We start from the raw sequence: 72,089 nt of genomic DNA, 5'->3' as shown, positions 1-72,089 counted from the left end.
TTCTCCAACACAACCTACTAACTCAAAAACATTTTCAAATGAGCATGGAAGGGAATTAGAACCAATCTGAGCTAACTTTGCTAAAAAAAAAAATTAATTCCTTTTCTTGTTCATATTTTTATAAGGCTACATAACAAAAATGTTGATCCTCAACAGTTGCAATTCTACAAGGCTCAATATCATGACCATGTATGCCAACAATATGGTATTTCAATCTATTTATCTCTCCACTATTAATGGTTTTGCAAAATAGGCATTTTGTTTGAGTTCTAGTTCTACTCGGAAAGTCTATGGTGTACTTCCAACACTCATCTTTTTTATTACCTTTTAGAGAGCTTGGGTTTTTTACCTCCAAGAGCCATTATGAGTAAGGTAAAATGTAAAGGTTTCTGCAATAAGACATTTTAGACCAAATATTACCATTTAAGCATTATATTTTATGAAGATCTAAAATTTTTTTAAAAAACTCATAAACAAACCAAAAAAAATTCATCCAAAAAACCCATAAGCATAGAGAAAAAAATCATCAAAATCTAAAAAATCAACTCTTACCTCTTTCAAATGCTTTGGGAAGTGTTGAGAAGAGCTCCTATAAACTCCTTGATGATCTAAATGCAAGTTCCAATGTCACAAATGCAAGCTTTTCTCCTCTTCCTTTCAACTAGTTGCAAAACAAGGACACTCTATTTCTCTTCTAGCTTTCTCTCTCTTTCTTCTTCTCACAATAGAGTGTTATGAAAGCCCTTTTAGGGTTATAAGAATAAGACAGAAGAAAAAAAACATTAAAAAATTATGATTTTTTTATGTTTTTTGGCCACACAATTTTTTATTGTCGTGGCTAGGTCAGCCTGCTCATGACCCGCGAGTCATGATGTGACTCACGAGTCAGGCAAGTCACGCCACCTAACTCACTACTCATGAGTCACCAGTCATTATGACTTGGTTGCAAGGGCATGGCTCACTGACTCGTGTGACTTGCCCAACTCGCGGTGAGTCACGTTACTCTGCTCTCCTCATAACAATAAACTAATGCCCAAATTTTTATGTGTCTAAGTGATCATTTGACCTATTTTCAAAGCCAAAACCGAACGCACTTCATTATTTTCTGACATGTTTGTTTGCAAGCAGTTTTAAGTGAGCAACTTTTACATTAGATATCTTTTGACCTAGATGTTGTCATGACATGAAATCTGACAAGGTACAAGAATGTGGAATAGAGAATAGTATGTCAAATCTTAGGGCCCAGTTGTTTGTTTCAGTCAATTTTTAAAGCTAGTCTTAGAGGCTTCTAGACATAAAATCACAGTTTGTAGAAAGGGGTAAAATGAGTTTTTAAATGATCAACTAATGGTCAATTTTGATCTAGATCTAATCCAGTTAGTTTAGGGATTCAAGTTAGTAATTTTCAAGCATCAAGTGTTTCAGTTTGAAAAAGAAAAAGAATTATTCAGACCCATACTAGGGCCCGACCAGCTTCACTAGATTAATGAGGCATCATGGAATTTTGAAGATGACTAAAAGAGATTAGAATGAATTTGATATTTTGAAATCTTGCAATCTAAAGATGCTACAATAATAATGGTATGTTTCAAATAATGAGGATGGATTCTCTTTGACCAAGTATGAAATAAGTTGTAATATGCTTATCATCAACTAAAATTAAAATGGAATGTGTGTGGCTATATGCACAATGAGTAGTAAAGTAATGAAGTTAAACCTAACCTTTTGTTTAATCTAAGGTTTTTTGGTGAAGTAACATCATGAAGTTGATTTTATTTATGCTACCTGCTAATATGAGAGTGGAGTGTGAAATGTTTTCTATTCGAATAAAGTGTTTTCTAGGTATGAGTGTACCTACCATATGCCAATGGAGGCCACACTTGAATATAATAGATTTCTCATTTTTTATCCTTTGCAAAGTGTGTGGAAGAGGGTGGAGAGTGATTTTGTTGAATGCCTCATACTTTCTATATCTAATTGACATGACATTTGATTCCTATTAATATGTGAACCAAAACTAGTATGCAGAGTGTTTCTAAAAGGAACTCAAAAGCACCAAGAGAGAGATACTCATCCATAAATTTGAGTTATAATGACAAGGTTTTCTCCAAGCAATATAGGTCTATGCTTCTAGTGGTGAAACACATGGTTGGATTTCGCTAGGAATTGGCTCCCATTAGGACTGATAGATGTGACAAATGGGTGGAGGAAGTCTTTGAAGTAAGGATAGGTCAAATGATGTCCATGCAAGCATTCACAAGGAAAAATAGTGTCAGATTAGGTGAAGCAGAAGCAAACAAGGAGGATTGTTTCCATGGCAATTATTTTCTTCCCTCAACACTTGAGATTACTGGTTGCAATATTTATGAATTCATGGTCGATGATTTCACAATTTGTTGAATGCAGATGCAACATCCCAATATAATGACCCTCATCCAATCGCTTTTTTTGTCAAAGGTTTCATCGGTATGGAAAAGGAAGAGTAGAAGCACAGATGGCAGCCAGGGGGCATAGAGAAGCAATACTCAAAGTGCAAAAATTACTTTAAAATATTCAAAGATCAAAACTAGGAGTAGAAAATTCATGTGTGCAAGCTGTGGGAACATTTTAAGGGGTAATTAAGGGTGGAAAATGTTCACTAGGAGAGTCTTGTTTTGACTTATGTATGTTATTGTAAAATTTATACAATTCCTTATGTGTTTGTTAGTTGGTTTTGGAATATTATGCAGAGGAAATCATAGCTATACAGGGTGAATAGAACAACCTGATTCCAAAACTCTTGCAAACAGACAAGCAAGTATCAAATGTAGATTTTGAGACATGAATATGGATGGATAGGAACACCCAATAAAAAAACTACCACACATGAGTTGTATCCTGATATTTGTCATAGAAATAGTCAATGATTCTATATGGAAAGTTGAGACATCTATCATTAATTTTCCAATCATGGTGATGTGTAGATCATTGAGATGAAAAAATTAGCTAATGCATATATCATTGGTGAAGATCAAGAATTTGTGTAAAGTGCTAGTGTGGAAATGATCATTGAATGGAGAATGAAAATAGTTATAAAGATGTCACATTATCCCACATGTGATATGTGGAAAGTAAATTTCTTGTTTTAATACGCCAATGCTCAATGTATAGAGTGTCTTAAAGATATGGTTCTTTTGGCAAGGCAAGGTTAGCATGGTGGGGCCCGTTGACCTGGTGATGATGCTAAGAACTAATGTTGATGACCTGTGTGAATGATGAGGAGATGAATTAGTGATGATATGGAACATTCTAGAGGTAATTTGTAAGTTCAGGATGAGAAAAATGTGAATTTATGAAGTTCAAATTTTGTGTGTTTGGGAGGCTTAAGATGGTTGAGTTATGAAGCTATGTGAAATTTGTATGATCAGGAGCCTCATAATTTGAGTGGTAAGCAAAAGATCATAAATGCAAAAGTACAGAGTTATGATAATACAAAATTTGTGAGTTCAAGAGTCTCATATGGTCGGGAAGCAAAAATCTCAATGTTCTGAACTTACATTCAAGGTGTGTAGGTCTCACTCGGGTGGCAGATTTGACCAGTGAGAAGTTGATACTTGGCACTCAGGTAAGATTGGAGAGATAACGTAAAGTATAAAATGAAATATTTAAATCAGATATTCCCAAAATTGAGCACTCATGCTAAAGATTTAATTTTTTTAGATATTATGATTATAATCTAAAGTTCAGAAGGTTTTCCATTGTTGTGATACCACCTAGGTTGGTTCCCAAGTTTTATGGGTTGGTTCTTAGCTGGATTTCCACCATTCTCAGTATTTCTCTTTGTATATGAACAACATTAATGAAGTTTTAGAGATAGTTCTAGTCTATTTAGTCATTTCATGAATCCTCATGTATTTGTTTCAAGGAAATGAATAAAATCCACCAAATGAGTTTATCTTCAGTCTGATTCTTGTCTCCTGTTTATGTTGTTTGTAATCTTTTGTAGTTTGTAAACAAAGAGCACAAATCCAGTTGTGAATTTTTTTAGGTTGTATGTTTTGGTATATTTTTCTTATGATTCAAGGAGTCATCTAAATGCATGATTTAATATAATGGGGTTGAAAATTTCATGAAGGGATAGGTCGAGTATGAGATTCAGTCTTGATGCAGATGTTTCATTCACAAAGTGATAGGATAGATCTAGAGTCTTGATATATGAGATGTATCATTGATTCCAAGGATGTATGTTTGTGGTTTGTGGAATTGTCCAATGGATAAGACATTGATTAGCCTATATGATCTATATGTTTTTTTGTTCATATCTTGATTATGTTGAAATCAATCAATATTAATCAAAGTCTTTTCCCTTTATATTGAAGAGCTGAAAGAATTGGCCCTCACTTAGCTTGTCAAGTTCATAGGTCATGTTATTGGCTATTCCATGTTGGAATTAACAATGGGAAAGTAAGCTCTCAGAGGGGGACAAGGGGGTGAATCAACACTTCAAAACTTTAACCATAAAACATTCACCACACATCCATCTTATAATTTAGCATGAAAACTAAAATAGCTAGCTACACATGTTCATCCATAGCATGAAACAAATAACACATAACACAATAAGTTTGTTACCTAGAAACCCTCCAATGAGATGGTAAAATTGGATTGGGGATGACACCCACAAATCTTCACTACTGCAGTCATAAAGTGTATCCAATGAAGGTTACAATTGTTTGATCATAAATTATGATCTACCCTATGAAAGGTCTTCCCTGTTAAAGGCTTACAAAGATTGTTAAATCTTACCTTGTCAAAGGATTTCAACACCTTGCTAAAAGAATGCCTTGTTAGAGGACTTCAAATTACAATAAATTAAGTACCCTATTAAAGTATTTACAAAAGCCTACTAAGGCTACTCAGTTAAGATATTTTCACTAATTCACCTGTTAGAATGTTTTAGCATTGATCCTTCGGTTAGCACCTCTCTGCTATATATCAGATCTCCTCTTTTCTGATGTGTACTTGATCCTCCTGATCAAATGTATCTCTTCTATCCTTTAACTACTCTGCTCTATTCTCTCTAACTATTTATGCAATTCATTCCTCACTCACAACCTCCTTAGTCACCACGAATGCTCTCTCTTTGCACTTAGCATTCGCTCTTAATTCTCTTCTCATCCATACATGCGACCTCTTTAGGATTTTCCTTAAGAAGATTTAGGTGAGCTAGGGTTAGGTAGGAATCAACAATTGTGATTCATCCATTTTGTCACTTAGAACGTCCCTTTTTCTGATTGGTTGCATGTATTGCATAAGGATTCTCAATATGCCTATGTATATGTCTTCTAGAATCATAAAAAAATCCTTAAGTCAGCCCAAAAATGGTTTATATATGAGTTTGTGTCATTACAAACAACTATGTCCAAAACTGTTTACTCAACACTTGAAAGCTTTGATGCTCAGCATTCACTATATCTTTAATATTGTAATTGGGCTCTTGAATGACTCGGCATCCACTTTTTTACTCATCATATGAATCACTTGGCATATATGACTTTCTCAACATTTGATTGACTCAACACATACTGGTGCTTGGAACTAACTATGTATATTTCATAGCATACACTACTTACTCAGTACATACTAAGTTCTATTATGTGATGACTTAAGTATTTTGTCAATGCCTTTTCAAAACCAAAATGAGATCAACAATCTCCCCCTTTGACATGAGTTGCAAAAATACTTTGTCATGCATATATAGCCTAACTTATGTGCATAACTTGGATAATCTATATAAAATACTTGGTTCTCATACAAAAATACAAAATTTTCAAAACTGATGACATAATTGTCATACCTTATTTCACCAAAATGTTATAACTCCCCTTGAGTTGATATTTCCTTTATGTAACTAAAATTTTGTACTCTTGACAAGTAAGTGTGTGATCTTTTGTTCTTCCCTATTTTTGTATGAGTACTCTCCCTAGCTCAAAATTGTACTATGCATTTGTCAATCTGCAAATACTTTATAACCCACCTTTTTTGACACTATCATTTGGGTGGTACATTGATAGTGTGTTTGTCCAAAAATGTTTTGTCGACCTCCATGATTATTTTCAATGTTGTATCCTAGTTATTGCATCCTACCTCTAGAGATTGGTATTCAACATCTAGCTGGGCAACAAGGTCAACTAAGCCATCATGTGTTGAAAGTTGATTATCTTTCCTCATCAATGTTTTAGTAAAGGCTAGTTCCTTATGCAATACTTCCATGTGTGGGGTCAACATGGATAGGATACTAATCAAGGTAGCCCTTATGTTTGTATATTGTGAATGTAATGTAGCTAGCTTACCTTCAGTAGATAGTAGTCTCTGAAAATGAGTCTAGCTTTGACCAAGAGATAGTTTCAATGTTGTACCTATGGACTGTATATCTCCTTGTAGCCAGCCAATAGCCCTCTGTACTTCTTGTATGAATAAATTTACATCACAAAGCTTTTTATATAGAGAAAATCTATTCTCTAACACCTTTTTCAATTCCTCCATTTTGGTTGCTAAGTCAACCTGTCTGAGTGCAATAGAACTAAAAATATTTTCAAGAACTTTATAGTGAAACTTCTTTTCAGACCATTCTAGAAGTTTAACATTGTAGTCTAGGTCTTCATCACTAATCTTCTCAACAATATTTAATAGTTTCTCAAGCATATGTCTCTCTTCATTAGGGGCTGGGAGGCTAAAAGCATCACAAAATATGTCTTTTATGTCATGAAGAACTTACTTATGCTTGTGTTACCTTCTTAGCAACTCTTGTTGTTTCTTCCTATGTAGAGCTTCCTATAGAATGCTCATTTGCTCAATGGTGATTATTGTATGATCAAACTTTGGAATTTCAATCACCTCATCAAGACTTACATCTCCATAAGATATATCTTCTAATCTTCTAAATGTTTCTGCACTGGACCTGGATATCTGCAATGGTGTGGCATGAGTGCTCAACCTCTAAAGAACTTGACTACTAGGAGGAGTAGCATAAACTAGTAGAGTGACCAAAGTCTATATGGAAACTTGTTCCTCTATAGCAATAGTGACCTCCAATTCTTCAGACTTGATAATCTAACTTGCATCTTCCTGCTTTTCACCTTGTGTTTGTGATGTAGGTGGAGGACTTGCTTCTTGACCTAGTTTAACTTTAGTTCCATCCTCCTCAACTGTAATTAAGGCTTGCTTATGCAAAATTAATGGCACCAGAGGTAATGCAACTAGTATTATAATAACACCTTGCTATTTAATGCTTGCACTTAGTTCTTTTGTAACTTTTACCTCTAGGGGTACACTAGATGTGTCAATTTGCTTCTCCCCTGTTGATGTCGTATCTGCCTTTTCAATTTCTTCTATTTTTACTAATATAGGATTTGAGCATAATTTAGCTTCCATGGTGGAATCTTTCAAAATCTTCTTCAAATCATCATCTGTCAAGGGATTGATATTCTAAGCAAAATTATCAAAAACATCCTTGATTTTTACTAAGTCCTACTAACTTACTTGGTCTACATGTGGAGGACTGGTACTCAACACTTGTACCTTAGGTACACTTTGATCATCTAGTTGCTCATAGTCAGTTGTGGCCTCTTCTCCTATTATTTCCTTGGTGCCTTCCACATGACCATCCTTGACTGATACATCTTTTGCACTCTCTATTGCTTTTTGTTCAACTTTCTTAGGTTCTTGCATATCTTGCTCACCTTTCTCTTTTATACTAGGAATGGGTAACTAGTAAATAGATCTCCATATGGCTTAACTCTTAGTTACCACATCCTCTATATTCTTCTTTAGGATATTGAATGCTCCATAGCCTCATCTATCATTTTCTTTGGCAATTCAAGCACAACTTGGGCTAAAGTGGTTTCCCTGATCTATCTTTCAGTTTATAAACTACATTGTCATTTCTGCTCAACTCTGTCATATAGAATCTTGGGTAATGAGTTGGCAATCTCAATAGGTGTGGATTTGAATGTAGCCATCATCACATATATGGCCTCCTCAATAGTATTTTTTCCAACCTTTCCTAACTTATCAAAATATATGTGTGCAAAACTAGATAAATGTGCGTTTGATTTTATATTGTCACACAAATTATCTAAGTCAGAGGAGGGACTGTAGCTTACCAACTTAAATTGATTGATATCATATGAATCTGTCTTCTCCTCATCTGACTCAACTAGAGTGACATACTTTCTTCTCTTTTTCTTTTCTGACTGACTCTGCTCTGTAGTAGAAATAATCCTTTTACCCTTAGGTTTTTCAGCTTCTTTTGCTTGTTTTGTAGTTGCCCTTGTGCTGGCTCTGGTAATAGGTACTGTTGGCTTTAGCTGTGTAGGTTTCATAACTCTTTTTGGCTTTTTTTCTACAAGCTCCTTTGTCTTCCTCTTCTTCTTCTCAAGTTTGGGTGCTTCCTCGACTTCTTCTTCCTCAGCACCTTCTACATTTTCTTCTTGGTCTTCACCTTGATCTTTTGTGAGTGCCAATGGGGCTTGTCCCTATTTTTCCTCTTCTTCATCTTCATCTTCTTCTCTTCTCCTTCTTCCCCTTTGCTAAATTTTTCCTTCAGCTTTTTCACTAATTTGTTCTTCTTTCTAAGAATAGTGGTTATTTTCAAGTCTATTTTTATTCTTGACTTGGCTTCCTCATAATTGCCAAATGAGGCCGCACTCTTGTCTATGTCCTTTGCCAATAGTTCAGTGATGGTTGTAGATGCCTCATCCACATTGATTTCATAAGGCAATGGCTTGAGCCATCTAACCCTAAGTATTACAGCCTACACATATGTATAATCAGCATCAACTAAGAATCAAACATTATCATAATGTTTCTCCACTAGTGACACTAGAATCCTTAGTATTTACTTCATAGACTTCTTGAAATTTTCAAAGTAGCTTGTCATTACTGTTTCAAAATTCTCTCCAAGTTGCTCTATTTCACAAGAGGTCTTGATCTCTACCGAACCAGAACCTAATTTCTTTGTCTCGGACTCCCTGGAGGAACCAATGGAAGAACATCATGATCCTTCTCTCCCAGGAGTCCAACACTAGCCCGGTCAATAGGGTAATCCCTAAGACTATGAATAGAATCCTTGAGAGGCTCTTAGCCACCACACCGAGGCATCTGGCTAGACTGGAAGCATTTTTTGATAATTTCAAGGAGGCTGAAGAAGCTCCCTAGTCTTTGGTTAGAAATAGAAAGAAGAAGAATAGTTGAGACCCTTCACCTAATTCTCAAACTAATACTAGGAGTAGGGTGAAAGCTAATCTTGGCCTCATCTCCAATCATTTAGGCAGGAAAAACAAGAACCAACTTAGAAAGGAGGAAATGAGAAGAAACATTATGGATGGGATGCAATGTACCATCCATGAATCATGTTCATTAATCAAAGCATGAAGATCATATCTTGGAACATTCATGGACTCAATGGAATCCATAAACAAGAGATTGTTAGGAATATGATCCGTGACCAAAGACCAGATTTTTTTTTATTCAGGAAACCAAAATGTAGAAGGAAAAATCTAAGATGATGTCTTATGGCAAAAGACTTCATAGTACTACAACAGACTCAGAAGGAGCCTCAGGAGCTCTTCTCACCATCTGGAAGGGCTTGTTGGAGGCCACCATTATCTTTAATAAAGGTAACATTTTTCTCTCTAACCCTGTCAATCGAATCTAGATGGTTTTTGTTGAATTTGTATGCCCCCAACACCTAGCATGATAGAAGGTTGTTTTGGATCAAAATCTAGGACTTGGTCTCCAATTTGGGGGATTCTAGATGTATCATTATGGGAGATTTCAACACTCCTCTTCTAACCTCTAATAAGTTAGGAGGGCTCCCACCTAATGGGGAAAGTAGACAACACTTGGCTAATCTGATTAGGGATTTAGCTCTCCTTGATGTGGACCTTGGTGGTGCAAGTTCACCTAGTCTAATAGGAGGGTGGGCTAGGACTACATTCAAGTCAGGTTAGATAGAGTTCTCATTTCTATGGACTGGCTGAGCAATTTCCACTATAAGCTTTTTGCTCTGGTCCAATTAGGATCTTATCAGTCCCCAATCTCCCTTTCTATGGACAAGATTAACAAGAAGAAATCTTTTTTGTTTAGATTTGAGAAGATGTGGTTGGACTATCCTAGTTTGCACAACATGATCAAGGAGTGGTGGGATATTGTTGTGGATGGGATAGCTATGTACAAGGTTACTAAGAAACTAAGATATATCAAATCTGAAATTTGAAACTGGAACAAGTCTAACTTTGGCAACATTTTCTAGGACAAAGAGACACTTATGGGCAACCTAGCAGATGTCCAGAATGGCATCTAGACTTGGGGTTATGATGACGTCTCTCTTAATGTTGAGAAAGACATCCTTATTGAGCTTTATAATGTGGGTGGAAAAGAGGAGATGTATTGGAGAAAGAGATATAGAGAAGTGTGGCTTCAGGAAGGAGACAAAAACACCAAATTCTTCCATATGTCCACCTTGAAACACCAGGCTACTAATAGAATCAGTGAAATCAAAATGGGGAGCAAGACTATCAAAAAAGACAATCTCATTGCTGAGGAGGCAATCACATATTTCTCTAAGATTCTCACTAAGGATCTTAACTTGAATATGGAAGACCAGAATGATGTTATCATGGCCATACCCAAAAATATCAAGCAAGATTAGAATTAGAACTTATTGACCATTCCCAAGTATCAAGAAATTAAAAAAATTATTTTTGACCTACTAGCGGAAAAGGCCCCTAGCCCAGATGGCTTTCCCATTTTCTTCTTCCAGCATTTCTGGGACATTATTCATGAGGATATTTTTCATGATGTTCAAGAATTCTTTTGGGCAAGGGATCTCCTAAAATAAGTTAATGCCACCTTCCTTGTCCTCATTCCTAAGATTGCTAGAGCTGACACTTTTGGTGCTTTTAGACCTATCAATCTATGCAATTCTTTTTATAAGATCTTTGCTAAAGTCCTTGCCAATAGACTTTTGGTCATTTTGCCAGAAATCATCTCTCCCTAGCAATTAGGATTTGTCCCTGGTAGGTAAATTCTTGATTCCATTATGGAAGTTCATGAGGCTATCCACTCTCTGGATGCTAGTAGGCAAGAGGGCTTTCTTCTCAAGCTAGATCTTTCTAAGGCATATGACAGAGTTGACTAGGGTTTCTTGGACCGAATTCTTGATGTTTTTGGCTTCAATGCTAAGGTGAGGGAGATTTTCTCTCAACTAGTTAGTACTCCATCCTTTGTTGTCTTAGTGAATGGTGCTCCCTCTAAATTTTCTAAACCTTCCAGGGGCCTCAGACAGGGAAACCCTTTATCTCCCATTCTGTTTGTCATTATGGCAGAAGGCCTGGGTAGGCTCATCCATTCTTATAGAAGGAGAGGGGATCTGGTGGGGCTAAAACCATCCTCTAGCCCTTCGATCTAGCAATTTGTTGATGACACCATTATGGGGGGTGAATCATCAATCAAGGAGGCTAATTCTATTAAAAATATTTTGAACACCTACTCCAAAGGCTCTGGTCAGCTAATCAATTGGGATAACAGTTCTATTTTTTTCTTTAATACCTCGATTAAAAGGGATAAGAAGATAGTTGGTATCTTAGGGTGCAAGGTTGGCCTGCTCCCCTCTACATACTTAGGGCTCTCCTTGGGAGTCATGCCTCCTGACTCTTTTTGGGATAATCTAGTGGATCATTTCAATAGGAAACTAGTTGGTTGGAAAGGGATTACTTTGAGTCAGGTGGGTAAGGTCATCCTAATCAAGTCTACTCTTCAGAACCTTCCCACCTATACCCTTAGCATGTTCTCCATCCCATCCAAGGTGGCTGCCCACCTAGAAAGAATTCAAGGAGCTTTATGTGGTCTGAGCCTAATGATAGCAAGAAGTACCCTCTGGTGGCTTGGGACTCTATTTGTAAACCCAAGAAGCATGGAGGGTTGGGCATTAGAAAGCTAAAATAGTTCAACTCTACCCACCAAGCCAAACAGATTTGGAGAATTTTCAACAATGTGGGTGAATGGAGAGACATCATGTTATCCAAGTATGCTAACAACTCAACCTTAAACAATTCATTATCAAAGAGGCTCACCCTGACGACTCTTTCATCTAGAATGGGTTGGTGTGATCCAAGGACTTGGCTGTTGGCAAAGCCAAATGGTCTGTGGGTAATGGAGAATATATCAATTTTTGGAGGGACGACTGGCTCAGCCAAGGACCTCTCTAGGAGATTAAGGATTTCAATGTCTAGGCTAATTTTTGCATTGAGAGATATGGCAACAGGGTGAGGAACTACAGAGTCAATGATAGGTGGATTGACCTTACTGTGGTTTCTGAGGATCTAAAACTGCTCATGGACCTATTGAGACTCATTCCTTTATCAAATAATAAGGATGCCATTATGTGGGGGGATACTACTAATGGCCTCTATTCAATGGCTTCTAGCCAGCATCTCTCCTACCTCAAGTCTAGGCCCCAGAGTGGGTGAAAGCCTAGCTCCCTCGTCTTACCCCGAAGATTAACTTTTTCTTCTGGACCCTTCTGCAAAATCACATCCTCACTGTGGACAATCTCACCAAACAAGGTAACATGATACCTAATAGATGTATCTTATTTAAATAGAATTATGAGAGTGTTGATCATTTGTTCTTACTTTGCCCTTTTACTGAGGCCATTTGGTCTCATCTCTTTTCTTTTTTCAATATGTCATGGTGTTTTCCTTCTAACATCTTGGATCTCTTTGTTCATTGGCAATAGGGTTTGGAGTTTGATCTCTCCAAGTCCTTATGGCTATGGGCTTTACCCCATGTCTGTTGGGGAGTGTGGAAGGAGAGGAATAATCGTATCTTCAGGGATAAGGAGGTGAACAAGAAGGTGGTTTACCATAAATTCTTTCATACTCTGATGGAAAACCATGCCATTGCTAAGGGCCCTATCCCCACCCTTATGCCTAAGGTTAAAAATAAAAGAGAAGGTTGTTGTTGGTGTCTCCCTCCTGAGGGATGGCTCAAAGCCAATTTTGATGGGGTTGCTAAAGGAAACCCTAGGAGGGCTGGGGTTAGGGGAATCATTAGGAATGAACATGGTAAAGGCATAGCGACTTTTGTTTCACCCATTGGGAGCCAAACCAATCACAAAGTTGAGGCCCTGGTGGCTCACCATACTATTAAGTTGGCCAAAGAAGTGGGAGTTAAATGTCTTTGGTTGGATGGAGACTCCAAAAAAATTATAGATTGCCCTAAGGGAAAAAATAAACCTACTTGGACTACAACAAATATAATTGGGGAAAGCATCGAAGACCTCCAGTCTTTCGAAAAAATATACGTGGCACATGAGTACCACGAGGCCAATATGGTGGCAGACAGGCTGGAAAACTGAGGGATAAAACATAGCAAGGTATCCAAGTAGATTGTTGGATTTGACATTCCATCAGAAGTTAATGAAGCCATTGAAGAGGATCGTATCCTAGGAAGATTGGGAATTATTAATGATCATAATGAAAATTAGTTGGTTGTAGGCTAGATGTAGTTTAAACATGTGTGTTCTTAATAAGGTAATTATTATTTTATTGGGAAGGAGCAGAACTATGGAGTGGAAGCATGATCTCTCTAGTACTTTCCATATCAACAATATCTTCCACCACAAGTCAAGAAACCAAATTCACAAGGATATTGCCAGAGACAAGAAAAATAGGGCAGCCGAGAACTTGAAGGCTTTGAAGGTTTTGGGTTTCAGAGGGAAAGGTGATGAGAACATCATGGTGGGAGAACAACACAAATGAGAGCCACAGGACAAGGTACTAAAATGGCAGAGGAGAACCAAAATCTGGGATATCCTGAAGAAAGGTGAGATTACTAGCTACATTGAGCACCTTCATGGTTGGAAACCCTCGGTTACCAAATTAATGGTAAAAAACTAGAACGAGGGCACGATGGAGATTGATGGGCTGGAGTTCTCAGTCACAAAAGAAATTATTTCTCATGTTACTAGTATCCCCATCATTGGTAAAAAATTCTATAGAGATCATAAAATCTCTGGGCAAGTGGTCACAGAGTTCACCAAAAACTAGGACGAGAAAAATCGGTTGGTGAAGCAAGGCACCCACTACCTCCCAAGGACTATCAAGCCTCTATGGAGATTTGTGCTAAGGGCTATCATCAAATACATCACACTTGACACTAGGTTCGACCACATCTACACCTACCACTTCATGTTGCTCAACCATTTTAGGTTCTTTGTTAAAATCTCCATCCCCTTTTACATCTATTATTCTATGAATGAGAACATTAATGAGTTCCAAGATAAGAAAACTAGGAACCCTGCTCTTCATGAGGGGCTGCTCCTGTTGATTTATGAATATTTTAAGGCTAGAACTATTAGCAAGCACATTAAAGATAGGAAAGAGGGCAAGAAGGTGAAAAGGGACTCTAAGGATTCTGATGAAATTTACTCCCCTTCAGAAATAGAGGAAGATACATACTTGTATATAGAACCTGAAGACTTTGAAGTCCCTCAATGTAGTTTGGGAAAAATATCCCATAACAACAAGGAGTTGGTTGCACCTCTCAAGCTTGTGAAAGATACCTCTTTAGATAGGGGGTACAATGAGTAGGATGAAGGTATGGATACGAGAGGAGATAGTGCCGAGGCTAAGGAGAAGATTAGGGTTGATGAAGGAAAATCACAAAGGAAGAGAAAAAGAAACATAATAATAAAAGTGCCTTCTAGCAGAGAAAAGGATGCCACAGGGTCTATCAAGAGAAAGAGGAAAATTTTGAAAGACAACAAGGATAAATAGGGGGAGGGAAGTGAGAAGATGGAGGTGAACCCTACGAACATGACTGAGTAGGATCTCGACCAGGGTTATGAAGAGGTTGGCACTTCCACCTACAGGTGCTCGATCACTAGGAAGGATAGGAGGGTGGTTTGGAGAAACTTTGATAGCTCCAAGGCCAATTTGGGGATCAAAAGAGAAATCATTCACACCTAGGTCAAAGAGAATGAAGAAGGCAAGATCTAGCTAGAAGAACTTATTGATCCTTCCTTGGTCATCCTCAGTGACATTGCTAGTGAGAACCCAAAGATGGATGTCTTGAATAATGCTAAGAATAGCATCATGGATAGCTACAAGACCACAAAGTAGCTTTACCATAAAATCCTTGAGCTTAAACATAGACTCAGCATGGATGCTTTCAATACTCATTCCCTTGAGATGGTGAATTCCTTGCAATGCATTGCCAACAAAAATAGTAACATTATCAAGGAAAATGAGAGCACCAAAAGGTTCATCCACTTTGGGGATGATTTGAATATTGGCAAGGAACAGGATCAGGACATCATCCCGAAAGACAGACCTCTGGATGAAGGTGCAAGGAAAAGAACCAGGTCGAGCACCAGGAAGAAAGATACACTGGCCCCTAAGTAGGAGCCTTAGGAGATGAAGGAGGGGAGGTGGGAAAGTTTTTCGAGCTTGAAATCAATGTTACTGAGATGCTTAGAGACATCGTCTGATGTGTTGTGGCCTTTGGCGGCCTGTCGTAGTTTTTTGGTGCTTCTCCCTGGCTTTTTCATGTTTATTGTTTTAGGGAGTTGTTGTTTTGCTTTTAGGCACTCAGTTGCCTTTTACATTTAACTTTTGATTGTTTTAACTATGTGTGGGGTTTCAGGGCCCTTTTAAACCCTCTTTTCCTTAATCAAAAACTTTGAAATATGCATTGTCACTTGCTTGTTGGTCTTCCACACTATTTGACCAAATGTTGTAAAAGTATTCTACACATAGAAGAATATGTAGATAAGTAGTGAACCAAATTTTCATTTTGCACTCTTTGTCTTTCTTATGGCCTCCAAGATTTTTGATAACTGTTGAAGTTATAACTTGACAAGGTCATAAGTGTGATTTTTCTTCACTATCTTGTATCCTAAATCCATAGCCATGCAAGATTCACTTTTCAATCTTCTTGATTGAAAGAACTTGTAAGAAATTACCCTCACTGCAAAGTCAATTAGGGGATCTAAGATTGTGTCAATGGACATCCCTCTCTTATTCCATACTACCCCTTTTTTTTTCTCAATTACCTCCTTTGCATCACTCTACATTGTTTTAGGTCTATCTAGGGTTAGATACCCTATCACTCAATTGATGATCCTTTTAGTGATCTTAATGCATCCAGTTTCTAACCAAATGAAATTGTTATGAATACAGCTCAGAAAAATGCATATCCAATCATTCTTTAAAACTTGGGGATAATCTAGGGCATGATTTAACCCTTTCCATTCAACAATCTTGTACTCTTCCCTCAAAACTCCATTATCACATAATTTATTGTATGCATCTCTTATTTCCATGTCTCTGACATCTCCTATCTTTCTAGTGTAGCAAAATTTGACATCTTGTATCATTAACACCTTTGGTGGTATCATTGATAGCACACCAAACAGGTCTCCCTTATATGCTATCTTAGGAATAGCTCGGAAGGGTGGTTGTCTAATTTTATTACTAATTAATTGCACATTAAAAAAAAATTCCTTCCTTCCTAACATTTACAGAAAAGATAGACGTCATTTTATGTAACTAGGGTTTGCAAGAATTCAAACAACATAACACGAAACTTGATAAATATCTTATGAATTTGATGAATGATGGTGAGTAGCAACTCAATCCAATTTGCAAACACTTGAATCTTTCTCCTCAGTTCACCTTAAGCTCTTCATGCACTCTTTGATCTTTGATGAATGCAAATGAGTCAAAAATTGAGTATAGAACCCTTGATATTTGGCAATAAATGTTTAATGCTTATACAACTATAAGCTCGATTATCATAGGATTTTCACTCACTTGACTTATACATGATTTCTACTATGCTCAACAACCACAACAAGCTCAATTGCTACTAACATAATCCCATCACTTAGCAACAAAATGAAAACTAACAAAACTATATATTTCTTCCAAGTTTTAACCAATACATTGCATCTTAATTCATGCATATAAAATCTTTTTAGATCTTAGATTCTTGGAGCCGATGTATGAAATAACTTTCAAATATCAGTCCCATGCATACCTATTGATTTCTTAATAGGGGGTGATGTGATCACCTGATCCATTGGATGAAATGACCTCATCTAAATTTGATGTGTTGCAATCTTCCTTCGTCTTCCATGATTTATTCATCTACACTTTCACCTTCTAATCATTGGCCTTTTCTTTGCCTTTATTGTTACCATTACTTAGCGTTGGTGATCTAGTTGGACATTTTATGCTGATATGACTAGTCTTCAAATAGCTAAAGCATGTAGTCTCACTCAACCATTTATTGTAGTTGCCTTTGAAATGTGTTCTAATGCAATTCTCAAGAATATGTCCATAGTCTTGACAATAGTGACAATTGTACCTTGTGTTGTAATCCCAATTGTAAGATTTTCCATTGTGTTGCACCTTTGTTTGCTTGTTTGATGTCCACTTGGCATTAGATCCACATTCATATGCTTTATGTCCATACTTCTAACAATTGTGGAATATCCTTCAAATCTCTATGTGCTTAAGATCTTGGTCTTGCATTCATGTGCCTGTTGTCCTTGCTCTTTGCACTTATGACAGTAACCCTTGAATTTCTGCTTAGGATTCTGATTTGCATTATTTCTCCTCCATACATTTTTTGTATGACATATCTTCCCACAATTATGACAAGTGGGTTTATAGTTCTTATCTTTGTTGTTTCTTTGTTCACCACTTTTAGATGATTCTCCTTACTCAGTTGTATCCTAATCCAGTAGCATCATTGTTAGATCTAGGAGATCTCATTAGTTTCTCAAAGTATTTGATGGCTTCACTAGGTTTGTTGAAACTTTTAGCAAATTTCTTTTCTTTTCTTAGTTCATTCGTCAGTTGTTCATTCTGTAACTTTAGGGTTGTGATTTCAATGTCCTTTCCATTCAATTCATGATTTGGAATCATTAATTGATTCATTGTATCTAGTTTCATGTTAGAAATATTTTTACCTCTGATGTCTTCTCTTCTAGTCTGTTGGTTAGTGTTCTTTTTTCATCTTCAATCAAGACCTTTATCTTCCTCAACTTTCTTTTTATGCTTGATCACCTCACATAGCAATACCAATTGGACTTCTTGTTCTATCTTAAGATTTCAAACCTCTTTAGTTAAGGCACCATTCTTCTCCATTAGATCTACAAGTGCTACATCAAACTCACCTAAGTTCCCATTCTCAAACAGTCTAGTAGTGTCCTCCACTTGGTAATGAGTGTCATTTAGCTCAATAGCTATCTCTTTCCTTCTCTTCAACGAGCGCTTCAACTCAACTCTTGCTTCATTCAACTAATATAGGATAAGTTGTATTTCAATTTTTTGGTTATCAATAACCTTTCCCAATTTGCAGACTTCCATCTTCAAGATCTTTCCTCCAAAATTGTTAAGCCCTCCTTCAAGAGAACGAATTCTCTGAAACCAATTCTTGGAATTAACAATGGGAAAGTAAGCTCTAAGACAGGGGGTTGTTTTTGAACTTTAAAACTTTAACCATAAAACATTTGCCACACATCCATCTCATAATTTAGCATGAAAACTAAAATATCTAGCTATACATGGTCATCCATAGCATGAAATGAATAACACATAACACAATAAGTTTGTTATGTAGAAACCCTCCAATGAGAAGGTAAAATTGGAGTGGGGATGACATCCACAAATCTTCACTATTGTAGTTGTAAAGTGTATCCAATGAAGGTTACAATTGTTTGATCATAAACTATGATCTACCTTGTGAAAGGTCTTCCCTATTAAAGGCTTACAAAGACTGTTAAATCTTACCCTGTTAAAGGATTTCAACACTCTGCTAAAAGTGTGCCTTTTTAGAGGACTTCAACTTTCAATAAAGTAAGCACCCTATTAAAGTATTTACAAAAGCCTACTAAGACTACCCAATTAAGAGATTTTCACTTATTCACCTATTAGAATGTTTCAACATTGATCCTTTGGTTAGCACCTCTCTACTAGATATCAGATCTCCTCTTTTCTAATGTATACTTGATCCTCCTAATCAGATGTATCTCTTCTATCCTTTAACTGCTCTTCTTTGTTCTCTCTAACTTATTTGCAATTCATTCCTCTTGCACAACCTCCTTAGTCACATTGAATGCTCTCTCTCTACACTTAGCATTCGCTCTTAATTCTCTTCTCATTTGCACATGCAAACTCTTTAGGTTTTTCCTTCCTTAAGAAGACTTAGGTGAGTTGGGGTTAAGTAGGAATCAACGATTGTGATTCATCCATTTTTCCACATAGAACATCCCTTTTTCTAATTTGTTGCATGTACTGCATAGGGATTCTCAATATACCTACATGTATATCTTCTAGAATTGTACAACAATCCTTAATTCGGCCCAAAAATGGTTTACATAGGACTTTGTGCCATTACAAACAACTATGTCCAAAACTATTTACTCGGCACTTGAAAGCTCTGATGCTTGGCATCCATTATATCCTTAATGTTATAACTTGGCTCCAAAATGAGTTGACATCCACTATTTTACTCAGCATATGAATCACTCGACATATATGACTTGCTCAACACTTGAGTGACTTGGCATCTACCATCTGCTCGGCACTAACTATGTATATTGCTCGGCATACACTAATTACTCAACACATACTGAGTTTTGTTAAGTGATGACTTAAGTATTTTGTCGTTGCCTTTTCAAAACCAAAATGAGATCAACATTTCATGTCTATGTTATTTTCATAAAGCATAGAAGATTCATGGATTTCGATCTACTTTATCCATATTTAGATGTATGTGTTGGCAACTAGTACCATATAAATGAATTTGAGGTTCCCCCACCTAGGTCTTGTAGAGCTTGAAGTGTCTGAATAGGTATGTTGAACATGGGAATTAGCTGCCCCTAGATGTATTTGTTCTTACCATTGGGTTATTGAAAAGCTATTAATTTAGGTGCCAACGGGTTGTAGTATCTCCCTCTTTGGCATCTTTAATACTCTTCTTCTTCTCCTAAAAGTCTCAAAGGTAGAAAAATGAATAGTAAGCTCCCATATTTATAACTTTTTGAAGTTGAATTAGATCAAAATTAAGGTTTTCCATTCTTTGCATTTAGATAGGCATACACTCTTTTTATCATAACTTGAGATAAGAAATTTTCAGTTGCCTTCATCTTAGAACTAGTTTAGGGAAGTTTGGGAAAATTCCTAATTAGTTTTAGGAGCATTCTTCGTCATTCTATATATCCAATTTTTATGTTTAACTATATCACCTTGTTTCATCTTTCATAAGGCACAAGCCAAAATAGGGGGATATGTGAACCTATAAAATTCACATGATCATCTCTAGCAAGTCTTAAGTGATTTTTTTTTAGTAACGTGTGTTTTTTGTGGTGCAATTACTAACGGTTTCTTGTAGGACCTAATCATTATGGACTTTTTCATATCCATTTTCTCTACTAAAATTTTTCTTTACTTTATCTTGTATATTCACTCAATGTCATATACAGCTAAAGTGGGGGCTATGTGTATTGACCTGAATTGGAAGCCTTTAATTTAGTGATGACTTAGCATCTCTTTAATGCAATTTCATGATAAATTTACATTTAGGATGTATTTGCATATTACTTTTTACCTCTCTTAGATGGAATTAGGGTAGGATTTATTGGATCCTCCTTGGTAGTAATATTTAATGGAACAAAAATCAAGTTAGTATTTATTTACATGCTGTCCTTTTTTATCTTTCAATCAAACAAATCCTTTTTTAGCACCAAAATAGGGCTTTCCTTGAAAAATGCACCAAATCTCTCAAAATTAGTCATTGTTCTAGGACTCTAGGAGAATCCCAGAGTTTTTGAAGCCCTGGGACTATGTAATAACCCTGTTCAGTTATAACTTAAAAATAAACTACAATTCAGCCTGTCAACAATTTGTCAAATACTTGGCAAGCAAAAACTATAAACCAATATCAAGAGTTCAATCAGATCTCCCAATGAAAATAAATCTTTTCCCCAATCTATCATATAATGCAACCTTTGAAATGTATGATAATTGTAAATATTAAAATTCTGATATGTAATTTTGAAACATTAACTCCAGTAACTCTATTGATAGATGGGCAAATATATATATATATATATATATATATATATATATATATATATAATTCCTCGTGTTCTATATATATCTATATATACATACATATGTATGTATATATACATATATATATACATATGTATGTATATATACACACACATATATATATATACATATGTATGTATATATACATATATATATAATACATATATATATATTATATATATACATATACATATATATATATATATATATATATATATGTATTATATATATCTATATATATCTATATATATATATAATACATACAATACATATATATAGATATATATAATACATATATATATATATATATATATATATATGTATATGTATATATATATAATATATATATGTATTATATATATATGTATATATACATACAATACATATATATTATATATATATACATATACATATATATATATATATATATATATGTATATATACATACATATGTATATATATATATGTATATGTATATATATGTGTGTCTGTATATACATATATATGTATATGTATATATACATATGTATATGTATATACATATATACATGTATATATGTATATATACACATGTATATATACATATATGCATGTATATATGTATATACATATATACATATATATATATATATACATGTATATATGTATATACATATACATATATATGTATATATATACATATATATGTATATATATACATATATATGTATATATATACATATATATGTATATATGTATATATATATATTTATATATGTTTTTTCTCTTGTTCTTGTGTTTAACACTTCTAGAATTCCTGGACTTTGAATTATAAAGACTTCAAACCAAATTGATGAAAATAATTGTTGAAGGGAACTAATCACTAACAAGAGTTCAATTGAGCTACTAAATGATACAATTAAAACTAGAAATTACATGGGAAATGATTAAAAGCCTGGAGTTGTTCTAAATGAAATGATGAAGTTGATTTTTATAATTGAAATAAGAATTGTAGTGCTATGAAAATTATCTAGATCCAAGCACAAGTTGGAAATGCAAATTCATTTCTTGCAAACGTAGCCCCCAATGGATTCTAACCGTCCACCAATTTTAATTGCAGCCTATGTGTTAACTCACATGCCTAGAATTTGCAAGAGAGATCATGTCCAAACATAAGATCTTGAACATTGTTGGCAGTCCTTAATCAAGCTTCCAAAACAAGATATTCTATAGTTCCAATCAGAGAGTAATTGTACATCAATAGCATGAATTAAGGGCACCAAGAAACGTGGACTATATAACCACTATACTGCATAAAATAACTATCAATTTCAATGAATTAATGCCCTCCAAATCATAGTAGACACAAAAGGAAAAGAATCACCAATTCTCAAAATTTAATTACTTCAATTCCACCAGAATTTCACACACTAAAACTCCCAGCCAAAACTTCTTCCAATAAATAGTAGCAACATATTAGAAGATGGAATACATATGAATTTGATCCACAATACCTCAGCTATAGGATCAATGCAGTATTCAAACTCCAAACCCTTATAGTTCAGCAAGCGCATAAAACCAGAAACTCAAAATTGTCACAAAGACAACAAAGGCAGATAGATAGTCAAATAATCATATATCTTTTCCTTTATAATGAGCTCATATTTATAATCCCTTGCTGACAAAAGCTTCTTAAAAGAACTCAACTTCATAACTATCAAAGTTTCCCAAAAGAACTTAACTCTTGAAACTTTCCAACACAATTCTTTAGCAACATTTAATATTTAGCTTAGGCATATAATTAATTAAATAAATGTCCCCTACCAATGATGGCTCACCCCTTAAGTGAAATTATAAAGTTAAATTATAACTTTATAATAAGCCATTTAATGATTTAATAATAATTTGGCCACTAAAAATATAATAACTCCCAAAATACTCATCATTTAAATATGTCCTCTAAAATAGGAGTCACCCTTATTATTTCTCCATGTGACCAAATGCACTTTCCAAAAATAGAAAGGGTCCATCTCAATCAACACCTGACTTACTGCACATAGTAAGTACACAAAACTAAGCCCGCATGAAGTCCAATCTGAGCCAAACAAAGACCAACCTATAGCTTATTGAATTGTCAAGAAGACAAGACCCTTCTAAGTTAAGCCACTACCTTAGAAGACCCTCTATCCACAATAATTAGCCTACGAGGATCACAGTAATAGGCTATTCTCTCAAAATCTGATGCTACCCAAAATGGGGATATTACAGTCCTCCCTCCCTAAGATTACTTATCCCCAAGAAATCCTCGAACCAAAATGAACATCACAATCCACCCAAATCCCAAGGGTAGAACTCCATACTTTCCCTATAGTGTATAAGAAACTCTTGTAGCACTAACACAAAAATAACAAACATCACCATCATAATCATCTAAAAATTGACCCTAGGCACTGATGAAGGAAGCAACTCATCAAAACTCAACCCAACTAAAATACCAACTCTATCCACACCTAAGCCCCAATCAACCCGATACTCACACCCACTTGCATTGTGGATATGGTAACAATCATAGGTACCTGAAATGCTACCACCAACTCCAACCTTTGCCAAATTGTCATGGGTGTGTAGATACTGCAAGGGGTCTAACTTCTAGCTACTAATCCCATCTGCAAAAGAAGGTGTTAACCCATCCCATAATGGATGGTTTGAAATTGGAGCCAACCCACACCAACGTGAAACCAAGTCCTCTACCTATGGGTCAAAAGAAAAGTAATGAAAACTCCTCAAAGTGTAATGCCGATAAAAATTCCCAATCTTTATCAAGGGCTCATCATCATCAAACTGGGAATTAGAAGATGGATCTAATCTTTGACTCTAAACTATTGGTTGGGTAGGGTCCTAGGAAACCCTCTCAGAAAAACCAACCTCAAAATATCTATGGGGAAGCATAGCAGACAGAGTCTCTATAATCTTTCTCACCAACCTCTAAATAGCATGAGAGCCTCAGATGAGAGTACCCTCAGACACTCTGTATGAATCCTCCCGCACATCTGAACTCTCCAAAAGATACTCCATGAAAGACTCTATGTAGTAGAAATTATATGTGGAAGCATCAACCTACTCCCCCATGACCCACACCTGATCCCTCTAAAAATGTGGCACTACCAACTGTCCAAGGATACCAATTTATGAAATGAAGAGATAGATATAGAAGGAAGAAAATTACCATGAGAGCTCATCCCCATTGATGATCTCACCTCCTCTATACCTACTATACCCATATGCTAGATGAATGTGTCAGCCACATTATCATGCCAATCATCCCCAACCGTAGATGAAAACTCACCACCAACCATAATATGTAACTAAATAGGGTCTAGGGTTAGTGTCACCTGTACCTGCTCTAACTCCATGGTAATCTCATCCAACTATGATTGTGAGTCTTGAAGAGACAATTGCGTCTACCGAAGAGAGTCCATAGTCACCTCAAGCTCCTAGGTGAGCTCAACTACCTCCTCCTCTTTCCCTAACAATGTCTCATAATGGGTGTTATACCCCACTCGAGAAGGTAATCCCTATCAACAACTAACTGGGAGTAGCTATGCTTCAAGATCCTGATAGCCTTTTAAAGCACATGAACCTGTGCTACAAAAAAATTACTATCATCATGCTCATCTGACATAGGAGCACCTCAACTAGATGTAGCTAACCTTTGACGTATATCATCATAATGCTCAAGAGATGAAGAAATGTCATTATCACTCACATTTAGTTGACAAGTCACATGATGCCTCTATAACCCTTGACTCCTATGCAAGATCCCTATCTCACTAATTCTACTATGATAGGAAACTCATAACTACCCACCACAAGGTTTCTCATACGTGTGTTATCATCCTTGCACACTTTGCATCCAATATACAACAACTATGTAACTCAATTAACTCCTCATCCAAAGAAATGGAAGCCCTCACAATATCAATCTCCCTGCATGTCTCAGCTTCCACCTCAATAGTAAGATTGTGTAAACATTGATCTTAAAACTCATCCAAAACCTCCTCAAAGTCATCACCCAATATCTAACAAGGGGTGTCATACCCAATGCAACTTATATAATCATCAAATGGATCATCATATGTGTCCATACTATCTACATCCAAATCTCCCAATAAAGCCTCAACTGCTAACACTTGACTCTGCACACATGACTCAACGTCAGGCTGTGAATCAATAATACTAGAGCATGAACCCAAATCTACTGACTCCACCATAACACTTGGATCACCCACATCATAGCTTGGTGACTCCATACATGCATTGATCCACCTAAGGAAGTAATTGCCTCCTATACTAGAGCATCACTATGATAGTTGACATATAATTCTCTAATAACAACTCCCTCTTTGAGAGAGTCTGAATAGTCAGTGACAACTACATCATCAACTGCCTCTAAACTAATTGTAGTGACTACTCTAGGAGCCTCAACTTGTTGAAATTCAGTGATGTTGTCCACCCAAGGCACTAACACATCCACATGTCCCTATAAAATAAGTCCATCATTAACATTGTGGATAGTACTAGTAGGTGTCGTACTCAATATAGGTATATTTGCATCTTGGATAACTATCAGGGAAAATTCAAGCTTCCTTCCCTGAAACCTTGATGTCGGCCTTCTAAAGCTGGAAACCATATACCTTGTTGCCCTCTCAATTGTCTCTAGATTTGACAAGCTCTTCGCCAACCTCTATTTATGGAGCTTATGTTTCTCCATATTCTCCTTCAAAGAATTCATTTTTGTGCTAACTTCCTCATTACTCCACCAACTTCTAGAATTGTTAGTCCTTCTATGTTTGTCCATGGCTATAAAATGCTAGAGTGTTGGTCACTCCAAATGCAACAACAAGTCTGAAAATAAAATAATTTTCCTACCCCGCAAGATGTCAAGAAACTACTCTAATACCATTGTAATAACCTTATTTGGTTATAACTTAAAAACACACTACAATTAATCAAACACTTAGCAGGCAAAAATCATAAACCAATATCAAGAGTTCAACCAGATCTCCCAATGCAAATAAATATTTTCCCCAATCTATTATATAATGCAACCTTTTAAATTTATGATAATTGTAAATATTAAAATTCTAATACGTAATTATGAAACATTAACTCCACTATCAAGATGGGCATGTGTGTTTGTGTGTGGGTGTGTGTTTCCCTTGTTCTTGTGTTTAGCACTTCTAGAATTCTTGGACTTTGAATTATATATACTTCAAACCAATTTGATGAAAACAATTGTTGAAGGAAACTAATCACTAACAAGAGTCCAATTGAGTTATTAAATGATACAATCAAAACTAAAAACTACATGGAAAATGATTAAAAACCTAGATTTGATCCAAATGAAATGATGAACTTGATTTTTATAACTAAAATAAGAATTGCAACACTCTAGAAATTATCTAGATACAATCACAAGCTGGAAATGCAAATTTGTTTCTTTCAAATGTAGCCCCCAATGGATTCTAACTATCCACCAATTAAATTGTAGCCTGTGTGCTAACTCACGAGTCTAGAATTTGAAAGAGAGATCATGCCTAGACATAGGATCTTGAACATCGTTGGCAATCCTTAATCAGGCTTCCAAAACAAGATATTCTATAGTCCCAATTAGAGAGTGAATGTACAACAATAGCATGAATTAAGGGTGCCAAGAAATATAGATTGGATAATCACTATATTATAGAAATAACTATCAACTTTAGCAAATTAGTGCCCTCCAAATCAGGGTAGACGCAGAAGGAAGACACTCACCAATTCTTAGAATTTAATTACTTCAATTCCACCAAAATTTTACACACTAAAACTCCCAACCAAAACTTTTTCCAAGAAATAGTAGCAACAGAATGGAATATGCAATACATATGAATTCAATCCATAATACCTCAGCTGTAGGATCAATGCAATATTTAAAATCCAAACCCTTATACTTCAACAAGGCAATCAAACTAGAAACTTAGAATTGTCACAAAGACAACAAAGGCAAACAGATAATCAAATAATCAAATGTCTTTTCCTTTACAATGAGCTCATATGTATAATCCCTTGTTGACAAAAGCTTCCCAAATGAACTCAACTTCATAATAGTCAAAGTTTCCCAAAAGAACTCAACTCTTGAAACTTTCCAACACAAATTTTTTAGTAACATTTAATACTTGGCTTATAATTAATTAAATAAATGGCCCCTTCCAATGATGACTCACCCCTTACCTTAAGTGCAATTATAAAGCTAAATTAAAACTTTATAATAAGTCATTTAATGATTTAATAATAATTTGACCACTAAAAATGTAATATCTCCCAAAACACTCATCATTTAAATATGTCATCTGAAATAGGATTCACCCCTATTATTTCTCCTTGTGACCAAATTCACTTTCTAAAAATAGAAAGGGTCCATCTCAATTAACACCCAACTTTCCATAGCTATTAAGTTCACAAAATTAAGCCCACATAAAGTCCAATCTGAGCCAAACTAAGACCAACCTATAGCTTACTAAATTGTGGAGAAGATAAGACCCTACCAAGCCAAGCCACTACCTCAGAAGACCCTCTATCCACAATAATTAACCTACAAGGATCACAATAATAGGCTAATCTCTCAAACTCTAATGTTACAAAAAATGGGGACATTACAAAATAGGACATAGTATGTCCCTATTCTAAGCTTAGGATGTAGTACATCCCTATCCTAGGATTGGGTGGTAGTGCATCCTAATCTCAAGACCTATTTTGGGTCCCCTTCTTGGCCCTTATGTCGAGGTTGATCTAAGGCATCATTTCTTTGCCTGATTAGCTGTCAAGAAAAAGTTTATTTTGAATCCCTTTATAAGCACACTCAATTGATTTATTTGACATGTGATGAATTAATAGAGAAATAATACACAAACTTCACATGAACAAGCAATTGGGGACATCCCAATCTAACATATTGCAATTGTAAGGTGGAAGAAAAGAAGCTTGGAAACATGCTTTGAAGTAAGAGAGTTCTTCACTTTTCCATCTACCCTACTTCAACATTTGATTTATCTTTCAATCATTGAGTAGAAAACATGAATTTTATTTATGGCTTAGAGTACATTAGCCTTGGGGGCTTGGTGTGATTTCTTGGTTATCCTCAAATCTATGCATTATCACTTCATTCTCAAATTCAAATTCAATTACAATCTACATGTTAAGGTTTCAATCCAGGGATTTAGATCTTGGCATTGGACAATTTCAAAGCTCATACACAAGCATCACACACATTTACTCTAATTTAATAGTTATCCATGGAAGTGGGAATCACAAAAATGGGGGGTTGACCAAGGAAAACACCTACGTATCCACCCTAACACATATTTTTAGATATTTACAAGTCACAAAAGACATAAAAAATTACATATACAGATTACCATTTCACCAAATATTAGAGATAAAAAAAAAATTAGTTTCATGATTGGACATAGAAGGACTGGGACACATTTCTTCCCTATCCCAAAAAATTCATCTATGTCCTAGAGCCAAATAATTTTTAGGTTTTCAAGATCTAGTAGTTTCATGTCTAGAATCATGACTATTAGTTGTCAGGAACAATAGAGAATCCAAAAACTCATATTCAAACATCCTTCACTCTTTGAGGTAAGTACATTATTTTCTTTAGTTTATTTATTAATTTGCCTTTCAAATTTGATATCTATTATTTTCTTTCATATTATTAGATTAGATTTAGATTTGATTCACTTCCATATTTTTTAGGTATTTAAGGAATTTTATATTCTTTCATCTAGCTCCACATTTGTTGGATCTTGGCTTGCGTTAGTGCTCCTCTATCACTTGGATTGCATTAACCTAGTAAGATCTAACAACCTTGGGGTTAGTTTAGAGGATTTTTCTTTCACGAAGAAGGTGTTGAGGAAAGTCTTATTTCATAATGGATATGAAGTGGCTCTTAAGGATGGTGAGAAGAAAATAAAGGACACCACCATTCATTTTAGTGAACCATTTTAAAATTTTGAGAACACAAACGATACACCTAATGCATTTATATAAGGAACTACATTTAGTTTTTCTATTGGATGTGAAGAAGCACAAAATAAAAGTGATATTCCTAGCATTTGTGTGACCTTATCTAGTGATGACTATGTTACTAGTGATGAGGAGAAGAGAGTTACTGAAAATGGGGATGATGATGTTCTTATAGTTGACCAAACTAAGAAGTTAAATGTTGAAGGATATAAGGTTAATGTCACACACATATATGAGAATAAAAAAGGTGAAGAAGGTAAGGATGAAGGTTAGACATATAATGTTAAAGATTAGTTAGTCCTTGTGGAAGCTAAGACAAAGAAAATGTAAGAGAAGAAGACATGGACAAAGATTAAAGAAAGAGACAGTGTGGAGGAGTAAAGGAAATCCTAAAAGAAGACAATACAAACATGGATAACTTGGACATTGTTTATGGTCTAATAAAATTAATTTAACTCAATCCAAAACAAATAACAAGACTTGCATAAGTGGCTCAGGCCAAAGAAATGAAGCTAATGTCAAAGACATATGTGAAGAATTGTGATCTTTTGGCACATGCATCTTATGCATTAGGTTAGTGTAAGGATTAAAGATATAGAAATAAAAAATACATGCAAATATAATCAATATCAGAAAATAATAAAGCACACATCAGAGAACACAAGACACAAAGATTTAACGCAGTTCATTTAATCCCTGGGCTATGTGATGCAAGGGAAGTTTGATAATGAGGGACCAAGGGACACCTAATGACGAAACCACCTTGTTAGGTAAACACAACAGAAGCAAATAAAACATAGAGAATGACACTAAGGAGAGAGAAGCAACAATAGTTATAGATTCATCAAACAATCCAGAAACATGCCCGACTGTAAGTCCTTCTAGGTTGCAGTTAATGAAATGTTTACAAGTTACAAATTAAGATTCATGATCTCACTGTAAATTCCAACCCTAAACTTGATTCTTCATATATCCTCTAAACTCCTCAAAAAAAAACTCCTTACTAACCCCCTTTTCCACTATCCTATCCTATGTCTAGACATCTCAATTTGTACTTGCCAAAATGACTTACAAAAGTTTACAGATCTTCACATTAGAGAAGGCCAACCACACAACAGTCTACACACATCCCAAAGCACAAACCTTACATTAAATGCACAAAAACACAACTTAAAATAAATGAATAAGTTGACTCATAATGCACAAAGAAACTCAACCAAAGAAATGCTTAGACTTCACTAAGCATCGGGCAAAATGACCACTGAACAGGCTCAACCAAAATAGCACTCAACAAATATTGGCATTCAACACAAACATGAACTCGGCCAATACTAGACTTGAACTTGATCAAAGCTACAACTTGACCAACACTAGAACTCATACTTGGTTAAAGTTGCAACTCAATCAATAATGGAACTCGACAAAACAACACAGATAAGCAAGATAGCAAGGCAACCCAGGATGCTCTTGCGTCAAACAATCAGGGTTGAAAGAAATGATTCTCTTGAATCATGAAGGTGTCACAATCCGAGCCAAATCCAACTCAGATTGAGAAATTCATGTAGCATCTTCAACTGGTATGTTCTTTCATTTTACCATATTATATTCATGGTAATTTGTGCCTCTTGTTCTCTTGCTAAATCTTTGGTCTAATATATGTTCAACCTCTTCAATCTTCTTCTTAGGATAATCACTTGGTACAACAACTTCATCATCTACTTCATGATACTCATATAAATTGAGCAATATTGAATATAGGATATATATCCATGTCATCGGGTAACTCAAATTTATATGCATTACCACTGTCAAATTTCCTAGCGATTCTACATGGACCAAGATTCTTCATTTTCAACTTACTCTATGTACCAACAGGAAATCTACCTCTTTTCAAATGAACCGTGATCTCACCACCAACTTCAAAAACATGGTATCTTCTAGAATTTAATGCATTCTCCTTATACATCTGATTACTTTTTTTCCATCTCAACTTCACTTCCTCATGCAAAGACTTCATAACATCAACAAACACTTCTCCTTCAATACTTGCTTCTCTTCACAAATAATATCCCTCAAATCTAATATATCTCTAGGTTGCATTTCAGTGATAATATGAAAAGGTATTTTCCCAGTACTCCTATTCACATAATTATTTTATGTAAACTCATCTTGTGCCAATACCATATCCCTATTGCTCAATTTATCCCCAACTACACATCTCAACAAATTACCTAAGCTTCTATTGACAACCTCTATCTATCCATCACTCTGTGGATGGAATGTAGAACTAAACTTTAACTCAGTATCTATTTTCTTCTACAAAGTCTTCCAAATTTAGCCAACAAACTTGTTCTCTTGGTCAGAGATAATGCTTCATGGCAATCCATGCAATCTAACAACCTCTTTGAAGAAAATCTTAGCAATATCCATTGCATCTAGTATCTTTTTACATGGTATGAAATGTGCCATCTTAAAAAATCTATCTGCAACAACAAATGTGGAATCATACCCTCTTGCAATCCTCAGTAAGCCAAGTACAAAATCCATAGTGATGTCACTCCAATGTTTCTTAGGAACATAAATAGTTGTATACAATCCAATATTCTGACTTACTCCTTTTGCAACTTGACAAACTCCAAAAATTCTCACAAACTTCTAAACATCCTTATACAACTACGACCAATAACAGTTATCTTTAAGAAAACTCAATGACTTATAAATACTAAAGGGTCCAACCAATCCACCACAATGTTTTTCCTTAATCAAACTAACTCTCATAGAACTTCTTGGTATACACAAATAAATTCCTTTGAACAACATACCTTCTTCAGTAAAAGAATCTTCATACTTAGTTGATTTGATAGATTGGGTGCTTTGCAGTCTCTCCATGCCCTAGAAAGAATAGGATCGGTAGCATACAACTCCTTCATATCATCAAAACCAAGAATTTCAACCTTCATCTCAGTCAACAGAGAATATCTTCTGCTCAACACATCTTCAAATTGGTTAGATACTCAACTTTTATGTTTTATCGCAAATGTGAATCTCTGCAAATACTCAACCCACTTCATATGTCTTTGATTCTTATGTTGAATTACCAAATATTGTAAAGCCTTTTGACCAGTATACAACAAGAATTATTTAAGAATCAAATAATGTCTCCACTTCTCAAAAGTTGAACAATATCATAGAATTCTTGTCATACACAAAATACTTCCTTTTAGCATCATTCAACTCCTCACTAAAGAAAACAATTGGTTTTCCTTCTTGACTCAACACAACTCCAATTGCACTACCACTTACATCACATTCAACTTGAAACACTTTATTAAAATTAGGTAAAGCCCATATAGGTAATTCAACAACCTTTTGTTTTAAAGCTTCAAAAGATGTATCAACACCATTGTCCACTTGAAATTATTTTTATCTCCTCTCATTGTCTCAGTCATAACATTACAAATAGCATTGAAATTCTTGATGAACTTTCTATAGAAACTAGCCAAACCACTAAATGATCTTATCTCACCCACATCCTTAGGTGTAGGCCACTCAAGAATTACTTTAACCTTCTCAAGATTCATCTTTAAACCATCAACTGAAATAACAAATCCCAGATACACAATCTCTTCTTACATGAATGAACACTTCTTCAAATTAATCAATAATTTCTCATCCCCCAATCTTTGCAACACTTGTCTAATGTGTTCTAGATGTTCTTCCTTAGTCTTACTAGATATTAGAATTTCATCCAAATAAATAATCACAAACTTACCCAAGAATCTCTTTGGAACCTCATTCATCAACCTCATAAAAGTACTCAGTGCTATAGTCAAACCAAAAGGCATAACCAACCATTCATACAAACCATGTTTTGATTGAAAGCAATCTTCCACTCATCACCTTCTCTAATTCTAATATGATGATAGCCACTCTTCAAATAAATCTTGGTAAATTTTTTTGCTCCACTCAAACAATCCATTATGTAATCCATCCTCATCATAGGAAATGTATATTTCACTATTATCTTAGTAATAGCTTTGGAATTAGTACACATTCTCCATTCTCCATTCTTCTTAGGTGCCAATACAATAGGTACAACACATGGACCCAAACTTTCTCTGATCAAAACTTTATGCAACAACTCCTGCACTTGCCTATAATTTCTTCATTCTTGCTAGGTTTCAATCTGTATGGTGCTTTATTTAGCAAAATAGCTCAAGGAATCAGGTCCATACAATTACTTATACTTCTTGCTAGTGATAAACCACCAGGTACATCTTCTGTAATGAACTCCTTCTACTCATTAAGCAAAATTTTAACCTCTATTGGCACTCGATTTACATTGTCATCTTATGTTGTCACTTGGCCGATACTATTATTTGTTACTTAGTCAATACTATTTTCTCTCACTCGACCATTACTATCATAACTCGGTCCTCTATGAATCATAGAAAAGCAAACTTTGCTCTTCTTCATGTATTTTTCAAATTATTTCCTATTAACCATAACAACTCTAACAATAGTACAATTTACCTCATCTGGAACTTCAATCAAAGGAAACAATATTTTATTTCTTCCATTCACCCAAAGAGTCTATTGATTCAATCTACCATCATGCACAACATGTCTATCATACTTCCAAGTTCTACCCAACAAAATATGACAACAATCTATAGGCGTAATATCACACAGAACTTCATCAAAGTAGTTTCCAATCCTGAATTTTACAACACATTGCTCACTTACCAACAACTTATGCTCATCCTTGATCCATGAAACATGATTGGGATTAGGATGCCTCAACCTTAACAACTGCAACTTTGTAACTAGCTTTTTTGATGCCAAATTTGTTGAACTACCACTATTAATGATCACTTTGCAACATTTTCTTGCCATCTTACATCTATTTTTGAAAATACTTCTTCTCAAAATCGGCTTCATCATCAATTTTCTCATTGCACACAATTATTCTTACCATCAAATTTTCTCTAGTCTCCGGTCCATTCGGTGAACCCTTTAATTATCCTTGAACCACAACATTTTGGCTACCACTACCTTCATTCTTCTTTCTAGAATTGTTACATTCAAAGGCTCTATGTCCTTCTGCACCACATCTAAAGTACATACCACTAAATCCTCCTCTTCCATAAATACCTCAATAATAAATACCTCTTCCTCAATAAGAACTACCACCTCTCCACTTGGTCTTGCCTTTATCCTCACTTTTCCACTCGGTTTTGCCCCTATCTGGTACTGATTGTTAGATCTGGTGTTTTCTCCATAAGATCTACCTCTTCCTCTATGAAATCTTCCACCTCTACCTCTTTGAATTTTTCTCATGCTTCTTTGTTAAGATCTCCTCGGCCTTTAGGGCATATTTGTATACTTCTTCCACATTATCCAATTTCACAAAACCGATCTCATCTTGAATTGCGGATCTCAAGCCATTCAAATATCTTGCAACTCTCTCTACCTCATCATCAACATGACCAGATTTGATGTCCGATCTATAAATTTCCTTAGACTACTCCTTTATACTCATGTCATTTTGTCTCAGATTTTGCATCTTTCTCAATAAATTCACTTGATAACCAGTAGGGAAGAACTTCTTCTTTAATTTATTCACCATCTTCAACTAGGTTTGTAACTTCTCTTTTCCCTTTCTCCATCTATCAACTTGTAAATGTTCCCATCAAAGTGAGACATGACCTTTCAATTTAGTAACAACTATCTTCACCTTTCTATTATCAAAAGTGCCTTCAAATTCAAAGATTTTATCCATGTCAGAGTTCCAATCCAATAAAGCACTGGTGTCCAATCTTCCATCATAACTTGTCACTTCAACAAGTTTTGAATGTGCCCTAGATAGGACTTGCAATAGTCTTTCCTTAGATTCCACCTCAGGTTCATGATTAGGATTAGTGAGGAGTTTTTTTTAGGAGTTTAGAGGAGTTTTTTTTAGGACTTGCAATAGTCTTTCCTCATTAGTTTAGAGGAGATACATTAGAGAAGGCCGACCAACAATGGTTTGCACACATCCCAAAGTATGATCCTCACATTAAATGCACAAAAGCACAACTTAAAAGAAATGAATAAGTCATATCACAACACACAGAGAAACTCGGCCAAAGAAAGACTTAAATATCACCAAATATCAGGCAAAATGACCACCGAACATGCTCGACCAAAATGGTACTCAACAAATACTTGCGCTCGACATACACAGGAACTTAGCCAACACTAGACTCAAAATTGATCAAAGTTGCAACTTGGGCAACATTGGAACTCAAACTCAGTTGAAACTGTAACTCGATCAACATTGGAATTCAATGAAACAACAAAGACAAGTAGGATGGCAAGACAACCTAGGATGCTCTTGCATCACTGTGTCCACCAAACAATGATTCCAATACTCTTATTATCCAATGATTACAACTTGATTACATTCAACAATCCCTTGCAACTCAATACTACTACAAGAAGCTACTATCTCGTCATACATAATAACATCCCTAACCCTAAGCCATTTTATACAAGCTTTTTCCATTTACAAAATTAGAGCTAGAATATTTTGACCGATAGTAAGTTAATTCATGACACCTTTTACAATAGTAAATTTATGTAATGCCTACCCCTAGTTAACTTTTTTGATTATATTGTCAAATTCTTTTAGTCCAGTTTTTTGGATTGTGCTTTATGATTATAGGTACTTGGTTACCAGGTTTGATTATATGTATTTCATATTCAGTTGATTTATGTGATGAGTTGTTCAATTATTTCATGTGTTTATGTTTACCCTTTCAATGATGATATATGTATGTTTAGTTAAGTGATTTCAATTATCTCATGATGATTAGTAGATGGATTATTTATATGCAGTTCTTATGGTTACTTACCCCATACTTGCATGTGTATGGTGTACCTATCTGTTTTACTTTATGATTGATGTTCTTGATGTGGTTGAGGAAGGGAGTCATGGTCACATACTAGTTAGGATCAACACGATGCACCACTTTCTGCCATTGCCTGTTTTAGAATATATGTGTTTGTACATGTGTGGATTTTATGTAGATTATAGGTACTAGGTATTAACTTTCTTGAATTGTCAGGATGAGTGTACCCTATCGCAGTATTTCAATGGTATAAGTGGGGAGATAACTCTTGAGTCCGAATCCTAAACCTTAAGCCAGATGTCCTAGAAAATAGAACAAGTATCTGAGTTAGTTTCACCTTTCCAAATTCATCAAGTGATGTGAATTCATGATTTTAACCCTATAATTTGATATTGTCCTTTGTCTTCAGTTGAGTTGTCATTTTTGGTTTTGTGGGTATGTGATGATTTTCTATTATAATTAAATCAAATTAAAAGATAATTTAATGATTTAATTTAATGGAAATTTTATAAAGAAAATTCAATATTTAATTATATTTAATTAATTGAGAAATTAATAAAATAAAAGAATTAAATTAAATTTTTTTTTATTATTAAAGTTCTAATTTAGGCGTACTTATATTTATCTAATTTAATAATAATTATTTAGGAGTTTTATTTTAATAATAAACTCTAAATAATATTATTAGTTAAATTAATAAATATATTATTAAAACGTCTCGTAATTAAATAGAGAGAGAAAACATAAATTTAATAAAGATATTTTAATTAAATTGCATAAAGCTTATGCATGAAATTAAAATATAATAAATTGATTAAAGAGAGAAATAAAATATTTAATAAAGATATTTTGTAATTAAATATCTAAAAATTTGTGCATGAAAATGTAAAAAGGTAACAAAATAATAAAATAAATTGATCAGCGAGTTCCCTCACATGATTGCACAATTAGAGCCCCAAATTAGGGGAGAACTCTTTATCAGAGATTTGGAGCTCATTTTGCAATTACCAGGATTTGGAGAAGCGATTTTCAAAGAAGGAAGTTTTTAGAAGAAAGGGTTTTTCTTACGTTCTTCATGCAATTGCGTGTTAGCATCAGATTTAGGTAGAATCTTGTGTTTGATTTACACAATAGTTTTCCATTTTTTGTTCTTCAAATTCCTATCTTCTTCGTGTCTGGATAAATATGATTTCAGAGTTATCGATTAAATTGAAACCCTTGTGATAAATTTAATTTGTTCTTCGTTTGAGTTTAGAATTTGAAACCCTTGTTTGATAAAATCGATTTCTGTTATTGAAATTGTCTGTGATTTAAAATTGAAACCCTCATGTTGAAATTATTGCTCTTCATTTTCAAAAGCATCTGTACTGAATGGAGGCATTGAAACCCTTGTTAATTTGAAGTTTTTGTTTTTAGTAGGTTTCCATTTTTGTAAAGTTCCAATTTTAGTAAGTTACCATTTTTGGAAAGTTTACATTTTTAATAAGTTTCCATTTAGGGAAATTTTCCATTTTTAGTAGGTTTCCATTTTGGAGAGTTTCTATTTTAGCAGGTTTCCTTTTTGGGAAATTATTTTTTCTAAAGTTTAATAAATTTAAAATTATTATGGTAATAATTGATAATTATTATTAATAATAATTTTAATAAGTATTGTTAAAATTTGAAATTTAATTATTTGAAAAATTGATTTATTACTTTTAAATATAATTCTAAAGTAAATTAAAAATCAAAGAAATTAATTGGGAGAATTAATGTTTTCTTTTATAAACTTGGATGTGTTTATATGGTTCAAATATATGAAAATGTTTTGTAATACTAGGGAAATTTTATTATTCAAAAACCTTAGTGATTGTAACACTTTAAGAAAACAAAAACTTGAGCCCTGATTGAGATTGAAAACTCTATAAATAGTAATACTTGGAAAAAAAAAAAAACTGAAACTCTATCAACTGTTATACTTGGAAATGAAAACTAAAACCTTGATTGAGATCGAAAACATTATCAACTGTAATATTTGGAAACGAAAATAAAAATTGAAACCTTGATTGTATATCGAACTTTTGTATTTTGAAAACCAGATGATCTATGAAAATAGTTGTTAAACTTCTAATAAAATGTATGATGTACCTTGTGTTGGGTTTTGAGTTTAACTTAGTATCTATAATACTTGAAAATGAAAAATGGGAACTTGAAAACCTATAGTGAAAATTGAATGTTTATGTTTTCAAACTTAATGAATTATGAAAATGACTTTTGTATGCATTATATGTGATGTGTAGTTTATTGATGTTAGGCTCGGGTTGACTTAGCTTTGACCAGTTAAGATGCTTACCAGAGGCTTGGGAGTTTTGTTCTGTGATGTCATGATGTTGTTTTGATTATGATCTTTTATACCTGACCATGGTGATGTGTCATTTGTGTTCTATAATGAGTTTGATCAGATATTTTGATGTGCTTTCCAATTCTTGTGTAGAACTGAGGTGGATGATGTGTCTTTCTTGATATAACCTTTGAGTATTTGATCAGTTATTTGTGATTGCTTCCCAATTGCTTGTATAGGAATGAGGTGATTAAATGATTTTTTTTGGTGATGTCATGTTATGACATGGATTTGGTTTATGAGTAACTGAAATTGGATCAGTCTTGTCAAAATGATTGTATTGGTGGAATTTGTGATTATGATTAGTAATATTTTAGTACATTCTAGTTGCTTGTTTAAGAACTGATGTGTGGTTTATAGTCATTTGAGATCTTTTGCTTTTGCTGAGCTTAGGGTAGGTTATTTGTATGTCATGTTGGGAACTGGCTTGCAATGGAGGTCAAAGCCCTAAAGAGGCTGCTTGGGTAACCCATTGTAGGTTGTTTTAATAACTGATAACATTTCATTAAATGGGTTTAAAATGAATTAATAAGATATGGTACCACATAAAGTCACTAGGGGGTCAAAGTCTTGAGAGACTACCAAGGTAACCTTAGAGTTGACTCATTAGTATGCCTTGTATGTACGAAAGGATACTGATGTCACATAGAGACACTAGGGGGAGGGAGTCTAGAGAGGCTGCCAGGGTAACCTTAAAGTTGGTTCATGCATTGACACTTGCCCACTTACATAGTAGATCTCCTATGTGTCTATGTTGTCTCTGGGTTTAGTTGATACTTGTGTCTTGGTACCCTTGAGATAGTTTGCTTTCAGGCAATTCCTTGAACCTAGCTCTTGGTTTTGACTTTTGAGTTTGTTATCCATTTGGGACTTGAGTTTATCTCCTCAATGCAGTGGAAGTGGACCTTTTTGGATTTCACAAGGTTAGGTGGTAGTGCATTTTCTTATACCATTGAGATCTGATCGTTGGATGCCACTGTTGGATGCATTTGTGTAGATGTTCCTTTCTATTTGTTCCTGCATTTCTATGATGGATGGTTATACCTATTGTATTGCATTTGATTTCATAGATCTTACAAGATGATGTAATCTATTTTATGATGTATATTTTTTGAGCCTCTCATACCCTATGACCTATACAGTTGATGATTGTGCATTTTGTTTATTACCAAGTGGCATCTTATATAATTGTATATTGTTTAAATGGATTTGTACTTGTGATTATTCTTTGGTGTGGTTATGTTGTGTATTGGTTTTAATATTAATTATACTTAAATGTGATTCAACATCATGGGACCCTTAAGAATTGTAATTTGTTTAATGATGGTTGTTATGTATGTGAGTTAATGCTTCCACTATTATTGTATCTCTTGTTGTATTGCTTCTGCTATATTATCTATTGATGTTATTATCTTTCAAAAAAAAATGTTTGATAAACTTAGCGAAGCTTTAGGTTAATTTCTTTTGGGTTCCTTAGTGGGGCGTTACAATTTATTTTTGGCTTCGACCCCAGGACCTTGCAAGGGGCACTACTCCTTGACCTCACCTAGGGTGCTACCCCCAAATCCTTGTAAAAATATTGGGGGGAAATTGCACCAAATGAAGTGGGAAAAATTAACTGTTGAGTATGGTTATGCTCCACATCACAACAATTAGCTCATGCCTACTTATGTGAAGGATTACAACGACAACCCATTCAGCCAACTTGAGGGCTTGATTGATGCATGCAAGTACTCACTTTAACTCTCTAAAAAATTCTTCTATGGTTAAGGTATGGAGTCAATTTGATGAGAAAAGATTCAATGCATTATGTTTTTCATACACACAAGATAAGATATCTCTAGGTGTTCAGATGACTAAAGGAGGAGATAGTTAAAAAACCTACATTACATATCCTAGATGTGTTACAGATTTGGAGAAGTTCATAAGGGAGAGAGAGAACAAATTGACTGAATTGTCAACATATATTGATCCATTAATTTAGATGTTCTGTCGATTCACCTACTTGTGATCAGTATGACAATAAGCTTTTTATTTAGTTGTAGCCATAATTGTGATTGAGCAATGAGCTCTAAGGAGTGTGCCTAAATGCAAGTACATTCCCATTCTATAATAAGTTATACTTCTAACAAGGTATAGTCTTATTACATACGTTCCATCCCATCATTTTTCCCCCTAATAGGGTTTCCATGATGAAAATCCTTGTGTTATGTTGTTGTTTCTATTTACTGTATGTTCATGCTTGCTATTTTTCATAGTATATGTTAAGTGGTTTGTGAATTAGATTGTTAAGGTTAACTTTTGCAGAACACTAATTCCCCTTGCTTTACTTCCTTCAAACAATGTAATCATGAAATTGGTAAAAAAATTAGGTCAATAACTATAAACCCAAATAGTTCACAAAATTATTTCATAGTTTAATGAAACTTTACATGTCACACACATGGTGATGTGAAATTGACAAGATAAGTGGATAAAATATATTAACACATTTCATTCTCTACAAATTGCATCTAGCCATGACAGGTAGATGTTTCCTAAAACTTGGAGAGTATGCATGATGAGTAATCTAGAAATCAATTAAGAAGTTGGCATAATAACCGTATACCCATTATTTTCCATCATTATAAATTAGGGTTTTTGAATAAAATTATATGACGTTCTATTTATTTCACAAATCATGTAATGATTTCATAGTATAAAGTCAAGGAAATCGTTTCAATGAAACCCTTGATACATTATAGAAAAATGATAACAAACAACAACAAACTACAAGTAGAAATGCACATAAATTATTTATTGTTGACAACAAATTGCAATGAGGAAGAGGGTGAAAGTATTGAAAATACTGCATAGAAGCAACCAAGTCAAAAACCCTACAGAGAGATGAAACATCATGCATGAAGGAGAGGTCATTTGAAAGAAGTTTGTGTTGTTCGTACGGAAAATAGTCCCCAATAAACATGTAAACCACAAATGTAATTGGATATTTGGCCATATCCATGTGTAGTAGGGTGAAAAAAAAATTTAATAACCCCTTTTCTAATGCTTAATTTTTCAGTTCCACACTCAATAATGTTTATAAACATTACTTTTTAAATTACTTTTACGTTATTTGGTAAAATAATTATGTATCAAACAACACTTCAAAATGACCACTTCTTGGCTCTTTGACACTCAGGCAGGGTTTTATGGAAGGGACTCATAAGCTTTATTTTTAAGGAGCTAGATGTCACATGGGAGCTAATTTTTTAGGTTACAAGATTAATTGGAATATCTTGGTAGAAAATAGGAGTCCTCTCTTTTTAGATTTGAAAACTTGAGTAGGTAAAAATGAAATGAGGTTGGAATTGCCCCACCAACTTTGAAGAATTTTTCGCCACATATCAAATTTTGAATTGAAACTATTTATTTCATAATAATTTTTAATTAGTGCATAAATTAAAGAAGACAAAAACTCTGTTAAAATTCAAAGCTAAATATTTAATTTAAAAATTCAAAGCTAAATATTTAATTTAATTATTTAAGATGAATTAAAGAATAAAATTCATGAAATCACAAGCTGTACACAATTTGTAAATTCAAGAAACCTACTTCAAGCTACTCTTAACTCTATTTTCAACATAGCCCCCCCATGCCCACAAAACCCAGCCTGAAGCACAACAAACATGTTAGCACAATACGTTTAAAGAGGTAAAGTCACCTAAAGGTTAACACTCATTTGAAAGGCAATTCCACATTTGTACCCTCCCACCTTAATTTACGTCAACGTTAATCGACGAGGAAAGCCATCTTGCAAGCTGGAACTTTTGAAGCGATATCATTAATGGCGGCCTTGAATTTCAGATGCTGTTTTGAGACTGATATGCCGTGGCACCGATTTCGATCACGGTTTGTTCTTGTAAGGTACGTAGCTTGCCCATTTATATCTTAAATCCAGAGTATTCACAAATTCATCATTACATGGTGCAGCGGGAATGGCGAAACTTTTATCAGCCGGGCAAAAATGGTTACACACTTCATCCCAGACACCAATTCGAAGCGACAAGAGCGAAGCCATGAAAAAACTATGCAAGATTCTCACATCTTCCCCTCAATCAGACCTCGAGAAAAACCTACGCAAGTCTAAAATAAAACTTTCGCCAATTTTAGTGGAAACTGTACTAGAGAAGTTTGGAAATGCAGGAATGGTGGCCTACAAGTTCTTCGATTGGGCTGGCAGACAGGACGGTTACACGCACAGCCTAGAGGCGTATCATTCCATGATTAACTCACTGGGTAAAATAAGACAATATGGGTTAGTGTGGACGCTGGTTAAGGTAATGAAGACCAAGGGGATTTTGACGAAGGAAACGTTTTGTATTATTATACGGAGGTATACCAGGGTAAAGAAGCTTGACGAGGCAGTTTATGCTTTTCACCTTATGGAGAAATATGAGGTGATGCCAGATTTGGGGGCCTTTAACAGTCTTCTCAGTGCTCTGTGTAAGTGTAAGAATGTGAGAAAGGCTCAGGAGATTTTTGACTATATGAAGGCGAGGTTTGTGCCGGATTTAAAAACTTATAGTATACTGTTGGAAGGGTGGGGCAAAGAACCCAATTTGCCTAGAGCCAGGGATCTTTTTAGGGAAATGAGGGAAAAATGTTGTGAACCTGATATAGTGGCTTATTCTATACTTATGAATGCTCTTTGCAAGGGGGGCAAAATGGAGGAGGCTGTTGGGCTGTTGGATACGATGAAGAATAGCGGTTGCAAACCAAATCCTCATATTTACAGTATTTTGATTCATAATCATGGTGCCGAGAAGCGTGTCGATGAAGCCTTGGCTATTTTTAGTGAGATGAAGAGGAATGGATGTGCCCCCGAAACACCCACCTACAATGCATTAATTGGTACCTTTTGCAATGTTGGTAAATTGGGCGAGGCTTACGAGCTTTTGGATGAAATGGAACAGGGAGGGGTTTGGCCGAATGCTAGGACATATAATGTTATCTTGCATTACCTCATACAACAGAAAAACACAGAGGAGGCTTACCAGCTCTTTCGCAGGATGGTGAAGCGGGGAAACTGCGATCCGGATACGGATACGTATAATATAATGTTAAAGATGTTCTTTGGGCAGGATCAGATAGACATGGCTTTGAAGGTGTGGAAGTATATGGGCCGACAGCAGGTGTGTCCCAGCATGCATACATTCGCTTTGTTTATAAATGGGCTGTGTGATCATGGCAAAATAAATGAAGCTTGCTCTTATTTTGATGAGATGATGGGGAAGGGGATATGCCCTTCAATGGCAACCTATAGGAGGCTAAGGATTGGACTTTTGAAAGCGGGCAGGGAGGATATACTTGAAGATCTTTCGGAAAAGATGAATGAGCTCGCCGAGGGTCCTCCTGAAGATTAAATGAAATGAAAAGCTAATTTCTTATCATCTGCCAGATGTCTTGCAAGATCTCTGTAATCACAAAATTATTTATGCAATTCGATCCTTACCGTTTACACTTTACATATAATCTTGTCTAATTTGAGAGTTATCTAAAATCATATTCAAAGGCTATGAGAACAGCCTCAAGGTAATTACCTCACTTCATGAAAGGCAAACTAAGCAGATTCTGTAAACTATTCTTGTCACTTGGCTTAATTAGGCATCACATGCTTTTCAGTCTTAACATCTCAGTGATTATGTAGTGCAATGAGATGTGACGAATATGTACAGCCACACCGTGAAACAAGTTTCTTCTGAAAAGGTTAATTTAAGGGAATTACTTGGAGAATTTCTTTTATCCTACAATTATGTCGTTGAAAGATGCATTCCTGACAGGTCTTATCTGATTTTTCCTTTGAATCAGTCATTTATTTATTTAAGAGGCTGCCTCAACTCTTCATACAGAGGCAAAACAGGAGTTGTCCATAACGTCAAATCTGTAAGTCCCATTAGATATGACCAGGTAGTGTTCTTCTGCAGATGACTAATATTGTCATTTTATAACTGCACTCTGTAATCTTAAAGAATTAGAGCAATGTGACTTGTGACACAAAATCTAAGGAGGATCCTCTTTCAATTTTTAAGTTTTTCAGCACATCACTGATCATTGCTAACTGATGTGTTTATTAGGTGTGCTCCATTCATAGACAGACCATCAACGGCCATAACATATCTGTTTGAGAACTATAAATTGTAGATGACCTGCCTTGTGCATGATCTGAATTATTACTTAACTGTGCAATCTATGAATCTATAACATTAAGTACTGAGGTCAAAACTAAATTTGTTCCTTGTTCTATCAAGACTGAGTTGTTAGACATATAATTAGTTATGTATGCCTGTATTAATTGATTAAATAAACCTAGACCACACTGGCATCAAGATAAAACCCTTGGAGAGGTTTAAATTAGAGCATGACAAGTTGCTTAATCATATGTCTTGAGACAACTTGGTCTATAATTAGCTCTTTCTAATAATAGGAAAACACTCGTAAGTTTAGCTTAAGTGTAATAAATTAATAAAGGACCTAATTAGATAATTAGTTTGTTGATTTATATGAGTCACTTTAACAACCCCTCTAAGATCAACATAGGGAAAAGCTGGAAACCTAATGATGGAAGCAATGTTGGATGCATGGATGGGTCCTAACTAGGAGGTCCGATGAGGCACTCCTGTGCAAACAAGTACGATCTCTCATTAATCACAGAAAACTACATGAAATTTTTTTATCTCCAAAAGAGAGAATGAAATAATTGCACTCATAAAAGGAGGATAGGAGGACTTTATTGATCCCCAAGGTTTGTTTCTGTCACACAAGTAAAAATAGATGCGCCCCCCCCAGGAGATAGAAAATGAGGATACAAACCCCCCAATAAAGAAGTATTTTTCGTGTCAATGATGTATGCTTGATGACAGAACACAATTCACTACCGACAAACATGTCTCCCTTTAGGAAGAAACAAATCCATTGGTGATTGGACAAACCATTCTCATAAACTGCAAGAATCAGGAATCCAAATTCAAATGATGTGTGCCTTTGAAAACTGCTCAAGTCTCCTCATGTTGGAATAATGAGATGATGTCAATCAAGAAATGTGTGAGAGTGGATGCAGAACAAGCTCCAGGGACAATGAAGATGGGCTGGCAGGGACAATGTAGTAGTCATCAAAGAGGAGATGAATGTCCTCAAGATTATTCTCCAGATTTGCAATCCAGGACTCCACTAACATGATGATATGTCTCCAAGCTATGAATCCCAAGTAGCTCTTTGTGGAAGATGATGAATGTGCTGCTGCCTGTATCACTGGGGGCCATGCATGTGCAATACCAAGCTGATGAGGAACTACAAATGATGAAGAGTGAGTCTCAATGCAAGTCTCTGATCCATGAAAACACGCAAGACTTCTGTTATGCTCAAACCCCACAAAATTATCATCACCATAGGCATGCAATTTGTATGTGTAAGGGGAAGAGACAATCTGCTGCAAGATCCTCTAGGAATGAAGAGATATGAGGATTTTTGTGGATCTTCTAAGGTCAATTTAAAAGTCTTTGAGGACAATTAAATTAATATATAGCTTACAATGTCAAGATCCACACTAAAATGACTCAGGCCTACAACATGGTCAATGATGATGCCCCAAGCTGATCTATCCCTGGGCGTGGTTGGTTCAGGTATGAGGCCATACAGATCCCACAAAAGATCAAGCTACTGGAGATGTATCAGGATGTAATTTTGCCAAAGCACATGATTATCCTTTTCTAGGACAACAACAGCAGGATGAATAGAAAAGCCTGTGAAAATTTCTCAAATGAAGTAACCAGACCCCAATAACCACATCACATGTAAAGGAAATCTAACAATAACATCTCATGCAAACAAATCCTTTTTTGGTGCTTCTTGATGTGTGTTTTGTGACCCACCAAACAGTAGAACCAAATACCGAAATATCTTATCCTCTCTTGAATAAAGTCTTGTGAATGCTAAGATTGCTAGAAGATCATACGATGACTTCTAGGTTCCTTTAATGCCAAGTCTTGACTGTGGATAAGATTGGTGGTTGATGTGATTTGTTGATGATCACAAGGGGCCTTACGTGTTTATTTATATTCATTTCAACCCATACTGGATGTGGTAGCTATCTTAAGGTTTTGTAATGAAGTACTTTTTGGAGTTTTCACAAAATATGCAGGAATTAAATAGGATAGGGTTCATGAATTCTATTCTAATCCTAAGGGTAGTGATGACAATAAATGGTACTCTGGTGGACAAATTCCTCAATTTACCGAGCTCCGCTTCACTAGATTATACTACAACTACTTGGGAACTAGTGCAATGTTCAAGGGTTATGCCAAAGATTTTCATACCACCACATACGCCATCATAAAGAACAATGTATACAAATGATAGAAGTTAAACACATGCATGAAAGGGGTTCAGGCTAATTTTGCACAACGAATTAGAATCACTAAAACGTCAAAAGTATGAACCAAAGGAATTCAACAATACACCATCATATTGTTCATTGTAATCACCACACGTTAACTAGGCTAAACTTAATCTAATTGAGGGAATTTAAGAGAACAAGCAAGCACTAAGACACATCAAGTATTCACCAAGCTTCAATGAAAACTTTATTATCTCAGTAGCTCATAGCAACAATCTCATAAAAATCCTCCTTACAAATGAGAAATGAGGCCTTTATAGAGGTCCTCAATTACAATGGGCGGCTCGGATGATTACAATAACTGGTGGCCAAGATCGTGCCACATCAGCCCTAATTAGGGTTAGGGCAAAGAAAAGGAATCTACATTAATGCAACAAGGAATCCACTACTATAGTGGGTAATAAATGCCCTCTATGCATGCTAGTTTAGGAAGGGAGTGGGGTGCAATAAATGACCACTAAGAACACCCACTATGCATTAAATGCATCTATCCTTGATTCCCCCGCTTAAGGCATGAAATCGATCCGACACTGTTTCCAACTCCTCCGTACTGATGCTTGGTGCAGATTCTTGCTTGAATTCTAGAACTGCAATTGCTCTTTCTGCTTTTCCCAAGCTTTCCTCCCAATCTGGTAGCAAGTCTTGAGTAGTGTGCATTGTATTCAAGAAGATGGAGTTGTTCTCAAAATCATCTCTTTCATAGACATTTAGTCAAAAGAATTCCTCTAACCTGACTTTCAGATTATCAGTTGCCATTTCTTCTTCCACCAATCTCTGTGATAACAAAGATGCAACTGGGTTGGATATCCCCTGCTTGATGTTGTCAACAATCTTCTTCCATCGAGTGGATTCCATGGTGAAGCTCTCAAACATTTCCTTAGCTATGATCACTGCATTGTACCATCGAAGAAAATCATAGACATCCCCCTCGCTGATAACTTGACCATCGATTAATGCTTGTTTTGGGGTCTCCATCAGATTCTAAATGTCGGAAATCACTTCATCTTGGTAAATATGTTCATCCTCCCATGATTCCTCCATGCATTGGATCTTGGAGAGTGCAGCTAATGCCTTACTATGCACTTGCACTAATTCTTTTGCATGTTTGAAGGCTTCCTCCTGAATTCCTTCAACCCAGACCTTTGCACCTTGAGCAGTCCACTTGATCCTGTCAATGTCATCTACCACTTCAGTGGAAACACCTGTCAGAGGGACGAATGATGGACCTTCCTCTCTTATTGGATGAGGCAAGCCATTGATGTACTGACATAAGGCCCAAATTTCTCTTTTCTGTTTCTTGTACCCTTCTTCCATCTTCTTCAGTCTATCCTTCAAAGCTTGTGTAGAGTCATCAAATTCTTCTAATATTCTCCTAGGAGGCACGACCAAGATTTATTTCTATAACATGGTATTTGTCTGGAGAAATCTGATTTTTGCTCTTGTAGACCATAGGAGGAACAATTTGCAAGATTTTGGACCCCAATTCTCCTCTGACAACTTTAGTATATCTTTTTGCTTTCCCTTGCTCTTCTAATCGGTTTGCTTGGTCCAAATTTTCCTGTAATTTAATTGCCGGATCAACCTCCTTTTGTTGACTCATTTGAATTCGTTGCCTCAACCATTCTGGAATGGGTATACTTTGGTCCCTTGGAATCACCAATTGCTCTTTCCTTTGGATTGCTTGAATGTTGATCTCCTCTTCACCTCCTGGACTATCCACCGTTACTTCAGGAACTACGGCTTCAATATTTGGAAGATGTATTGCTACTGTAGGAGCCTTTTCCTCTAGTGGACCATCTCCAACCTCATCATTTCTCGCTCTAAGATTGTAGGGAGACTTTCCTTTGTAGCGATATCTTGATCTCTCCCTCTTTCTTGCACGGATTTTTCGTAGGCATTTATACTTAATCTATCATGTATTGGCCTATCCAAATTTTCTTCTCGCTCAAATCTCCTTATGCTTGTCTCTACCTTTTGCCTTTGAAATGTTTCTATCTCTTGAACATTGGGAGTGTGACTCGAAGAAGAGGGAGCATTTCCATGTTTTTGCTTCTTATTTTGAGGCTCTTGGATGACTTCCTCAATCCTAGGATGCTTTTCTCGAGATACCTCTTTCTCTTTCTTGGTTCCTACATCCTCCGATGGAGTTCCTCTTTCTTCAACAATCCCTACAGATATTTGTCCCGATCTTTCATCCCTAAGTGGTCGGTGACCAAGCAACCTATATGTGAATCCATTGGTTGATGCAACTAATTTTTCAAGCTTACGCTCAATCCACCACTTTGTAAAATCAAGACTGGCTTCCAGATCTATAACCTCTTTCCTTTTCCAATCATATGACTGAGCTATCATTTCTGGATTGAATCCTTTTTGCATCACGTTTGGATCCTCCTCCATTTGATTAGGAACCCTGAATATGTTGCATTTTTTGATAATGTTCAACGGTAATCTTGAATGCATCTTCTTTCTAATCTTATTCTCATTTGCAGCATTTGCCCAGAAGTCTTCAAGGTAAACTTTGTGTTGGTACTTTGATCCTGCTACTGATGTGATCTTGTTGTAGGGATCAATCAATCCTTTTCGGATAAAGTGGAAGACAGAACAAGTGGAGCTCATTTGATGATCTCTCTGCAACCTTTAAACATGGGCATACCTCAGTATTTCCTTCTCCTGTGGAAATTGGGAACTGCAATCCCAACTTCTTCTTCCTTTTTGGATCTTGTCATAGGCTGTGAGTTGTCGAGTAAGCTCTAACAAGACCATCTTATCGTTGGGTACCTGGGAAGTTTGTATGGCTGCATGGAAAATCCCTGAACTTAGATGTATGAAAAGGTAGGAAACTGAATGAACTAGGCATTGTAATCTTCGACCAACCTCATCACACCAATTGACAATCTCATATGTAGCCTCTTTTGTAGTGTTCTCACTATGTCCATGGCAAAGGTATCATTAACCCTTATGTAATCATCCTTTGAATATAAATGCAATTGTAGGTAGCGTCCATGAACTTTGAGGTGTTGGGTTCCACTTCCAATTGGTCCTTTGCATTGTAGTCCATCATAATTCGTCCTCTGTGCTAGCATGTAGATGACATAAGAGCTCATGTAAAATTTCCTTGTATGCTCTAGATTCATTAATTGTTCATTCAAATTGTCACTTATGAGCCCAGTCCAATCTATTCTGTCACCTTCCTCCGTCACCTGCTCAACAAAATATCACATCCAAGATTCAAATCTATAAGAATGAGGCATGCCAAATATGCGACTCAACATCATGATCATGTCGCTATACTCCCTCTGCAAGTCGACCCATACTATTTCCTTAGGAATCTTGGAATGATGCGATCTATTCTTTTTCAACCATCTTTTGTTGATTATTTCTTCACAAAAATGGACTCTAGAGGTGTAGATTCTAAGTGCTTGCTCCTGTGTTTTCATGACTATCCTTGGGTGAGAATGAATTCCAAATGCTTTAGAAATCTGCAAGGATATTTCGTTTAGAATCCTTGATCATCTTGTCCCTGGGACTATAGTGTTTGGTACATTTCACAATCAACTCCGAATGTTGAAAAGGAGGGAAACCAGCTGCAACAAGAATTCCACTTCTCACAATTCCTGTAGCTAGGTGCATTGGATGGTGGTCATTGTATCCAAACATTCTTTGATTAAACTCTTTCAAATCAAGGCCGCCGAGGCTTGTATCTCCAATTTTTGTCCACTTCAACATAATTTTGGATTCAGGATAAAATCCTCTGCTTTCATTCTTTATCAATTGTCCGTACATTTCTCTTGTTCCCCTAGGTTCTGCCATTCTTCCTTCCTACAAAATACAAAATGTCCATACATAAGAATATGTAGAAAGCATAAAAAGCAGAGACAATTTGTCCAAAAGATAGATTTTGGATTTTTGTCAAAATTCCCATATTCTTCTCCGCAAAATTCACTTTTCTAGATTTTCTCAAGAAACATACAATTTTCCACAGCTCACTGAAAAGGTTCCTTTTTGATAAAATTCAAGATCCTTTGTCCAAAAAACTCTTCAACGATTTCAAAAAAAATCCTCCAAAAATCTTCTTCCCGAACTCTTTAAATTTCACTCCTATTTTCAAAACCACGTTGTGATGGATTCACTAATGATATAAATTTGGAATACTCAGATTGCAAGATGTGCTTAATATAGGTTTAATTAAAAGATCAAACAAATCCCTTTGCATGATCAAAGGAAATTAGAGTTGTTGTGAGACGTTAATGAAGCTTTTAAAAATTCATTTCAACCATCTACGAGTCTCTCTTTGATGAATGAAACTCGACGTATGAGTTGTAGATTCATTCATGTGGCACAATCATACTCATTCAAGATATTGGTGTATTGTGGATGAGTTTGAGAAAATGGAAGGACGTGTTCGCTACTACTGTTAAGCTAAATGAATGTTTGGACCTTCAATGGATGAAAAGGGCAAGATGGAACTTAGAAAGGAGTTGTTTTATTTGATACAAAATTGTTCAACAATATAAGAATGAGTGGGAAATTTACATTGTGGGGGGAATAATAGTCAATGGTCCATTCCCACTTGAACCTTCTTTAGAGGGGAGATGTTCCATTCTCAAATAACCTAAGAAAACAATTTTTGAATCTTCATCTGCAGATAAGTATTCTTATCTTTTACGTTTATCTACCCACTGTAGTCTCTCTCTTATTTGTAATTCTATACATACTATAAGGGTTATTTGCCTTGATCTTTTCCTCTATGTTTGAGGATGTTCTTATAGAAAAAAGAAAAAAAAGGTCAGTACTTTACATATGCTGCCATATATTGTGTAGACTCAATCTAATGATACTAGCTCCAAAGACCCTGATGAACAGATGGATACAATGAGGCTTTTGAAGCAAACATCTTTGATGATTGAGATTATGAGATCCTTCTACATTAAGAGGGAGTATGACACTTCTTCTAAAGCAACGCCAGAGCTTAGAAGATTGATACTCAGAGGGAGTCTAGAAATATGTGTGTGACTGCATGATTTTGATGGGCCTACTCCAATGTATATTATGAGGAAGTGATGACTTATCACCAGAAAATGAGAAAATTGATATCAGATTCAAAGTGAGTTTGACAAGAATCCTTGGGGGAAGAGAGCCTCTAAGGAAGTAACTATTGGAACTGACTTCCCAGGATCATTATTCAGAGGGAGAATTTTTGAGGTGCAATTCTTTGTAAATGATATCTTCTCTATGAGGAGAAGTTCTAAGTGAAATTCCTTAAAATGCATTCTTCTATGTGAGAGAAAATTAAGGTGAAAGCCTTTGTACCACCCTTTGACTGGGTTTATGGTGGTTACTATTTCACATATGAGATGTAATGAAAGGTGACAATATTTCACTGACATATATAAACAGAAGGTAACCATTGTAAGGTGACGATCTTATAAATGGTAAACCTGTTATCATGACAGAATTCATTAAGTTGTTGTCCCAGAGTGCTGGAAGTCATGATAATGAATGTAATCAACCAAAAGGTAACCATTGTAAGGTGACGACCTTATCAATGGTTTGACCTATCTCCTAGATGCGATACGTTAACTTGTAGCACCTAAATGTGCTTGGATGCCTAGGAGCAAGTGCTATCATGGTTCTTTGGGTTGCATTTTGTCGGACACCATGATAACCAACTCATCATGGTTCTTTGGGCCGGATTTTGCCAGGCACCATGCTAACCAACTTGTTATGGTTCTTTGGGTTGGATCTTGCCGAACACCATGACATAGTTACTATTACAGATCACACTTAAGGTGGTGTTTAAGCTATATTAAATTTATGGAAATTGTTTCAATTGTGTGTTCTGAAAGGTGTGAACTTTAGTCTCATAGTGAATAGAATATCATACCGAGATGATATCTCTTCATATACTTGAGAGCATAATGTGTTCTACAAATCCTCCCTAGCTAAGAGGGAGTGTTAAAGTTGTAGCTTCAGTCGAATTGATTCGATCTGATATACATTGTTGTTATTGGCAATCATCATTTCCTATATATACTTATCCATGTTAACTATATATATATATATAATACATATATATATATATATATATATATATATATATATATATATATGTATATAATACATATATATATATATATATATATATATATATATATATATATATATATATATATATATGTATATAATACATATATATATTATAGTATTTAATGTCTAAATTATATTATATATATGTATTTATACATATTATATTGTATATATGGTTAATTATATTACTAATATATTAATATGTTATCTAGTGAGGTTAATTATATTACTAATATATTAATATGTTATCTAGTGACGATTAACCGTAGAGACACGACTTATCCTCTCTTATTTATAAGCCTTCATTTGCATTTGGAACATAGTCAATACAATGACAATTGTTAGTACATTTGCAATGATCCTAGAAATTAACTGAAATCTCTTGCAAATCATTCTCAAGAACTTCCGTTCATAATATGCATGAAAGTCTGTCAAGGATCTCCTCCTCTTCAGACTTTTGATGATCTTCTTGTAATTCTTCAGGTGCTTTGAAATGTTGATCTTCACTTCCTATTCATCCTCTCCCTTGGATGAAACCAATTGCTTCCTTGATTTTCTTCTCAATAACTTTTCCTTGTGTGGTAATAGGTGAAAATTTGCCTTCCATTTGATACTCTTGGTCATTAAGCTCAACCATGCTACCTTGCAACTTGCTTTCCTTGAATAGTGATGTAACATGTATTAGAATATTGTAATATTTCTTTAATGATCAGTTTTTAGTTTATTAGGTAGTTTCTATTTCCATCTTTAGTTCACGGTTGTTTCTTGTAGAAACATAGTCTTTGTAAATCCATATAAGGAGCTTTCATCTCCCCTGTTTAATTCAACTACAACAACGTTGATTTACCAGAACATGGTATCTGAGCATGTTGATGGGATTTCATAAAATTTGATCATTTTTTAAAGAAAAAATTGAGCCTCTTCTAATATGGTATTTTTTTTTGCCAAAACTTTGTTTTATGATTTTTTGAAACGAAAGTCGTAAGAGGTATTTTATAAAATTTTGTGGTTCATCTTCGAAGTTTTCTGCTAAAAATTGTGAGCTTAGTTAAGGGTTTTGATTGTGTGATTTTTTGGTTTGAGCAAAAAAGTCATTGATTTTTGAAGGTTTCATGTATCTGAATTTTGCATGCAAGTTGCATATTCTTGCATGTGCATTTTATTACTTGCATGTACTTGCATGTGCTGTTTTACCATGTGAAGTCTCATGTTTTGCCGCATGAAGATTTTTTTGATATGTTTATAATTTTTTCCTCAAAAATTATTTGATGGGTTTTCATAAAATTTTCCCTCAATTTTTTTCTGATTCTGTAATTCACAAAGTTGCCTGTGAATCCATTGTGGTTTTATAATATTTTCCTAAAAAATTATCTTTTGGGATTTACTATTTTTCCTTAGGAATTATATTTTATATATTTTCCCCCTAAAAAAATGGCTTTTGCATACTTTTTTGGGGCATCATGCTCATCAACAAAGGTTGAAGGGTTTGTTGATTTTTCTTCAAAATCATGCTAGTTGTTCTTGGTGTTTATCTTTGTCTCTAGGGAAGAGCAACTTTGTTATCCAACATTAGGTTGGATGTTTTGTGATGATTTTTGGTTAGATGTTTTGCTGATTCTGGGAGGGTAAGTGGCAGACTCATCATTTAAGTGACAAAGTTGGTGGCGGGCTCTTGTGTCTTTTTGTAAAACTTTCTAATGTAGGGACACCCTTCTCTGTTCATTTCTGGATGGATTTTGGCTTCTTGGTCATTAACATTTTGCAAATAGAATGTTTTGCAAAATTTGTGACCAAAAGACAACAGTTAGACAATGACCATAAAGGGAGGGTATTAGAATATTGTAATGTTTCTTTACTGGTCATCTTAGTTAGTCTCAAGTTTATTAGGTAGTTTCTATTTCCGCCTTTAGTTCACTATTGTTTCTTTTAGAAACATAGTCTTTGTAAATCTATATAAGGAGCTTTCATCTCCTTTGGTTAATACAACTACAACTACTTTGATTTACCATAAAAACGTGCCACTCATTTGATGTACAACTTGAGTGTTGAATGAAATTCTTATTACCTTGTGTTGATGCTTCCTCATGCCAACCCATTTGAAACTTGATTAAGTCAATGGTATCTTGACAAGATGGCCAAGTAGATTACGAATGTGAAAGGGCATGTACATTGCACCAAGTATTTCCTCCATATCTGCTCCTTGGTCTCCACTAAATCTTCTCTTTAAACTCATGAAATTCTAACTCTGAATAAATTTCATTGGTTTATGCACTGCTGCAAAATTCTTCCTTGCATTGCCAACTCCACCCTCAAAAGGAACACCAAACAATGCATTTCCTCATGCCTAGTGGTGTCATGAATTCTACACTGACCCAATGTTGCAAGTTGAGACAATCCTGATGGATATAGTTGCTTGTTCAAATCAAATTAAATTGGAAGAACATCCTCCCTGCTGATGGAGAAACCTTTCCTTTTTTTGAGATTTTGAGATTTTTTTGGATTTTTTCACTTTTCACTATTTATTGAATATTTCCAACTTTAATAGAGATCTTCTAGCTCATATAGAACTTGAAAACTTATTCTTATATATAATTCCATGAATGAACTTTGTTTTCCCTCCTTCTAGTGCCAATTTCTATTGATGTTAGTATTGTTCCACTACAACATGCAAACTCAAATACTTAGTATTCCAAGATGAAACACCAAATCCCCAACTCTCTCTTGAACTAAGATGGTCATATGCTAAACAATATACATAGATTGTGTGATCAAATGAGACAACCTCGAGGTTCCTTCTTATTCGCGGACTTTCACTCAGTTGTAATGATGTGATATGTTGGTTATCACAAAGGAACTTATGCTACTCATTCAATGGATATCATACTTCCAATCAAACAAATTGCAAGGAAAGGAAATCTAATCTAAGAATGTAAGACAATGTTGATGATGGGGTGAGCCTCTAACCAATCTTTGCTTTGCTATATCAACTACACATAGGAGGGTGCTATCTTCTATGGATGCAAGAATGATTTTCACATTGGTAATGCTCATCGGAATACCCTATGAATGCACAAATTAAATGAACATCTCTAATAGAAGTTAAACACTTGCAATTTAGGCCCAAACTAACTTTACACATTTAGTTACAATCAACAAGTAACAAGAGGTATGAACACTAGTTTCACCATTGATCACCATTCAACATTATCTTCCTTCCAATCTACTGCTATTACATAACATGAAATGAAATTCTAAATGAGGAATTGAAGAAACCGTGCAACACTTGAAAGCAATATTAAGTAATCCACCATGAAGACTAATGATGAATTATCAATTACTTTGATAGCATTATAGCAACACTTTGATCAAGTCTCCTACTCTACTCTACTCTACTCACTACTAGCTGTCTCCTCTCTTGTCTCCTAATCTCTTTAATCTAACACTCTAACTTCACCTTTAATCTAACTCTCTAACTTCAGTACTAACTGTTACAAATGAGAAGACCTTGGCCTTTTATAGTTGCTCAATTACAATGAAGGGCCAAGACTGATTCAAGATCAAGGGCCAAGATTAATCCCTACAAACTCTAATTAGGGTTGCCAAACTATCAACCAATTACATGAAGGCACCACCTTGTAGGCCAATAAGATAATTACAATGCTTTTGAAAGCCGATGAGAAAATTGTACACTCGGCATAATTTGATTGAATGTGCTTTAAACTAGAATTATTTGATTGGTAGAAGACAACTAGGTGCTACCTTAGCATCCTTATCTCATAGACTTGATCAATTCTTTTGTTGAAGAGAAAATATCTCTTGATATTCAACATTATCAAGCCTTCGAATGTGATGGCATATTCCCAAATTGCTTCATCTTCTTTCTTGGAAAGTTTCTCATTGCTTGGCTTGAATTTGCATCTTGAACTTAGAGACTTGGTCTTCATCTTCAAATTTGTCTTTGACAACTTGATTTGAATTTTTTTCTCATTGGAATCGTTGAACTTGAACTTGCCTATAGCATTTTCTTTTTGGAATCTTTTGCACGTGAGGTTAAGCTAGAAATATCCACTTGCAATATTGAGGCCATGAACATCACCTTGTCTTCCAACTTCACCTTGTAAAACAAGACATAAAAGATGCATTAATGTCAACAATATGATAGGAAATAAACAAAATAAAGTAGATCTTAAAGCTTTTGTGAAATGAAATTTCTTCTAGTTTCCACTTTCCAAACTTCTCTTCTTGCAACTTGAGGTGAATTTCTTCCCAGGCTGAAATTTCCCATGCTTGGGGATTTTCCCTTTAGGTGGAAATTTCCCATTCTTAGGGATTTTCCCTTTTTAAACTTGCAACACTTCTTTTAACCTGAAGCAACTAAGATTGAAACTATTTTTCTGTCAGTTCTGATTTGGTTTTCTATTTCATTCATTTTGTGGAAATGTTGCCTTTGTTTGAACTTGTCATTGTTTTCCATCTTTTCCTTTTAAGAAGCCAGCGGAAAATGCCAAAAAATGGGGAATTTCGCCCTAGTCTTTGGGAGTTTTCCCAAGACTTAGTCATTTTCCCTAAATACTTTGTTGATTAAACCTCTTCTCAAACTTACTTCACCAAGTTTAAAATAATCACGGGGCTGATTATATTTGGAAGGCTTATTCATTTTGGAGGGGGCAGAATTATGGAATGGGGATCCCAAGGGAAGGGCGGGAAGTGCTCACTTTTTGTTATAATTAAATGTTGACATTATAATAAGTCACTTTATTAATTTAAACTCCCTTTTATTCATGATGTTGACCTAGGTAGATGATAAGTTGTACTTAAGTGACTCTAATGTATAATTAATTGTAATTTAATTTAATTTCACTTTAGCTTTTATTTTTCTTATATATAATTTTCACCTTATTAATTCCTTGGCTCCCTATCGAGGATATTACGAGTTTTCTCAACCTGAGATGGCTTGCCCCAAGCAATCACAAGAATCAAATTTGATTAGAATCAAGTACACCGTTTAATTCTTGGATCCCAAAGAAGGCTTGGTGCATCTTTTTCGAAATTCCATTGCTCTAAATTGATGTAAACATGACAAGACCCAAAATTATGAAGCACACTGCCATAATTCCAATGTAGAAGTGCCTCAAACCAAACCACACACCATAGCAACCTGCAAGTACTCTCATGGGCGAAGACTTTAGTCACCAAGAGTGTGCCAAATCACTATTATAAGTCGGTACAATGTTTGTATATGACCCAACATGAGTATACCTATAAGCAAATGAATCTAGATCAACAATATCATTAATCATGTTGAGTACAGCAAGGTTTGGTTCAAGGGGTGAATCGTTCTTTTGCTCCTGAGGAATTTTCCAAGTGTATCCCTTTATTAAGTCCCATTGCCAATCATGGAGTATCTTCATATGACAATATTATATCACTGCTAATGCCATGTTAGGAGGATAAGGAGACATGTTGCTGCTATCATTAATGGAATAATCTGATTTATCCCCTTACACACAATTGGTGTTTTCACCATCAAGGTAAGTTTGCACACACTTGCCACCATTACTTGTGGTTTAACACCTTTAGTAGCTCTCAACACAATTTGTTTACTTTCTTGAGTAAACTCAACCTCCATGTTGTTGAATCTTAGATGTGTCTTCCAAGAGACTTCAACCGTGGTACTCCCACAACTATTTTGTTCCTCCCAATACTAACAACATAGAACTCATCAATCTATAGTCATCTAATTGTATCCTCAACCTTGGTTTTATTCTTGTGCAACTGATTTTGGATCTTTCTATCAACATGATGCTGAATCTGGAAAAGTACCATACACACAACTTCCTGTCCCTTGACAATCCCTTTTAACATGAGAAGATGATCTCTAGAATCACAAGATAGGAAGCAATAGTACCATGTGTTTTGTTATCACGCTCACTATTCTTATTGTTGTCCACATCAAGTGGAAGAGCTTTCTATTCATCATAGGTCACCATAACATCACCAGTGACGTGTGAATCCTCTTCGTCTACCTCGCAAATTGCTTTTTTATGTTGTCTTGGCAAAATTAAAGCACAAAGAGCTCGATCAGGTTGCAGTCTCGCTGACCTAATAGCATTAGATGCCATTCTACCATGATTTCCATGCCTGGCATCATTTCTTCTGTGCTCACTACTGGATATTCTTGATCTTGCATGATCAACTCTCGTTCGACCCATGGATGTAATCATTTGATCTTGAAACTGCTGTAGCATTTTCTGTTACTGCTATGCAAAGGCAATCAAGAAATCTTTAAGCTGATTATTCAAATGCCTAGGTGGGCTCTCCTCTCTCCTTTCACCCATCTCTGCTTTTGCTAGGTTAATTTCAGCTCCTCTTTGCTACCTTAGCCTACTTCCCGTGTAATATCTGTATGGCCCTAACTCTCTAGGGTGCAGAGAATCAGTTCAAACTGAAATGCAATGACACTGACTAACTTTAAGAAACTGAATAAAAGTAACATGCAACCATCGGAGCATCCACTCACCAGGACCACTAGGTAGTAATATGCAATGGTAACCCCCATTATAAACTGCTCCTAAATTTACATGTAATCATTTGGGTATTCACCAAGTTGCCATGCGATAACATTTGACACACATGCAACTGCGAAACTTGACATACATCGCTGTAAGCCCAACAGATTGGCAAGATCACCAGCTTAGATACCACTGAAATATCTCGAATCAGGATGTTGTCTCAAAGCTGATTTGGGTTTTCAATTCTTGATACGTTTTGCTTCATTTCATTGTAAACATGCAAAGGAAATGATATTCATTTCGTAGAAAATAAGCAATTTCAAAGACAAATCTATTGAAAATGATTATGATATAAAACATGCAGGATTGTTAGAATGCTAGAGCATGCATAAAATTTATATGCAACATACCCACCTGATTCCACTCCAATATCATCAAGCCCCTGTGAGATATGATCATTCGTAGCATATGGAAGAAGATTGAATGACATGCAAGAAGAGCGACCAACTCAAAAATGGAGCTACTGCTGTAGAGGTGCGTCAATACCAACATGCAAGGGGAAGTTATTATCAACCAAACCCACAAATAATCACTGCAATATAAGACTGATCTTTCTGTCAAATTTTGATGGCAAACCCAGGAGAGAGTTGAAATCTGCCCACGCTTTATGGTGGTAAGCCCAAAGGCAGGCTAACTTTCGCCTGTGAACTTAATGTTTGAGCCCAGTACATGTAGATTTCTACCCAGATCTTAATGTGAGCTCTAGAGTGGCTAAATTCCGCCCATGAACGTAACATTTGAGCCCAAGTACATGTAAATCTGCCCCCAGATCTGAATGCGAGCCCAAGAGGGGGCTAAATTCTGCTCAAATTAAGTTGTTGGAGCCCAATTACATGTTCATTTCCGCCTGTAATTAATGTGAGCCCCAACAAGCTCTAAATTCTGCTCAAAGGCTGGAGCCAAGCCCAAGTAAAGCTGATTTCCACTCAAAGTTTGGGGCTCAAGCCCAAGACCACCTAATTTTCAGCTCAGATTCTTGGGCTCAATTTCAAATCATTTCAAAGAATTTGGTTGCTGTGAATTGCAAACAAACCCAAACAAGTCAGCCACATGGAGATTAATAAGATTAAATATGTCTAATCATATCTTTTGGTAAAAAATCTAAAGTTTCCACATGAGGTTGGCCATGTAATTAATGTGGAAATCAGTTTGCATGAAATTCAAATTTGGCCCGTATAGATCTAGAGAGTGTAATGTCCCTTATCTTGACTGAGTATTTGATGCTTAAAACCTCTGTAATTTATAACTTATGTTCTTAAATATGTTCTCTTTAACTCTGTAATATTCACCGAGTTTTTAAATGCTAATCTCTACAATATAGCTCATGTTGCTCCATTTTTGCACTTCCCTTATAGAGGATGGTCCTGTAGACTTCTCATTTTAGACTTCTAGTTTTGTCCCTCTGTTTATTACAATGACCATGGGTGCTGTTAATTCCCAGTGCTTCTTGTCGTATGAATGTTTCTTAAATATCACTCTTCCTTCTACTGCTGTTGACTTATTGCTGCATTCTTATTTATCACGGTGGCTTTCAATAATCTTTATTGTTGGATGTGAACACTTTATTTTTGTCTTTATCACTCTTCCTTATTTTTGTCTTTATCAATAATCTTTATCACTCTTCCTTCTACTGCTGTTGACTTATTGCTGCATTCTTATTTATCACAGTGGCTTTCAATAATCTTTATCGTTGGATATGAACATATTATTTTTGTTTTTTTCCTGTTTTCTCTCCCTGCTTGTTGTCGTGTATTGGCTTTATTTCTCCTTTCCAGTATCTCTTCTGAAAAAATATATATATTAATTATTTAATTCTCTTTCCCTTTATATGGGATATTATTGCTATCTACTATCTTGAATATATCTGTTAGTCAGATCTCTAAGCGCCCTTATATATATTAGAGTTCGGATCTCTATGAGGAATCATTGTTATGTGTTTGAAGTTGTAGTTGAATGTGTTCTATCGTTCTTTGTTGTAGACTTCCCTTATTGCTCTATTTCTGGTTTCTTATCTCTTAATAGTTGTGACACAGTCCTTTCTGTTATGGCTCTCCCCTTGTGGCTATATTATGGTCTATTTTTTTTGCCGTTCACCATATCTTCTGCGCTTTATCCTTATCGTTCTCTATATGCTTGAATTCGCTATTCCCATGTTAATTCCTCCAAGTCTTCTCTTAAGACTGCACAAATATAAAATCCCAATAGAAAAGTATAATGTTCGATGATTTGCCTATGTCCTCCTTTTATAGATAATGTTTCTGATATATTCTCTATATTCCCAAAGGATGGATTCCAAATTGCTATTGTATGTCGAGAATTAATTGATTGTCATCTGTACAATCAACTTTGTCTCTAGTCCAGTTTGCACTCCGAGTATAAATTGGGCGCTGTACGAATCCATTAGATTGGGTTACCCTCATTATCTATAATCATAAAAAGATGAATGATGGTAAACTTATATGCTGCTACATATTTCTGATGCCAGTATATTAAGCGATAGCCTGTATTTTAATTGGCATTTCAATCTTCTCTGAATCTGCTGGTTCATATTAGTCCTCTGTTTTTCTGTCTTACTTCCTGGCAGTGGCAGTGCCCGATCTTGATATATATGTCAACTTGCAACAATATTTTTACTGCTGTGCCAGGTATTTGCTTTCCTCCCTTTTAATCAAAGGTGTCGATTCTGATCTAGAGTTATATGCATGCGACCATGCGTCTAATGGTCTATAAGTCGTGTCTCCAAAACAGTAGCTACGAGTTGATGCCTCTATTAAAAAATGCGAAATCTGCAAAGGATTTTGAACTGAGAATAAATGTGAATGATCAGTCAAGTAATAATTCCCTCTGATGGACTTTGTCTCAAGAAATCGCTCTTCTTGAATATCCGCCTGGTCTCCTTATCTCTGTAATGCTGCTCTAGTAATAAGAATTCATAATGGATAAAATAACCATAAAAATCATATCCGATGATGTTCCTTTTGTAAAAGAGTTCAAGTCCCATCTTCTATCTTACAAATATCGGATTGGGACATAGCGCTTAAATATTGAAGAGACGTATCTTTCCAAAACGTCCTTGAATAATTTGTTATTTTAATATTATTATTTGTTTAAATATTATATTAAAAATTAGATTATAATCATTGCTATTTTTTCATTTTAATTGTTGATTAATATATTTATTATTTATCACCTAATTTATTTAGTGTGAATGATATTATAATACAACTAAAGATTATATTATAATTATATTTATATATTTTTTATAGTTACTATATCAATTAATATAATATAATATTATACTAATTTGATATCCTATTGAAATAATATATTTAATAATAAATTATATTATAATATTTATTTATTTATTTATTATTGTTTAATATTAAATTTAGCCTTTAAAATAGGATATTACAGACGGCTCATTTGAGGTGCAATAGTCATGACTGGTAGAGATGAAGCATATAAAGAAGTGATTTAATATCTCATTTCAAATGCCAATGCCATTCGAACGAGCAACTTCATAAGCAGAGCAGACCTAGGAGGGTGAATTTATCAGATTCAAAGGGTGAAAATCACTGCGGAGATGAATCAAATCAGAAAACAGGTGCATATTTCCAGAATTGAAAGTGAGGATCAGAATCATAAGAAAGCAAATTCTATCAATCAAGGACAGGTCAAAAATCTGGTCAGATTTAAGCAAATTTTGTTGCAAAAGATGTATTTCCAGATTTGATGACAAAGCATTGAAAATAGTTTGACAAATTCGTGGGAGACAACCAAATTTCAAAATTCCAATATAAAATCAGAATCATTTGATTAGGCCAGGATGTTATATTATTAGAATATCTTAATTTTGTTTATACAGCTGTTTTCTTATTTTGTAAGGGAATGAAGAAGGAAGATGTTTGAGGACAAGAATCTATTGCAACATCAAGAGGATACATTGAGAAAGGAATGGCAAAATGACTTTGTAATGTCTCCACTCCTTAAGACAACTTTACCTATAGAAATTATTAGCAACATAGACTATTAAATTCAATTCGAATGATTTATATCTAGGAATGCCATTATTTCTACACATCCTTAAAGATTCTTTCAATCAGGCTTCCTAACCCTCCGGGAGGATCCCCTATGTCCTGAGGAATGATCCTCGATTATTCGGCCTTCCTTCTGGAAACTACCTTTCAAGTTGGGCTTCATAATCATCTATGAAGATCCCCTGTGTTATGTAGGATGACCCTCGATTAGTTAGCCATCCCATTGAAGGGGGTTATGTTTAAGGTCTACTGGGTTTGTTTATCAAACCCTCTACAATCCCCATAATAAAGTCAACCATTATTTCTTATAATTCTTGATCTTAATAATCGAATCTAAATATATTTATTTGTATGATCTCGATTTCTTATTACAACTTGATCATTATTAATTATTAGAAATCCTAATTAATCTCTATATATTATTTAGAGGTACAAATATATAAATATTTACTACCAACCTAAATAATATTTTATTGGTTAGATCAAATTTATAATCCTATCACTGCATAATTGACTATATTAGCTATCATAAAATATATTTATTCAAATAAACCAATAATAGCCTTATACATTCATACCTCTTTCCCCTTGTTTGGGGCCCCATGCTATTCACTTCTGGCCTTTCCACCTGACCTGTTTAGTTTGGGATTGCGTTCCTATTCTTATTGCCGATGTTGAATTTAACCGCTGCTTTCTTATTAAATGGTTTTTAAACCTCTCGATGTTGACTGTGCTTGTTGAATTGGTTCTGATTTGTCCGCTCTCTTCCCAAGACTCTACCTTCAATGTGGTATGATGTTTTTTTTTATGTTTTTCGCAAGTCTTAATCTTTTGATATATTTGCTGATTCTTTTCTTATAAAAATCCCCCTGTGAATGCTTACCACCTTGTTCACTATATACGCGCCACCTTTGGCGGTGTGTGTTGGTAAGTACAATCATCGTAACATTAATAATATTTGAAATGTTTAATAGTGTTAGATGCTATGTTCCCCCGAGTTTCCAGGACAGCAAATTTTTTTGGTGATTTTGGGGACGGGCGGGGGGGGGGGGGGGGAAGGCAAACGGGGACGACTATATATATAGGGAAATTTTAAAATATACATTGAAATTTGCAAATATACATGTCATTCATATGAAACTAAGCATAAAGCATGTCATTTGAACACTATAGAACCATAACATACAACATTTGAATGCCATCTAGGAAATAATATCCGATTTTAGTACTCAATTGTCAAAATGCATATCAATATCAGTGAACAATATCATAATCATAAACATGATAAATCTGAAAATCTATGCCGGATTTGGAGGGGTGGGGCCCACCTTGGCGACCTAGTAAGGAGCCTTGAAATTATTTTTTAATATTCACTTTTTAATTTTTTTTGCATTAAAAAAAATAGAAAATATTTTTTTTAAAAAAAATTGGGGACAGCTAGCCATACCTGGTACGGTTGGGGGACATCTAGGCATCCTCTTTTTGTACTAGGGATGGCCAGCCATCCCCCTTTTTTTCCCCAGCCGTCCCCAAGTTTCGGGGATGCCCCTTGGTAATTTGCCTTTTTTGGGGATGGCTGGGGTCGTCCCATTCCCATCCCCCCGTCTCGGGATGTCCCCGTTTTCGAAACTCTTGGTTTTAGGCCGGGTATGTGTCCTCGGGGAACATAAGTTAGATGTTAATAGATATATTGGGTAATATTAAGAAAAATAGTATTTAGTGCCTGAACAGTATTTTTGTTGAATATTTATATTAAATATTAATGTTTAACAATACTAATAATATTTAGTGTCAAATCATATCGTAAATTTATCTTTTATATTTTGTTTAATTATTGTTTTCTATCATTCTATCTAATTTTCATTTATAATTTCTGTTTTTAAATTAATACACAATCTACATGTTGTGCAAGTCTTATTTAATATATTATAATTGCTTTAAATTCAAATATTTAGAGAAATATTGAAATAGAATATATATTTGAAACATATTGTGTTGTTCTTACATAATTTTGGGCTCATGACAGACTTCAAGACTTCAAGCAAGATGGCAAAAGTGGAGTTAGAATTGCTAAGCTCGAGTTACAATTAAGGACATTCTAAATCAACGTGAAGTCTCCAGATCAACCGAATTTTCAAGTGGCTTGTCAAGCGAAAGAAGAGGTTTAAAGTTGGAAAAGATGGAAATGCAAGTGGAATGGTGAAGTCAATGACAAGGCATCATGAAAGAAGAAGATGCCAGCCAAGTTCAAGTCATGAAGCAAGGTCAAAGCCAAGATATCAAGTGAAGGACTATTTCAAGTGCAAACAATCTCAAGAATGCCTCAATTAGAAGACTTCTGCAACATGAAGAATGGAAACTGGAGGTCAAACAAGATAAGCATGCTGAGTTGGCACACCTTCATCTTCACCAGTTGAGTCATTTCAAGTGGCAAGAGGAATGCATTTAATGTGTTGCACTTTTCTTATCAGTCAATCCTTAAAAGGGATAAATATTCAAAAACAATAATATATCATTCATTTGCCCACAAATTGGTGCCTTATTCTAATTGCTAGCATTTAATGCTTGAGAGTGGCAGTTACATTAGGGTTGTGGTAGTTGTCTTGGGTGTTGATCTTAAACCAATTTGGGCTGTTCATTCACATTGTACTAGGAACCTCAATATAAGAGCTGCTCAATTTATTTGTGAAGGGAGACTTAGTGAAATTGTTGCCAAAATATTGACTAATTGCAAATTTATTGTTGTATGCATGGAGAATCATTTGTGTTATTTTGGAGTGTTGCATGGTTTCATACTTCTCTTGTAGAATATGATTTGTTTATGCTGAATAGAAGTTAAAGTTGTTAAGTAGTTGATTAGAAGATGAAAGATGTTATTGTTGTTGAATCATGGTGAAACTTACGTTCATACCTTTTGGTACTTGTTAATTGCAAGCAACAGTGTAAGGTTGGGTTGAATTCAATGCAAACACTTATTTTCAATTGGAAATGTACATTTCAATTGCAACAAAGTTGGGTATTTGAATGAATGTTAACAAATTGAAAATTATCCACATACCTTTACAAGATTGCACCTTCTCTTGTGCAGTTGTTTAAGTTGGCGAAGCAAGGATCAGTTTAGTTTCACCACATCATCAATAGTATCTTGCATTGGTAGAATTAGAGTTACTTTTTCTTCCTAAACCCTATCCTTTTCACACTTTGTTTTGTTAGAAGTAGTTGAAGAGCTCAAATTGCCAAATCATTTGCACTGAGAAAGTTGATATCCCATTGAACAAATAGCTGAAGTACCCACGTGGTCACCAACAAATTACATCATTAAACTGAGTTACATCCAACACTATCTTCTAAGGAAAATCACACAACTTTTAGGTTCCTGGTGTGATGCAAGTTTATAACTAGATCCTAATCTAGAATCGGGTCAAGTCAGCTTGGGCTCAGAAGTGGAATGGAGATCATATAAAGACACATGATTGTGGTAACCGCTTGTGATTCTAAATATAAATGCCCATAACAACTTCATCGCCTTCTAAACATACCACAAAAGAGCAATGTGTGTGGAAGAATTATTTCATCTCCATCCATGCATACCAGACAACAGCAATGTGCATGGAGGAATTAAGGTCACTTATCTCAACTCCCACACGGAGGTAAATTATGAGTTGATGTTCACACAAATAGAATTATATCATATACTGTTTTTTGAGTGAATAGGAAGGTTGATTTCTTGACTTCAGATTGTCATTGTATGATATGAATTTCTGAATAATGTGTAGATGTGCATGGATGTACAAGGAACTGAACAGGTAAATGTAAGAAACTGGAAACCATCTGGTATATGACTCTGAAATTATTGTCTTCTGTGTTGATTCATTAATAATCTGATAAATTATTTTTGAGTTGCATGATCTCATTTCAAAGTTGAATCAATACTATTGTAAACTCGTTTTCTGTTACAAATTGCAGAGGCTTGACAAGCTGGTATATTTCAGTGTTATTAGGGCCACCTTCCTACCAACCTGTGAGAGTTTGGTGATGCAGCTTCATGAACATATGAAGCTATGAATCTAATGCCATTATTTCCACTGTTCAAAGTTAAATTGCCAGAAAGATATGACACATAATCCCTGAAGGAAGAATAATAACCAGAAGAATCTGCTAAAGAGTGGCAAGATGTCATGTCAAATATATGGACTTAGGCCCAGCCATCCGTCAAGTATGACCTCTACTGAACATTTTGAGCTTCAAACAGACAGATGAAGGAGAAGAAGATATTGAGAGCAACCTTGGGAGGAGAGTTTCTGAATGGAACAATGTGATCAGGAAAGGTACATATTTGAAGCCACTAAAATCTTTGATGATTATTTACGTTTAGGGATGTCTGATGAAATTAAATCTGTTTTTACATTTGATGGTTAGATATCTGGATTGGAAAATCCAAGTTTTAGGGACTTTACATCTACTAAGACTACTGAGTAAGGAAGAGAAAGATTCAAAAGTAACAAAGCTGGAACCTGAATTGGTGGAGAGTACAGCACAAGAGAAGGTCAAGAAAGAAGTGATAGTAGAGCAAAAATAAACATCAGAGTCTCCAGATGTCAAACAAGAGGACTTCACAATGACAGAAGATAATAATGTCCAAGAATCATCAGCCCAAATGCTAGGTATGGACATAATTGCATCATGTAATGAATGATTTATAGTGTGAGAAGGATTGGACCATACAATACTAGGCAATATTTTAGTTGTGCTGTTGTGAAGGTTGGTTTGTTTGAGGTTGAGTGCCATGAATAAAGTGTTGGAAGCATGAATGCTGATGATATTTCTATGGGGGAGTATTGTAGAAACATGATTAGATCATTATCATGATGATATGTTACATTCATGATTGTGTTTGTCATTGATGTCAACATAGTAGTTTTCTGTGGTATCTGACAGAAGAACAACGGTAAAGATTAAGTTGGTACAGACAGATTGTTGAGTATTTTCACTAGCGAGGTTAATGGGAAGTACTACTAAGTATCTAGCATATGTAGCTAACCTCGGGTGCGAAAATATTAAGTCTGGAAGAAGTTATGCAACTTTTGGTGAAGACTGTTTAGAGATAGAGTTTATAGAAGTATGTTCTGGTAAACTTGTTATATCCCTTAGGAAAGTTATTATTTTGAGAAGCGAGGTTAAAGGCGCGTAGAAGACATTTTGGAGATGACGCGACTAAGCTCGCTTGTCACAATATTATACATACGAAAAGTTATTCAAGTTACAAGGCGACAGATTGAGTTATCGCTAAGTAAAATGTGTATTTAATGAGGTCCTATAATAATTAATTGAGAAGGTGTAATAGCCGACTCAAGAGAATTGTTTTATGGCCTTGGTATAAAGGAAGGACATTTTCCTTTGTTATAGAAGTAAGAAGAGCAAAAAGAGGAGAAAAGCTATGAACGCTGAGTAATTAGGTTGACATGCGAAGATAAGCAGAGCAGAGCGAAGTTGGAGAAAACTTTATTGCCGAGGTTTTATTTTGAGATCCGAGGTTTGTGACCTAGTCTACAAGGTTTGATAGTGATTGGTCCGGTTGACAGGATAGAGGAAAGAGGATAAAGCACAGTACGAACAATTATTCTGCAAGGAATAGTTGAGAGATCAATTGGACAGTGAAGTTCAGTGGTCTTGCCCTAGAAGCTGTTTGGACAGTGGGTCCTTTTGCCTTTTACAACTCCTAACAGAGTTAGAATTTTCTAACAAGGATTCAAAGTCTCCTAATAGGGACTCTTATGTACTGAATGTGTTTATAGACTCCTAACAGGGTCCATCCTCTAACAAGGAATATATATATCAATATATCTTTGTGGGCATCATTCCCACTGGGGTTTTCCCTCTGATCAAGGGTTTCCCTAGTTAACAGATTTGGTGTAGTTGTGTATGTGCATCTTGTTATGTTTGCTGTCTACTTTGGTTACATGGTTAAGATTAATTAAGATTGATAAATGTTTTAGTTGGATAACTGATTCACCCCCCCTTCTCAATGATCTTGGTGGACTATTATTTCTTACAATTAGTATCAGAGCGACAGGTCCTTGAAGATAAAGTTTAACAACTTTGGGAGATCCATGGCTAGCATATTCAGAAAGGATAGTCCGAAGTTTGATGGAACAAATTACGACAGCTGGAAGGAAAAGATGAAGACACCTCTATTGTGTATGGGTCTAGGATATTGGATCTTGACAAAATTAGAAAAGACAATTGTTGCTGAAGATGAGTTGGAAACTTGTATCAAGGAACAGAGAGAACTTTTCATGTGCAACATGAGAGCTAGAGAAGCACTACTGTTTGCACTTCTTGAAGTAGAGTACAACGAGGTAAAAACACTTGATACTTCTCATAAGATTTGGAAAGCTTTGGAAAATAGCTTTGAAGGTGATGTACATTCTAAGAAAAAGAGGCTACAAAACTGGATTTGTGCATTTCAAGATGCTAAAATGATGGAAAATGGATCTATAAGAACACATGTAGGAAGAATATCAGAAATTGCTGCAGGTATCAGATCTCAAGGAGGAACCAAGGAAGATGATGAAGTGATCTGGAAGATATTGAAGTGTTTAACACCACCATTTAAGCATGCAGCTCAAATGATATAGTTGTTAATCCCTTGTGCCAAAGATCTCACCAAGCAAACATTACTTGGGAGACTTGAAGCAATTGAGAATGAGCTTAGACAGTTTGGAGAATTTTCTAGAACAGAGATAGCTTTCAGTGCCCTAAACATTTGACCTAATTTGTCAAGGAGCACAAGTGCTAGAGGAGATTTTGCTAGCAGTAGCAGATCTAATGAGGATAGAAAGATAGAAGGAGTAGCCCTTCTTGTGAGAAGAGAAAAAGATGGTAAGAAGATCTTTAAATGTTGGACTTGTAATGAGTTTGGTCATTATGCATCTAAATGTTCGAAAAGAGAGAAAAAGTATAAAAGAAAATTTAAACCTAGAAGAGATAGAGATTGTTTGTATGCCAATGAAGAAGATGAATCTGATGAACAAGCAGTAAGTGCCAGTGATGATGAAATAGGTTTTGTGGCTATTAAAGAAGAAAGTCCAGAGAAAATGGCTTTGATATCATAGGTTGAAAAGAAATCTGATTGGATAATTGATAGTGGTTGTTCACATCATATGATTGGTGATAAGAACAAGTTTGTTGATTTCAAAAGTTATGATGGAGGCATTGTTAGAGTTGGAAACAATGCAACTTGCCATGTTAAAGGTATTGGATCTATAACTCTTGATGGTAAGAGTAACACTGAGGATGTATACTTTGTTGATGGTTTGAAATACAATCTTTTGAGTGTTGGACAACTAGTGGATAACGGTTATCAGTTGCAGTTCACATAGAAGACATGCATGATCAGAGACAAAGATGGAAAGATAATTGGAACAGGAACCAGATCTAGAGGTAATGTATTTCAGTTGAATCCCACTGAAATGACATGTTTGGTTGCAAAGGTAGATGATAGTTGGTTATGGCATAAGAGCTTTTGTCATATCAACTTTGACAACATTGTGAAAACCAGTAATATGTTTGCAGTGAGAGATTTGCCTATGATTGTAAAGCTTACTAACACAATTTGCAAGGAGTGTGTATTGGCAAAGCATAACAAAACTTCTTTTCCCAGCAAGAAGTTTACTACAATAGCAAAGTTGGAGATTGTACACACAGATCTTAGTGGTCCTACAAAAACTAAAGGATTTTATGGTGAAAGGTACTCTATGATTATCGTTGATGACTTTTCTAGAATGATGTGGGTTGCATTTCTTAAAGAGAAATTTGAGGCATTTGACAAGTTCAAGATATTCAAGAATAGAGTTGAGAATGAATCAGGTATGAAGATTAAATGTTTAAGATTAGATGGAGGAGGAGAGTTTACTTCAAATGAGTTTAACATCTTTTGTGAAACTAATGGAATCAAAAGACAACTTTCAGCTCCTATAACCCCTGAACAAAATGGCATTGCAGAGAGAAGAAACATGTTAGTAACAGAAGCAACAAGAGCTATGTTAGTTGAAAATGATGTATCCAAGATATTTTGGAGAGAAGCTGTGAATACAATAGTTTACACCATGAATAGAGTGCAGGTCAGGAAAGACACAAACAAGACCCCTTATGAACTATGGTTTGGTCACTCACTTATAGTTAAGTATTTCAAAATTTTTGGCAGCAAATGTTATATCAAAAGAGATGATGATGTTGGTAAATTTGATGCTAGAAGTGATGAAAGTATGTTTCTTGGCTATTCATTGAAAAACAAAGCTTATAGATGTTATAATCTGAGAACTAAGACTATTGTTGAAAGTGCAAGTGTAAGAGTTGATGAGAAATATAGGATACAAGAAAGAATAGTTGACTACAATTTTGATGATGAGAATGTTGTTGTTACTAAACCAAAGAATGATGAAGTATTCTTTGAGACTAACAATGATTT

At 35.2% G+C, this 72,089-nt stretch overlaps 1 protein-coding gene across 3 annotated transcripts; it reads left to right on the top strand.

Annotated features, from left to right (window-relative positions):
• Nucleotides 1–42,131: 42,131 nt before the first annotated feature.
• Nucleotides 42,132–66,309, top strand: LOC149576323 (pentatricopeptide repeat-containing protein At1g77360, mitochondrial-like). Of its 3 annotated transcripts, none has more exons than XM_089816829.1 (2): nucleotides 42,132–44,414; nucleotides 65,646–66,309. In XM_089816829.1, exon 1 carries the CDS (start codon nucleotides 42,467–42,469, stop codon nucleotides 43,892–43,894), a length of 1,428 nt encoding a protein of 475 aa, XP_089672955.1. In that variant the 5' UTR covers nucleotides 42,132–42,466; the 3' UTR covers nucleotides 43,895–44,414; nucleotides 65,646–66,309. The 3 variants fall into 3 exon arrangements, with proteins under 3 accessions (XP_089672955.1, XP_089672960.1, XP_089672956.1); XM_089816834.1 differs by having other exon boundaries at nucleotides 42,160–43,947; XM_089816830.1 differs by having other exon boundaries at nucleotides 42,160–44,063.
• The last annotated feature ends 5,780 nt before the right edge of the window (nucleotides 66,310–72,089 follow it).

This window comes from Cupressus sempervirens, chromosome 1, assembly GCF_028749045.1.
Source record: "Cupressus sempervirens isolate cs-2001-9-10 chromosome 1, ASM2874904v1, whole genome shotgun sequence".
In the NCBI taxonomy this organism is placed as follows: domain Eukaryota; kingdom Viridiplantae; phylum Streptophyta; class Pinopsida; order Cupressales; family Cupressaceae; genus Cupressus; species Cupressus sempervirens.
Note: the sequence above shows the minus strand (reverse complement) of the source record. Positions and strands in the feature narration are given on the sequence as shown.

Bases quoted from the DNA above. Each gene is read 5' to 3' on its own strand.
- LOC149576323 (XM_089816829.1), top strand. From the start codon at position 42,467: ATGGCGAAACTTTTATCAGCCGGGCAAAAATGGTTACACACTTCATCC.